We start from the raw sequence: 72,089 nt of genomic DNA, 5'->3' as shown, positions 1-72,089 counted from the left end.
TAGTTTGGCAATAATACCACATCTTCTTTTTTATATGTCAATATTGCAACAATGTATGATTGACATAATCCCGGGGACACAATAAACAGATAGGTATGAAAAAGAAAAGATATGGGGTATTCTGTATCAGACGAAAGAAAAACTTTTACAGTGTTGAATCCCATAAATATTCACAGTGCAAGCAGTGTATAATAAATAATCGGTTATTTCTAAAATTAAATGAACCTGTATACAGTGATATAAATAATTCTTTATAACGACTTTCAAAGAAACAATGTATAAACTACAGCATGTACAGTGCAATTCGTTCTTGTTCTATGTAAACGTAAGCTATATTTGCATTTTCATGGAAACGAAAGTATAATAGAGATTATAGACGATATAAAGAAAAAAACTTCGACTTAAAGAATGAAAACTTACACATTGTACATGAAATATTTTGTCGATGAAGAAAATTAAATTATGCCACTTCTGAAATAAGTTTGTCGATAACGTAACTTATTCTGACGGTAAAGAAACGCGAATTCGATCACTTCTCTGTTACGGGCTGTAAATTTGACAAATGCACATGTATGGTCGACCTCATACTAAACCATACGAGTATACTCATACGGTACGAGTATACGTTCAGGTATACTTATATGGTCCACATTGTACGCATAAGGGTTCAAATCAGATACACTCATATTGTCTGGAACATATATATATATATACATGTAGCATTGTAGAAAAAAAACTTATACTTGTACTCATCATGGATAATACACAATACAGAACCACATCCGCGTATAATTTATTCAATTCATCTTTCATTCTGAAACAAATTCATTTTCCTTTTTGAAAACAAAACAAACAGTTGCTTATAATGTCTGTGTCATTTTGGTCTCTTGTGGACAGTTGTCTCATTGGCAATCATACCATATCTTCTTTTTTATATGCAAACCAAAGAGTGATGGAAATCTGCTGAGCACCACAAAATGCATGAATGTGTGGTATTCTTTATCATTATTTTGATTTCAAAAAAGAACATGATGGATCCAAGTCTATTTTTGAGATTTACGGACCGTTTTGACTGCTGTGGAACCTAACAGACACTGAATGGAAATCTTACTTATGTTTTATAGATATTGCAAAGGAAATTTAAATATCAAATATAGGCTCCAAATTATGTCTCCAGCATATATATAAAGAGAACGCTATGTTGGAGTTTCTTGTGGATGAACAAATATTTACTAAAGAATAAAAAGAGTATAATAGTTAGATAACTTTTCAGAAATGTTGTCTGTTTGATTGATAGAAAATCGCATAAAAATTGATAAAGCAAATACTATAATTTTTTCATTCATCAAAATAGAATTTATGCTGACAAGAAATACTTTCTAAGAACAAAAGTCCGTGCTTTTAATTAGATCTATAATATCGGGTGTAAAAAACAGAAAATTTTCTTTTGATAATGAAAAAAAAAATGTATGGACTTTAACGGTGCTTTTTTGTGGACTTTAGAGGAACTTGTTGTTGTGGACTTTAGCGGAGGTCATTTTGTGGACTTTAGCGGAAATTTTGTGGACTTTAGCGGCGTTGTGGACTTTAGAGGAATTGTGGACTTTAACGGTGCCACACACCGTCTTGTCTGCTGCTTTTTCTTTTATTTTAAACATTTTTATATATAGTGGATTGGGAAACAAGTTTTTACAACTTATATTAATCCGTTTCCACGTTGAGGGTGGATAGTTTTTACCTGTGAAATATTATCTGTCTTATTAAATCAAGTTGCATGTCATCTTTTTATATAAATGAATATATAAAAATAAGATTCAAGGAAAAATTCATTATAAAATAGATTCAGAAATATGTTAAATTAATACCTTAAAAATATAAATTGCTCATAATTACCTCCCTTTGATAAATTGTGCAAATTTGGTCTACCTTTGTGAAACATTTTATAATTATAGTCAGGTATATATTGATTGTGAGTAACTTACATAGTAGTTAATGGGACTCTATTTCACATGTTCTGTGAAATATAGTACGGCAAATATATACCGGTACATACTATCCGCATAACACAGATAGTTTATCACTCCTCTGGAAAAAATCAACCTGTGAAATACCATGCCTGGAAAACAATTACCGGGAAAAATTATCCTCGGGATAAAATATCACAGAGGAAGAAATAAACCGTTACACGAGTGCTTCCTTGTAGCCTTAGCCTGCTCTTTTCGAAATATAAAAGGGTGACAGTGAGTTTTACGTGCAAGATATTGCTCTCTCTTAACACGGGTCAGTCATTTATCGCCCCCTTCCGACGGACTATCATTGTTTCACAAGACCATCATACTCGCAAATGGTGTCAAGGGCTTATTCTTTTATCCGCTTTTGATAATTTTCGAATAAATTTTTTATTAGTTGAATCGTTTGCTTCATCGCCTGTATTATAGTGCCTAACAAGATTTTGTGAGGTAGACGAAATTGACTTTAAAACGATCATATTGACTTTTGATGTGCAGAAATAGGCAGATCGGACTAACCTGGGACAGTGGTATAACAATGCAACATAAAAACTAACTATAAAAATCAGTTGAAAAAGGCTTAACTCATCAGATAGACAAAAAATACAAGTGGACGTGGCCGGGTACTTATACATCCTGACACAAAAAGACACAATGAACAGATCTGAGAGTACTCGCAGTTATCTGACAGCTAGTTCAAAGCCCCTAACAACTGATAAAAAATCATGCCTCTAAGACTAAACAATCAATCCATACACATCCAACATACAATTGATTTAGTGTAAAGATGTCATAAACAGCCAAAGAAAAACATGACCTTATGCAATGCCAAGTTACAAGTATCGACAGATTGTAGATCCATGAAAATGTATATGTATATAACATACTATTAATATTTAGTTAGCTTTTAATCTACTGATAACAAAGTCAATATTTGTACCAATAAAAACAATATTCAATGATTTTATTACAGTATAGAATAGATGATTATTTTTGTTGACAAAGTTTACAAATGTTCATAAACCATCATTCATTATTCCTTTTTCATTCCAGAACATCATCTAGCCTGTCCCAATGGGAAAGAACAAATTCTGTACTAATGACTGACGTCAATTATGTCAAAAACAAAAAAGACGGTATGTATTTTAGTCACACTTTTTACAGTGGCGGATCCAGAGTAGGGATTTTTTTTTTTTTTTTTTGTAAAATGATAATCAGACTAGACTTCGTGAACTCCCGTGTTTTTAATTTTTATGCAATGGTATTAACTGATTATGTCAAAGTCCATGTGATTCACTATGGTGGAGTTGACCAGTACATTTAAAGAAAAAAGTCACTCAGTCATTTTGAAATTCAAATTACAGTAACACATTGCTTAGGCTGAGGATGGCAACCATGATACCTTCAAAGCGACACAGGATTGCACAAAAATGTAGTGACTTCTATTGCACAATTCAACCAAACAAAGTAATAATCTATTACACTGTCATGAAGAAAAAAATCCACAGCAATATTATTTACCATAAGAAAACATGTTTATAGTGCCTAACAAGATTATGTGAGGTAGACGAAATTGACTTTAAAACGATCGTATTGACTTTTGATGTGCAGAAATAGGCAGATCGGACATATTTTGACTTTAGTTACTTACTTCTTAAGTTTGGGATTAATTGTAATCAACATATTCCAATGAGACTGAAAAATGCTTTTTTTTATTATGATAAATAATAATTTTACCTGCCGTAGTCGTGCGTAAAATATATTTCGGTATTTCTCTTACGAAAATGACTTGTTTAATGGAACAAAACGTATTATTTGTAAACTTTCTCTTTACTCTTCACAATAGGCTTTTAAAAAATATCCTTTCAACTGTATATTCCGAAAATTTTGTGAAAATCGAATAAGTGGCAATTCTTACCGTTCATACCTTAACTTTCATTGATAAAACATAATATTGACTCGTCCAGTGTCCAGTTTGAAGGTCATTTTAGTTACCGTACACATTCATGCACGTTCTAATTAATCAATAGTCATGTATGAAAAGCATAAACAAGTTTGAAGGTAAACTAATAACAACTTAATCCAATCAAATTGCCTACGATTCAATAACAATGACCAGTCCACATCATAAAATGTATAGGGGTAAACTGGGTCGGGAGAAAATATCAGATATATTAAGTTCATTATTTTGCAATAACGAGTAAAAATTTGTTAATCAATAGATTTGTTATAATTTCATAAACATGTCGTTATGTATTGGTATAGTTTTTGGATCTTTCATTAGCGTATTTAAGGCTGTAGAAAGTTTGGCCTTCAAAAGTCGACATAATCATTGACTTTATAAAGAAAATTCGCCTTTTTAAAACATGAATGTTTCACAAATAATACGCGACAACAAAGCAAAATCATTTCTTAAAACACTGCAAAAAAAAATAATTCTGATTGATGCAGTGGTATTGTCATAAATTGCACTGGAGTGAACAGTGGTACATCAAACGTCGAATTCCCTCACACAATGTTATCACACACTATAAATGTTAAAAGAATCAACAGTTTAAAGCAAATTCAAAATTAACCACAATAAAATGAATTTAATCAAATTTGCCAATTTTATAAACAAAAGGAAATTTAATCTCAACTATGAACAAGAAAACAGATAGGTGCAGATAATTTTAGCGAAAAACTACTAGGGGACATTTTAGCGCAGACATTAGAGCCCATTTTAGCGCAGGATTAATCTGTTCAGCTGTATTTTCGATAGCCCATTTTTGCGAAAACTTTCCTAGTTGAATAATACTAAAACCACGAGCATTAATTTATGCTGACTTAATATTAAAGTCATATGAAACGAGTGAGTGGTGAAAAATAATTTTTTTCCAATTCTTGAACCAATGCATGTATATATCACAAAATAAGTCCTCTGTGCACGATTTTATCATTATTTACGCAAATATATCGTATAATCGTCAATTTTTTTTCTCTCTGTCTGTTATGATTTAACAAATATGGCTGCTCATTAAATGCCGTGTTTTGAAGCCGAAGTTTACCGATTGTCACCTTATAGTAAATAAATAACAAAAAGCATGGGTATTGAGCACGTGCTTAACAGGTACAATCAGATAATTGTTTATTTTAATGACAGATTCATGCGTATTGCGATCACCGGATTTTTACGAGGAGGGTTACGCTCAGGTCACTATGCATACGGAAAATATGTCGGCGAATTGCTTCCTGGAAGCAAGCAATTAAAAATAAGTAAACTTCTTCTAAATGTGGACAAATTAAAGAATTTTCCTCAGAAAAAAGTATATGTACAAAAGTTTTATAATGAAAACTATCCATTTAGTTATAAAAAACAGATGCATATTTTTTTTTAATTTGAGGTTTCATATGACTTTAAAGTTGTATGTATATATTATGTTCACTTTGGTTCATCATGTACTAATGATACACGGTGAGTAAGAATTTCTCCATCTATAGCAGTTTTTACGAAAATTAAAATATAACTTGCATAATGATTTTAGGTGTAAGTCTTAGTCTCTTGTGAAGAGTTATGTCTCATTGGCAATCATACCACATCTTCTTTTCTATAATTAACATGATTAAGGTGGCTACTTTCAACTGATTTGTTACTTTCAGCTAACTATTTAAATCCTTTCATTAACAAAACTTTTGATAGTAGTGAATACGACAAGCAAGTGTCAAAGAGACACTTGAGATATATACAGCTGTTACAATTAAAGTTAAGTATGGACTATAGTCTACTAACTTTAGGTCTTCTTGTTAGAGATGATTTAAAACAAGAAGATGCGGTATGATTGCCAATGAAACAACTATCCACAAAAGACCAAAATGACACAAACATTAACAACTATAGGTCACCGTACGGCCTTCAACAATGAGCAAAGCCCATACCGCATAGTCAGCTATAAAAGGCCCTGATAAGACAATGTAAAACAATTCAAACGATAAAACTAACGGCCTTTATTTATGTAAAAAAAAAAATGAACGAAAAACAAATATGTAATACATAAACAGAAAAACAAATATGTAATACATAAACAAACGACAACCACTGAACTACAGGCTCCTGACTTGGGACAGGCACATACATAAATAATGTGGCGGGGTTAAACATGTTAGCAGGATCCCAACCCTCCCCTAACCTGGGACAGTGGTATAACAATACAACATAAAAACTAACTATAAAAATCAGTTGAAAAAGGCTTAACTCATCAGATAGACAAAAAATACAAGTGGACGTGGCCGGGTACTTATACATCCTGACACAAAAAGACACAATGAACAGATCTGAGAGTACTCGCAGTTATCTGACAGCTAGTTCAAAGCCCCTAACAACTGATAAAAAATCATGCCTCTAAGACTAAACAATCAATCCATACACATCCAACATACAATTGATTTAGTGTAAAGATGTCATAAACAGCCAAAGAAAAACATGACCTTATGCAATGCCAAGTTACAAGTATCGACAGATTGTAGATCCATGAAAATGTATATGTATATAACATACTATTAATATTTAGTTAGCTTTTAATCTACTGATAACAAAGTCAATATTTGTACCAATAAAAACAATATTCAATGATTTTATTACAGTATAGAATAGATGATTATTTTTGTTGACAAAGTTTACAAATGTTCATAAACCATCATTCATTATTCCTTTTTCATTCCAGAACATCATCTAGCCTGTCCCAATGGGAAAGAACAAATTCTGTACTAATGACTGACGTCAATTATGTCAAAAACAAAAAAGACGGTATGTATTTTAGTCACACTTTTTACAGTGGCGGATCCAGAGTAGGGATTTTTTTTTTTTTTTTTTGTAAAATGATAATCAGACTAGACTTCGTGAACTCCCGTGTTTTTAATTTTTATGCAATGGTATTAACTGATTATGTCAAAGTCCATGTGATTCACTATGGTGGAGTTGACCAGTACAATTAAAGAAAAAAGTCACTCAGTCATTTTGAAATTCAAATTACAGTAACACATTGCTTAGGCTGAGGATGGCAACCATGATACCTTCAAAGCGACACAGGATTGCACAAAAATGTAGTGACTTCTATTGCACAATTCAACCAAACAAAGTAATAATCTATTACACTGTCATGAAGAAAAAAATCCACAGCAATATTATTTACCATAAGAAAACATGTTTATAGTGCCTAACAAGATTATGTGAGGTAGACGAAATTGACTTTAAAACGATCGTATTGACTTTTGATGTGCAGAAATAGGCAGATCGGACATATTTTGACTTTAGTTACTTACTTCTTAAGTTTGGGATTAATTGTAATCAACATATTCCAATGAGACTGAAAAATGCTTTTTTTTATTATGATAAATAATAATTTTACCTGCCGTAGTCGTGCGTAATATATATTTCGGTATTTCTCTTACGAAAATGACTTGTTTAATGGAACAAAACGTATTATTTGTAAACTTTCTCTTTACTCTTCACAATAGGCTTTTAAAAAATAACCTTTCCAACTGTATATTCCGAAAATTTTGTGAAAATCGAATAAGTGGCAATTCTTACCTTTCATACCTTAACTTTCATTGATAAAACATAATATTGACTCGTCCAGTGTCCAGTTTGAAGGTCATTTTAGTTACCGGTCACATTCATGCACGTTCTAATTAGGCCAACTAAAATTAATTAGTAGATTTTCATCCAAATTTTTGAAAATAATGGGGCGGGTGGGAGGATTTTATTTTTTAAATTTTATTTAATATGAAACCCTTTTGTGACGAGTTCTTCATATATGCAAGTGTAATAAAAAGCTTATATCATGTATACACAAGTATGAGGAATCTTACATAATATTTCAAATCCTTAAATAAATATATCTAATTGCGGCTTTAAAAACTTAACAACAAAAACGTGTGAGAAATACTCTCTTCAGTTAGACTACATGTACATGTTAGTAACATGTACCTACACAAAATGTATTTTGGTTTCTAAACAATGGTTTGTATTACCATAAAATGAAGCAAATGCATTGGTATGCAACACAATTATTATGAGTACAGAATAAAATGAAAACTCAGAGAGTGTTGAAAATAATAGGGTTGGTACTTTATATGCAAGATGAAAATATAATTATCATGTAAAACATGAACTTAATAATAAAAAAAAAGTTGTTGTTTAATGAGTCTTTTTGGGTGTATTGGGACATTTGCTATTTGTCAACATAAAAAGACAGCCATGGGTAAAATCAAAGGGCTTGCATAAATAAAATGCGTCTGTTAGTCGACTTTTTAAATTCAATAAACGGTCATACATCTGACAAGTTCGTGCTTGTGTTTCAATATCTATAATTCAGTCATGTTTCCTGTATAAATGGTTTCCACGAATCTTGTGCTTTGGGTATCATTTACAGTTTAAATTTCTGAAACAAAGTCATTGCATAAATAAAAAAGTCCGCAGTTTTCTAATCACAGAAATTTGTGACATACCGCGATTTGCAGTCTTGGAAACAGCGTTTTTCTCGTAACACCAACATTTCATGTCATTCTCGTTATCAATCTTTACTCTCGGAAGATGATTTTGTCATCATAGAGCAGCGGAAAGGTCGACTTAATCATTTTGGTTAGATTTACTTGAGGTACAAAACCGAAATTTGAAACAGGAAGCATTGAATGAAACGAAATTTTAACAGTTACCGGTAACGGGAATGAACAAAATCCGGAAATCGTAAATTTTATAAAATAAAAAAATTCGGGGCGGGGCGATTTCAGAGGGGCGGGCGGGGATGAAAATCTATCAATTAATTTTAATTAGCCATAATCAATAGTCATGTATGAAAAGCATAAACAAGTTTGAAGGTAAACTAATAACAACTTAATCCAATCAAATTGCCTACGATTCAATAACAATGACCAGTCCACATCATAAAAATGTATAGGGGTAAACTGGGTAGGGAGAAAATGTCAGATATATTAAGTTCATTATTTTGCAATAACGAGTAAAAATTTGTTAACCAATAGATTTGTTATAATTTCATAATCATGTCGTTATGTATTGGTATAGTTTTTGGATCTTTCATTAGCGTATTTAAGGCTGTAGAAAGTTTGGCCTTCAAAAGTCAACATAATCATTGACTTTATAAAGAAAATTCGCCTTTTTAAAACATTGAATGTTTCACAAATAATACGCGACAACAAAGCAAAATCATTTCTTAAAACACTGCAAAAAAAATAATTCTGATTGATGCAGTGGTATTGTCATAAATTGCACTGGAGTGAACAGTGGTACATCAAACGTCGAATTCCCTCACACAATGTTATCACACACTGTAACCCCAAACGCCCAAGCCTATTTAAAATAACATGATAGCTGAATAATGATCCCCAGTCAGTATAAGCTCTAGATAGATTTAAAGTCTAAGGTACGAACCATTTGATTTGAGGAGGCAGTCTAAGGTATTTGAGAAAGAAAAAAATGACCGATTTTTGCATTACATAAAAATTCTGGCCGTATCTGGATTGAAAACAATAATCTTGTTCAGTTTTTTGTCGAGCCTGCAACTTTTGTTGCAGAAAGCTCGACATAGGGATAGTGATCCGGCGGCGGCGGCGGCTACGGCGGCGGCGTTAGCTTACTTCTTAAAAGCTTTAAATTTTAGAAGGTGGAAGACCTGGATGCTTCATACTTTGTATATAGATGCCTCATGTTACAAAGTTTCCCTCAGTCACATGTCCAATGTCCTTGACCTCATTTTCATGGTTCAGTGACCACTTGAAAAAAAAGTTCAAATTTTTTGTAATGTTGAATTCTCTCTTATTATAAGTAATAGGATAACTATATTTGATATGTGCGTACCTTGCAAAGTCCTTATGTCTGTCAGACAGTTTTCACTTGACCTCGACCTCAGTTCATGGATCAGTGAACAAGGTTAAGTTTTGGTGGTCAAGTCCATATCTCAGATACTATAAGCAATAGGGCTAGTATATTCGGTGTATGGAAGGACTGTAAGGTGTACATGTCCAACTGGCAGGTGTCATCTGACCTTGACCTCATTTTCATGGTTCAGTGGTTATAGTTAAATTTTTGTGTTTTGGTCTGTTGTTCTCATACTATATGCAATAGGTTTACTATATATGTTGTATGGAATGATTGTAAGGTGTACATGTCTAGCGGGCAGATGTCATGTGACCTTGACCTCATTTTCATGGTTCAGTGGTCAAAGTTAAGTTTTTGAGTTTTGGTCTTTTTATCTAATACTATATGCCATAGGTCAACTATATTTGGTGTATGGAAATATTTTATGATCTTTGTGTCAGTTGCGCAGGTTTTATTTGACCGTGACCTCATTTTCACGGTTCATTGCACAGTGTTAAGTTTTTGTGTTTTGGTCTATTTTTCTTAAACTATAAGTAATGGGTCAACTATATATGTTGTATAGAAGCATTGTTAGCTGTACATGTCTACCTGGCTTGGTTCATCTGACCTTGACCTCATTTTCAAGGTTCATTGGTCTTTGTTTAGTTATCTTGGTTAATGTTAAGTTTATGTGACAGTTGTAATAAAGCTTAGCTTTATACTTAGGACTATCAACATAATATCAATGATTAGTATAGAAGGCGAGACATTTCAGTGTGTGCACTCTTGTCCTAATATGTAAGCTTGAAATTGCGGCGTAATTTTATTTTGCACTCTGTGACCTTTGACCTTGGGTGCATATTACAGGTCACATGAAATAAAGATTATTGGTGAAGGTCCCAAGTCTCTATGACTTCCGGTTCTTGAAATACAATTTTTCTAAAATTGAACACAATTTTTCAAGGGGAATAACTCCTTATAAGGCTTAGTAACAAATTAATTGTTTATGTTGATAAACATTGCCATCTGTTCTTGTACATGCTGCCATTTTCAAATCGATTCTATCTGGAATGATTTTTAAGAAAAATGCAAAAGAAAGAAATTGCTTCAAGGGGACATAATTCTCATAGGGAATGATGAAATCCTTAGCAGCCTCATATGGTAATACATCATGATGAGATCTATCTATTGTCCGAAAAAGGTCATGATATCTTTTAAAACATTAAGGGGGGCCATGTTGAAAAAAATTAATAAAAGGGAGATAACTTCTAAATGGGATGATGAAATCCCACAAAAGTTCATCTGGTAAAAGTTCACGATGAGGTCTATCAATGGTTCAAATTTGGTATTGATAATTCCAATAAATGCGGTAGGAGGGCGTGCCAAACAAATGCTGGAAGGAAAAAAAAAAGAAAAAAAGCATTAGAAAAACAATAAGGTCTTTCCTCGCCTAGAGTTTCATACCACTCCACTAATTTTACCGAAATTATTAACGGGCTTAGAAATTGGACTTCGATAAATTGTTATACAGACCTTTTTATACGACCGCAAAATTTGAAAAATTTTTCGTCGTATATTGCTATCACGTTGGCGTCGTCGTCGTCGTCCGGCGTCCAAATACTTTTAGTTTTCGCACTCTAACTTTAGTAAAAGTGAATGGAAATCTATGAAATTTTAACACAAGGTTTATGACCACAAAAGGAAGGTTCGGTATTGATTTTGGGAGTTTTGGTCCCAACATTTTAGGAATTAGGGGCCAAAAAGGGCCCAAATAAGCATTTTCTTGGTTTTCGCACTATAACTTTAGTTTAAGTTAATAGAAATCTATGAAATTTTGACACAAGGTTTATGACCACAAAAGAACGGTTGGGATTGATTTTGGGAGTTTAGGTTTCAACAGTTTAGGAATTAGGGGCCAAAAAAGGGCCCAAATAAGCATTATTCTTGGTTTTCGCACAATAACTTTAGTTTAAGTAAATAGAAATCAATGAAATTTAAACACAATGTTAATGACTACAAAAGGAAGGTTGGTATTGATTTTGGGAGTTTAGGTCCCAACAGTTTAGAAATTAGGGGCCAAAAAGGGACCCAAATAAGCATTTTTCTTGGTTTTCGCACCATAACGTTAGTATAAGTAAATAGAAATCTATGAAATTTAAACACAAGGTTTATGAACATAAAAAGAAGGTTGGTATTGATTTTGGGAGTTTAGGTCCCAACAGAATAAGGGGCCCAAAGGGTCCAAAATTAAACTTTGTTTGATTTCATCAAAATTGAATAATTGGGGTTCTTTGATATGCCGAATCTAACTGTCATGACTGTGTATGTAGATTCTTAACTTTTGGTCCCGTTTTCAAATTAGTCTACATTAAGGTCCAAAGGGTCCAAAATTAAACTTAGTTTGATTTTGACAAAAAATGAATCAGTTAGGTTCTTTGATATGCTGAATCTAAAAATGTACTTAGATTCTTGATTATTGGCCCAGTTTTCAAGTTGGTCCAAATCGGGGTCCAAAATTAAACTTTGTTTGATTTCATCAAAAATTGAATAAATGGGGTTCTTTGATATACCAAATCTAACTGTGTATGTAGATTCTTCATTTTTGGTCCTGTTTTCAAATTGGTCTACACTAAAGTCCAAAGGGTCCAAAATTAAACTTAGTCTGATTTCAACAAAAATTGAAATCTTGGGGTTCTTTGATATGCTGAATCCAAAAATGTACTTAGATTTTTTATTATGGGCCCAGTTTTCAAGTTGGTCCAAATCAGGATCTAAAATTATTATATTAAGTGTTGTGCAATAGAAAGTCTTTTCAATTGCACAGTATTGCGCAATGGCAAGAAATATCTAATTGCACAATATTGTGAAATAGCAAATTTTTTTTTAATTAGAGTTATCTTTCTTTGTCCAGAATAGTAAGCAAGAAATATCTAATTGCAAAATATTGTGCAATAGCAAGATTTTTTTTTAATTGGAGTTATCTTTCTTTGTCCAGAATCAACTTAAATCTTTGTTATATACAATATACAAGGTATATTCACTTTTTACTACCAACTGATAAATTATAATAAATAACATTCAGTGATAACAAGCAGTTTTTTTTACATCTTAATATTTTATGATGTATTTAAATGAGTAGTTATTGTTGCAAACTCCATTAGAAATTTTAATTGAGATTAGTTTTGGAATAAGGGAAAGGGGGATGTGATTAAAAAAATTGGGTTCAATTTTTCTCATTTGAAATTTCATAAATAAAAAAGAAAATTTCTTCAAAAATTTTTATGCCCCACTTACGATAGTAGAGGGGCATTATGTTTTCTGGTCTGTGCGTCCGTCTGTCCGTCTGTCCGTTCGTTCGTTCGTCCGTCCGTTCGTCCGTCCGTCTGTCCCGCTTCAGGTTAAAGTTTTTGGTCAAGGTAGTTTTTGATGAAGTTTAAGTCCAATCGACTTCAAACTTAGTACACATGTCCCCTACAAACTAGTATCTCAATTGTTTGAAAAAAGGTTTTTCCTGTAAAAGTGATGATTTTGTAATGTTCTCTACCTAACCTTTCATTAATTAATTTTCATATACGACAAATATACCTTCCTAAATTTTTCACTTTTTACATTTTATGACCTCATCAATTCCTAAATGTTTTTGAAATCCCAAGTATGATATTTGTAATGAAGATTTGATTACTGTTCATTTGAGATGCCACAACACCATATTATAGAAAGTATGATTTTTGTGTACTTACACCCGTCCACCTCATTTTGGAGGTTAGAAATTTGATAATTAACGTACCGGTACACATGTTAATTACCTTTGACTTGATATTCAACAACCTATCCTAGAAAAACAAAAATTTATATTTAGCACTCAATAACCCGGGGGCACCCAACTCATTTTTAGGGGGATGTCAATTTGATATTTGAAATTTACCCTTTGTGGACTTTCATTTGATATGCATTATATTAACTAAACCATCTGTGAATGTTTTTTATTAACTGACCCTGACCCTTTGCACTGGGATGAAAAGGGGGTTTAAATTTTCATTTTAGTGTGGGGCTCATTTTAATTTTCAATTTGATATACTTCATGACCCATCTGGCAAGGTACCTAAAATGATGCAATAATAACTGTATTCAGAATACATCAAACTAAATGCAAAACATGAAAATTTCAAATAGAATTTTTTGGGTTTTTTTTTTCTTGAATGTTTTCATTGTTTTGAAATTGGTTATATGAATTGAATCTATATTCAATTGAAGATTTCTTGCTGTTGTGCGATACATAATGGCTGTTGCACAATATACTTAGCAAATCTGTTGTCGAGACTATAAACAAATAAAATCTTGTAAGGCCAAATAAAATTAATTAGTAGAATTTCATCCCCACCCGCCCCTCTGAAATTGTCCTGCCCTGATTTTTATTTATTTTATAAAAAAAATTATGATTTCCGGATTTTGTTCAAATTCTGTTTTACAGGTAACCATTAAAATTTGGTTTCATTCAAAACTTCCTGTTTGAAATTTCGGTTTTGTACCTCAAGTAAATCTAACCAAGTCTACATATTCTGCTGCTCTATGATGACAACATCATCGTCTGAGAGTAAAGATTTATAACGAGAATGACGTGAAATATTCATGTTATAAGAAAAACACTGTGTCAATAACCGCAAATCGTGATATGTCACAAATTCCTGTGATTGAAAAACTGTGGATTTTCTCATGCTATGAATTCAAACTGTGAATGATACCCAAAGTGAAAGATTCATGGAACCCATTGATACAGAAAACATGACTGGATTAAAAAAATTAAGACCCTCCTTGGAGCAATTAACATAAAAAAAACAATTCCAGCCTTTCCATTGTAGTATATGAAAACTTGTAGTATAATTTCAGAGAGATCCAAACTCTCCAACACAAGTTATTGTCTGGAAACTAGAAAATGCTATTTGTTGCCCTTTTTTGGCCCCTTATTCCTAAATGAATGGAGGCAGTACCCTCCCCCTCCCCCCATCTCAATCCTAGCCTTCCTTTAGTGAATTGGAATTTTGTATTACAGTGTCAGATAAACCAATACACTTACTTACCGGTTTACACAAGTTATTGTACAGAAACTACAGAAATGCTTGTTTTTGTCCCCATTTGGACTTTAACTCCAAAACTGTTTGCACCATTACCTACAAATTGAATTCAAATTCTACTTGTGGTAATAACATTATGGTACAATTTCAGAATAATTTAAATGCTTACACACAAGTTATTATCCTGAACGTAGAAAAATGCTAGTTTTGTCCCCTTACTGGCTTCAAATTTCCGAACCATAACGGCCCATCATCTGCAAAATCAATCCCAACCTTCCTTATTGGGTGTTGAACCATCTTATTAAATTTCAAAGACACATCATAGCTATCTTAAACAGAATGATTGTGGTCAAAGAACTGAAATTAGACTTTGACCTTTTATTGTCCAAAAACCAAAATATAAATACATAGTTCAATTCAGCATATCTAGTACATCAAAAATTTAATTTGTTTATCTATTAATAGACAATATAAGCTAAGTTTTTAAATGGGTTCATTTAAAAAAAAGATAGATATATATTCTATGTTGTGATGTTACACTATGGTTTAAGATAAGGGTAAAGGTTTGGTACCATTTAAACGTTTAAACCCTATAGCAATTGTTTGCACCTGTCCAAAGTCAGGAATCTGATGTTCAGTAGTTTGTTGATGTGGTTCTTATCTGTTTCTCGTTTCTCATTTTTGTTGAGCCTTTGTCACTTAAGTTGAAAAGCAAGACATAATGATCCTACCTTCTGCCGTAATTGGCGTCGGCCACTGCGACCACAAATATTCACTCTGTGATTAAAGTTTTTGAAATTTTAAAAACTTTCTTAAACTTTCCTGGATTTCTTCTACCAAACTTGGACAGAAGCCCTTTTTTTATGTTCATAAGATGGTATCCTGAAGTAAATTTTGTAAAAAAAAACATTTTTTCTGTTTTTTACTTATAAATGGAATTAGTTTTTCTGCCAGGAAATATTGCATTCATTCTTAGGTTAAAACAGTGTCGTCGGTTTCTGGATAATAACTTTTGTATAGTATACAGAAATCAATAAAATTTTAACACAATGTTTATAACCACAAAAGGATTGTTGGGATTGATTATGGGGGTGATGGTCTCAAAGTTGAGGAATTAGGGGGAGGGCAAAAAAAAGAGGCCAAAATAAGCATTTCAGTATGAGCCAAGGCTCTGTGTTGAAAAGCCCCTTGACCTATAATTGTTTTCTTTAATAAATTATTATTTGGATGAAGTTCACTCATTGGCACTCATGCCACATCTTCCTATACCTATTTTTGTAGTTTTCAGTCAAAAGCTTGTGTTAAAGTGTATAAATCTCTCTGAAATTATACCATAAGTTTCCATACTACAAAGGGATGGTTATGGGGGTTATGGCTCAAATTACATAGCAATTTGGGGCAAAAAAGGTTTTTTTCTGGTTAAAGGACAATTTAGACTATTTAGGTTACAAGGAAGTAATTATTTACATAGGCGACAATGGTAGCCTTATTTGGTCCTGCCTTTTCACTATCAAAGATCCATTAAAAACATTTTCGAATTCTGAATTATTAACACCTTTGGGTGTAATTGCAAAGGTCAACACATATGGTGCCGCAGCTTTTTTGATAGAAAAATGGCATTTTTTAAGGGTACTCAACGGTTCCGGAATTTTCGAAATAGTATGAATGAAGAACACCCCTTGCTTAATTTGGCACAGAAAATCTTGCTAGTCTTGGAGAGTTTTCTCTAAATTTCTCGCTATTTCTACACCAATGGCCAACACTCATTTCTCACTATTTCAATTTTAATTTCTAATTACCAAGGCAGCAGAAAATAAATTTACTTCTACCTATTATCTTGGATGTAAAATCTAGGTGGCGCCAGCGATCTATATTTACTTCCTTTTAACCTATAAAAGCAGTCTATTAGGGAGGTAATCCAATCAAATTTAGAGAATATTGTTTTATATGTTTGATTACTTGATTACCTCCCTTACACTGCTCTAACATTTTGTATTTAGAAAAAGAAAATGATTGTCTTGAGATGTGTAGCTGTAAAAAAAAAAATTATGTAGCTGTAAAAAAAAATTAAAAGTTACTATTAATTTATATTAGTTTAACCATGACTGTATGTCATTTCATATCTTAATATCTTATGATGTATTTAAATGATTAGTTATTGGATAAGGGAAAAGGGGAGGTGAAAAAAAATGAGGGGTAAAGTTTTCTAATTTCAAATTTCAGAAATTAAAATGAGTTTTTCTTAAAATATTTTTTTTAGGGGATTAATATTCAACAGCAGTGTATTGCTCAAAAGCAAAAACAAATTTTAAGTTCAGTAGACCACATTCATTCTGTGTCAGAAACCTTTGCTGTGTCAACTATCTAATCACACTCCAAATCCAGAGCTCTATCAAGCTTGTAGTGTTGTGTCCATACTTACCCCAACTGTTCAGGGTTTGACCTCTGCGGTAGTATAAAGCTGTGCCCTACAGTCTCAGCATCTGGTTTATATTGATCATATCATTTGTTTTCCCATTTGAACTGGTTTTACACTAGTAATATTTTGAGGCCCTTTATAATTTGCTGTTTGGTGTGAGCCAAGGCTTTGCGATGAAGACTGCACTTATAATGATTTACTTTTATAAAAAGTTTAGTTTCTACAGTTTCTTCCATAGAAATAAAACAAACTTTTTATTTTTCCACAGTTAGCAGAAAGTAAGGATCCTGAGGTAACCATTACCATTGATGGAATAAGCAAATGCATGAACAAATTATTAATGTTAGGGGCAAAGCCCGTGGTGTACACAACATTTTCAGAGTATGATGATGAAAACAAAATTCTCATCCGCCAATCTGTGGAAGAGGGAGGATGCCGCATAGATGGTATGTTACATTATAAGTTTGTTGCACTATTTGAGAAGAAAAACTATCTACCTGCTCCCTCCTCCCCCTTAGTATTCTTGTAACTTGTTTTCAATGTATTTGTTGTTTACCTTTAGTGATTTCAGGCAGTCATATATAATCTCACAAAAGAAGATAGTAAACCATCTTATTACTGGATTGTTTTGCATAAAACTGATACTTTCAAATTCAGACCTCCAAACAGGATCAATAAAAAAATGTTCAGAAATGGCAAGGTCAAATAAAATCAATCTTGGCCTCTTATTTATCATAAGTGACATAGGAACACACACGTTGTTCAGCAGGGGTGGGTCACTAGACAGAAATCATGAAGCCAATAATTGAAGACACATGTTTATATGATTATAAACCTTATTCAATATGAAACCATAGATTTTTGGTGTAACTCCAATAACTTTCCAAAAACCCTTTTTTATACAGTTGCTGCCTTGTTTAACGTATCAAGAAATTTTCATCTTAGACTTCAAGATATTGCATGGACAACACTTCTAGTAACACTTTACTCTTTTTAAAGTAATCTTTTTAAAGGTCTACTTTGACCTTGATCTAACACTCAGTGACCTCAAGCTCAAAAGAGCCCCTGTGAGATGATAATGAATAATTCATGAATATGCATGAACATTTCATGAACTGTTCATGAACAGATTTCATGAACAGTTCATCATATCTTCATGAACATTTGATGAGCAATTCATGAACTGAAAATCGACAGTAATGTTCATGAACTTTAATGTTCATGAACAATTCATGAACAAGAAAGGTTTATGAGCATTTAAATGTTCATGAACAACAATGATCATGAACCCTTTCTTGTTCATGAATTGTTCATGAACTTTGTTCATAAATTGTTCATGAACATTGAAGTTCATGAACACTTAAATGTTCATGAACTTTCTTGTTCATGAATTGTTCCAGTAGATTCCACTGGAATTCTCACTGGTAAATCCACAAACTGATTAACTAATATAAAAATTATGTGTGATATATAAACTTCTCTTCCTTTCTGTAATTCAAAACTTGCTGTCTCTGTATTTCCAACAATAATTGCTGAATAAAGGTATTAAAATGGAGTCTGCATAAAATCTGTTTCATATCATTGCTGGCAGCTCATATTTAATCCCCTAAAAGTACAAAAATATCCACAAAGAATCAATTGTTCAAGAGGTAATGATTGTATGAAGCAATACATTCAATAGAAACAGCATTATGCATCTTAAATTGCATTGGAAGTTTAAGTTAAACTCAAATTTAGTACCCCCCCCCCCCTCTTTAACCCTTGAAGATGAAACTGGCGACTTAAATTATTATTAACGTTTCACCAAGTTAATTTACGATGAATATTATTCACACAATTTAATTTCTACATATCAGATTATCATATATACCCATGTACCATTTACATGTCAGATTACGATATGTCTGTTATGAATGTGACAACAATATATCAATTTATCATTCTTCATTAATTTATTGTCTGCCTAAACTTTCTGATGTTTTGCTCAGATTAAAATCCTAAATGTTTTATATTGCCTCAACAAATTGTATTTCATAATCATTATATGTTAAATCAAATACTTATCTGAAAACATCTGCGTTTGGATTCTCCATTTTTGTTATCCAGCGTAATCATATGACGTCATATTTGCAAGTGCGTTTAAGTCAAGGTGTCAATCTCGTCCCATATAATATCGGCCCGAAGTTGATTCGTCCCTGTTATGGTATTTCAGTGAACTTCTCAAAATCGGTCGACCGTTGGACTACGGAAACAGCCGATTTGCGGGGTTTGCCGGTTTGTAAAAATTTAAAATCACAAGAGTTACTTCCCCTTAATATGGGTGTTTGAGAATGTTTTGAAAATGTATTTCACTTTCATTAAAATATACGTTTTCCTTTTAAAATTTTAGTTTTGTATATAATATCTATCTTAAAATACAGCTACAACTTCTATTTCATCTTATTTTATTTTTTTATTTTGCAGGAATAAAAAAATAAAAACACCATACATTTATGATATTTCACGAATAATTAGGTAAAATGTTCTACTCTGAAAGGTCGAAATGGTATCTTTGATACTCATTTATTCGTGTGATGTAAGTTATAAATGTTACACCTAGTGATTCATCAAAACTTCATGACCATTCATAAATACTTTTAATGAACATTTCATGAAATTTTATGAGCAGCTAGTGATTCATCAAAACTTCATGAACATTCATAAATACTTTTAATGAACATTTCATGAATTTTTATGAGCAGCTAGTGATTCATCAAAACTTCATGAACATTCATAAAATACTTTTAATGAACAGTTCATGAATTAAATTCATGAACCTTCATTTATGAATTATTTATGAATTTTCATGTACCATTCATGAACATTCACGAACCATTCATGATAGTTCATGAAGTCATGAATTTCTTCTCGCCGGGGTGGTATTCCTCTCATTGTATGTGATCATGCATATATATCCAAGTTCAGTTGTAATCAATATGCAGTATTTGATGTCTTTGATTGTTGTTATAGGAACTCATAGTAACCTCAGATTTATTTAGGATCTTTATTTCATGATATATGACAATGTATCAAAGTAATGTTGCATTTCATATAAATTACTGTAAATTCAGAATTTATTGTAATGTTTTTATTATTGCGAAAAATGCAACAGGGTTATAATCGCAATAATAATTAATGCATTCAATAATTTCTGAATTTACAGTATTAGAGTTGGCCTCCTAAAACAAAAAAGACCTGTAGAATTACAGATGATTCATAAACTATAAATTCCCATGTAGCAAGAAATAGAATAAATGCATAGAAACAGAGCAACACAAAATTGATAGTCAAAACTTTTGTTAACAAGATTGAGCCATTTTCAAACATAAAAGGATAAGAGCAATTCAAAATAATTGTTTTTTAAAAACAAAACAATGCAACAAATAACATCATCTTCAGGCAAATATATAGGGGCACTAGCTGTCAAATTCATGTTCATCGATTTTAATCAAATTCTCACTTTTGATTTATAACAATGAAAAACATTTATCCAAACTATACACATGGAAAAAAAGTATTGCAACACCAAATTGAAATTTGATTTAAAATAACACTCTTTATTTTTTTCTGATTTAATTTATCAAAATAGAACTAGTTAAACATTATTTGAATATCACCTGAATTTGATCTTATCGACTCGATAAGTTCTTATCTGCACATGCAGCTACTGTACTCGTAAACAGCAAAACAGGTGTTTGTATCCTCATTGTTTTCAACACTTTAAATAACCAAGTTTATAAAGTTATGTGATTGAGAGAAGCAGGAGTGTCGCTGTGACAACCGCACGTATTGTCGGTCATCACTTAATAATTCCACTATTATTCGTTTTGAGAATAAAATATACAGGCAATATTAACGATGTTAAAGACTATCCGAGATCAAAAAGACCCCCTATGACATCTGCTACGGAAAATCAAGCATAATGAAGCTTGGTCAGAAAGAAACCCATTGCATACAATACAATCCTAAAAAAAGAGTGGTGGGCATACAGGGGCCTTTGAACAAATATTGTTCGAGATTGACTCATCTCTACTGGTTATTGTGCGATAAGACCATTTCGAAGACTTTTGCTTATGAACAGACACACGTTTATCTATAAACAATGTAGTGCAGAGCACTTCAAAATTGGAAATAAGCATCGTGGAGGAAGATCCATTGTTCCAATGGAATTCTGTTTATCTTCCTTGGCTTGATCGTAGCCCGGATTTGAACCATATCGAGCATATATGGGCATACATGTCAACCTCTTACAATGGGAAATCATGTCATGACATGACATGATATGTCAAAAAGCGTGTGAAAACGCGTGACGTAGATGCGGACTTGTTAATATGAATGTGGTAATGTTCATAATTTCATACAAATTTGTGAATATAAAAAAACAATATATATTCTACTGTGAACTTTTATTGTATTAAACAGTGGTCTGTTATGTTGCTTTTAAAGCATCACCACTAGGCACATATTCAAAACAACTGCCAGTTTCAAGTTTAGTTACAATTATTTGATAACAGCACACAATACAAATGTAACATAGTCAAGTTCTGATCAGAATTCAGTGTCAATTTCTTTTTAATTGAAAAGGCTCTCCCACAGTAGGAATTGATATTTGACTGAATTAGCTTCATCAAGATTTGAAAGAATGTCATAATGTTGGTTTTTTTTTGGCAATGTAAAATGTCATCTCTGCCATTGCTCCCATTAATGCTATTGCCTGGTTAAAACTGGGTAGTTCATCAGAAGAAAGCTGGTACTATGAGAGCTGATCCAACAGTTCTGTGATATTTTTATCCCCATGGCCTGTAGAAATCTGTTGCCGTGTTGGCTAGATTTGAAACTGAAATTGAAAAAGAAAAATGTTTTATAAATTTGATTTCCATAAGTTAAACATGTTAAATGCTTATTCAAATAGCTACATTGTATTTCTCCTCTCACATGTATTTTTTTTTTATCATTGCAACATAGAATGCACAAATTATGCGTTACTTGTCACTCGATCATTTAAACTCGAACTCCAAAATATAATTTATAAATCTTGAATCTTGCCGTACACATCGTTTTGGCTAAACAATCGGCACTTTAGACGACGGTACAGGCCCTGAAAGTGACCTCTTCCTGTGCACATTTCCCCTATTAAGTGAATTTAAAAGAAAGTCTCAAAATCGTTAAAACTAATCACAAACTACTTACCTTTTACTGTTTGTCCATACAAAAAAATAAACAATACGGTAGCCAAACAATTACTTCGAATTTTTCGGTATTTATCGCCGAATAAGGAAAAAAACCAGAGAATTGCGATATCACTAACGACCAAAAAATGAAAAGAACGAAAAAGCGTGTAATTGCGTGTAAAGTGGTGAAAAGCGTGTACACGCCATGTGACAAAATCCTCGCGTGTAAACCATTGAAAAAGCGTGTGTTACACGCGAATATCATGTCACTTGACATGTATGTATATGGGACACTATTGGGCGTAATGTGCGCGAAGGGACACCCAAGTCCAAACAAGTGATGAAATTAATAATGCCATCATCAGAAATGGTTGCTGCTACCGTAGCAACAAATTAGTCGATTTATGGCAGGAATCATAAGACGTTAAGTGGCGGTTGACTGTTTGAATGGAAGCTGCACACAAAGTACTAATTCTTTGGCGTATAACGATCGACCATGATGTGAACAATCATCTTAAGATTAATTTTGAAATGTCTGACATTGTAAAGTTCGACTACAGTAAAAGTTGTAAAATGCAGTTTTTTGTACAAAAAACAATTCATTTCGTTTTTTAAATTGTGGTTAGATAAATCTTTTTTTTTTAAATCATTTTTTGTTCGTTAAAATGCCAATGTAATCATTAACTATGTTTCAATATTATTTTACAAATATTTTATCATATTCCATCTAAAATAAAAGGCTGATTTTTCAAGTTTTAAAAAATCAAGGTGTTGCAATACTTTTTTCCATGTGTATATTTAAAGTCTCAAGAAAATAAACAATTAAAAGGCAAGGGCATGAAAATATGTATCTTTGTTTCTAGTGTATTTTAGTCTAGATGCATCTAATTAATTTTCATATTGATCTATAAAGTCATCTGATGATCAAATCAGGGTTGTAAACATCAATATTGATATAAATAGATTAAGCAAACTTGTGCTGTCGGATTATTCAAGGTCTATTTAATCTCATATTAAAGATGAAAAATAAATGTTTATCATCCTTTTTACCTGTATAAGAATGATTTTTTTATGGATCAAATCAGTCAATCAAATGATTTACCTTTGTTTAACTTTCAATGATGAATTCTTTTCCTTCAAATAACTTTACACATACAATTCACGTGTTATCAATCTCAAGCTAAGGGTTAAATTGAAGTTCACATGGATACAAATTCAATGACATTGAATTACTCACTTGCAAGTGGATAATTCATAATCAATGTATTTAAGCTTATTTCAACAAAATTGAACCAAACTAGCTGCTAAAAGCAAATTATTATTTCACTATTTGCATTGTATTAATGATTGAGCAAAAAAAATTAATATATTAAACTTTTGTCTCGCTTGTTGGAGCAAGACAAAGGTATGCTGTTTCCAGCCGCGTCAACAATGTATTAGTTTGTGATTAGGTCTAGTTTATGGTGAACCACCAGTGGTAAGTCAAAGATATTTGGTATGCAGCTTTATAAGTATTAACACATCTCATTATCATGGAGATTATTTGACCCCGCCCCCTCAGTTATGGTCTATTGACTTTGAAACTTTTGCTTAGTTTTCATTTATTGGTTTGTGATTAGGTCAGTTTATGGGGAACCAATAGTGGTAAATCAATGATAATTGGTTTGCAGTTGTAGAAGCATCATCATATCTCATTTCCATGGAGATTATTTGGCCCCTCCCCCTCATTCATGGTCTATTGACTTTGAATTTTTTGCTTAGTTTTGATATATTAGTTTGTGATTGATCAGTTTATTGGGAACCAGTAGTGGTAGGTCAATGCAATGATACTTGGTATGCAGTTGTATTAGCATTGGCACATCTCATAATCATGGAATTTTTTTTACCCTCCCCCTCAGTTATGGTTTATTGACTTTGAAATGTTCCTTAGTTTACATGTAGAGTGGGGTGCTCATTTTCGCCGGGGACACAATTTCGCCGTTTAAGAATTTTGAGGTGTAAAAACTTCAAAGGATGGCTGAAATGGAAGAAATGTACCCGTAAATTATATTTTTATAACAAATATAATATTTTTTTACACTGAGACAAAATTGCGGCTCCTACCGAAAATGACTGAAAAACGGACAACGATTTTCGGACAATTTCCTGAATAAAAAACACGATTTCAAAGAAGTATTTCTAAGTAAGTATTTGACTGAATGCCCTAATTTTGAATTCTTTATACCTTTGAAATGTCTGCTATTCATCTATAATGCAATTGATTTGATAAAAATTGTTAAAAGCTGCGGTTATTTGGTTTTAAATAGATGTGTAAAAACGGCGAATATGTGTCCCCCATTGACAAAACATCCGGAAATTTCAAACACCCTTTAATCTAACTTTTCAGATGATTTTCTTAAAACAAACCGGTTTTCAAGCTTAAGTATATTTTGCATTTGAAGTTATCTTCATATAGAAATATCAGTATACTTCAAAAACATTTAGACCTGAACATAAACTGTAGAAAACATGGAAAGATGTGGCGAAAATGAGCACCCCACTCTATAAGTTTTTGTTTAGGTTTGTTTAAAGAGAACTACTTATGATTGATAAGTCGATGGTTTTAGCATTGGCACATCTCATTTCCATTGAGAATATTAAGCCATATACCTTCAGTCATAGTTCATTGACTTTGAATATTAGCTAAACTTACATGTTAAAATGTAGCTATTTTTCATTTCAACATTTGCATTATGGAAATTACAAAAAAGCTAGATATATCTCTGTGATAACAGTTTATTTTTTATATATCTAATAGATAGTGTCCCTTTAAGGTAAGAGTGAGAAAAGAAATTGGGAAGAATGAATTGACCAACAGATAAATGGAAGGATTGTTAGTTAAGGGTAACACTAAATGAGCCAAAACAAGAGGCTCTCAATATTCTTATTCTGGATCAGTTTTATGGAACGGACTACCTTATGAAATGCGTAAAGTGCAAAACACTTATTCTTTTAAACAAATAATAAAACAATACTTGAGACAGTCCCAATATTCAGTCTGAAATGATTGCAACTATTACTCTTAGAATGTATGGTTTTAATGATTTGTATATTCTAGGTCTATTTACTATATGCGATATGTAACTGTTTTATATCTTTTAATCATGGTACATGTACATTGAACTATTATGTCTATACAATTGTGTTTATATGTTGTATGTTTGCTTTTTTCTCTTATTATTATCATTTTGTTTTTACTTGTATTGCATACATGTATATGAGGGCCTCAGGGAAGATTAGTGATTGTAACTAACTGTGTTTACCCTCTTTAAATAAAGAATTTATTATTATTATTATTATTATTATTATAAACAAAGGACACAGATGGATTAATGACAAAATTGTATTTTTGGTGATGGTGATGTGTTTGTAGATCTTACTTTACTGACCATTCTTGCTACTTACAATTTTCTCTATCCATAATAAACTTGGCCCTTAAGTTACAGAGGAAAATATTTTGTAAAAATTTACAAAATTTTACCAAATTAATGAAAATTGTTAAAAAATTTACTATAGGGGGCAATAACTCCATATGGGATCAACTGACCATTTTGATCATGTTGACTTGATTGTAGATCTTACTTTGCTGAACATTATTGCTGTTTATCTCTATCTATAATAGTAATCAAAATAATAACCAACCAGATGCTCCGCAGGGCGCAGCTTTATATGACTGCAGAGGTTGAACCCTGAACAGTTGTGGCAAGTATGGACACAACATTCAAGCTGGATACAGCTCTGAATTTGGATTGTGATTAAATAGTTGACACAGCATAGGTTTCTGACACAGAATGAATGTGGTCTAATGAACTTAAACATTTTTTTTTTTGCTTTTGAGGAGCAATTTACAATGCTGTTGAATATTAATCCTCTCAAAAAAAAATTATTAGAAGAAATCTTCTTTTTAATTTCTGAAATCTGAAATGAGAAAAGTTGACCCCCCCCCCCCCCTCCTTTGCCTTATTCCAAAAATGATCTCAATTCAAATTTCTAATGAAGTTTGCAACAATAACTACTCTGACATTTAAATACATCATAAAATATTAAAATATAAAATGTCATTGTCATGGTTAAAATTAATATTAATTAAATAAAAAAAAAAAATTGGGAATGAATCCAAAGGGACACAGATGATGCCCTCACGAGCAAATAACGTTATAAAGGGACATAACTGAAATACTGTAAAAGTGAAGATGCCAAAAATTGAACCTGAACTGAGTTTACAGGTAATATAAGCATTATATACACATTTCATTAAATTTAGTTAGACAAACTGAAACAGAAACGAAAAAAATCTTCAATTTTTCCACTTGTAAGGGGCAATACCCTAGAATGGTAATCAAAAAGCTTGTAATCACTGAATGGTAAAGATTGCTTTAATTTATCAGTTGGTAGTAAAAGTGAATATTGCATTGTATATTGTATATAACATTAATTTAAGTTGATTTAACTACTATTCTGGACAAAGAAAGATAACTCCGATTTTCAAAGAAGATTTCATCAAGCATTGGTTTTAGGTGATTCAACAACCATTCTGGACAAAGAAAGATAAGTCCAATTCATTGTCTTGAAACTACAAAAATATGTTTTTGGCCCGTTTTTGGCCCTTTATTCCTTGACTGTTTGCCCCATAAAATATATCCCAACCTTCTACTTATGGTATTAAACATTGTTGTACTATTTCAGAACAATTAAAATACTTATACACAACTAATTGTGCTGACACTAGATAAAATAGATATAGGAAGATGTGGTGTGAGTGCCAATGAGACAACGCCTCTTCGGGCCCCTAATTCCTAATATTAGGGACCATAACCCCAAAAATCAATTCCTATCTTCCTCTTGTGGTTATAAACATTGTGTTAAAATTTTATTGATTTCTATTTATTTATACTAAAGTTATTAACTGGAAACCATCCGTCTTCGTCCGATACTAACGACGACAACAATGTGATACATACCAATATTGCTGTTGTACAAAATTGGCAAAATTTCCTTAAAAATTACAAATTCAGGGGCAGCAACCCAGTTGTCCAATTCATTTGAAAATTTGAGGGCAGATAGATATTGACTTGATCAACAATTTAACCCCTTGTCAGATTTGCTCTAAATGCTTTGGTTTCAGAGTTACAAATGTATAAGCCAAAATCTACATTTTACACCAATATTCTATTTTTAGCCATGGTGGCCATCTTGGTTGGTTGGGGGGGTCAACAGACACACATTTTTAAAACTAGATACCCTTATAATGTATAATTGTCGCTAATTTTGGTTAAATTTGGCTAAATTTGGCTAAGTAGTTTCAGGAGAAGATTTTTGTAAATGATTACAAAAATTTATGAAAAAATGGTAAAAAATGACTATAAAGGGCAACAACTCCTTCAGAGGTCAACTGACCCTTTTGGTCATGTTGACCTATTTGTAGATCTAACTTTGCTGAACATTATTGATGTTTACAGTTTATCTCTTTATCTATAATAATATTCAAAATAATAACCAAAAACGGCAAAATTTCCTTAAAATTACTTATTCAGGGGCAGCAACCTAACAAAGGGTTGTCTGATTTGTCTGAAAATTTCAGGGCAGATAGATCTTGACCTGATTAACAATTAAGCCTAGTAAGATTTGTTTTGAATGCTTTGTTTCAGAGATATAAGCCAAAATCTACATTTTACCCCTATGTACTATTTTTAGCCATGGTGACCATCTTGGTTGGTTGTCATCAGACACATTTTTTACACTAGATATCCCAATGAGGATTGTGGTAAGGTTTGGTTAAATTTGGCCCAGTAGTTTCAGAGGAAAAGATTTTTGTAAAAGTTTATGGACGACGACTGACAACGGACGCCAAGTGATGAAAAAAGCACTTGACCTTTCAGGTTTAAAAGGTGAACTAAAAATAAACAATTATTCGATTGTATATGTTAAACACATGCTCAATACCAATGGCTTTTGTAGATTGTTTACTATAAGGTGACAATCCGTAGACTTTGGTTTCAAAACACAGCATTTAATGAGCAGTCATATTCATTAAATCATAATAGTCAGAGAGAAAAAAAATGAACTATTATACAATACATTTGTGTTAAAAATCATAAAATTGTGCACAGAAGACTAAGTTTATGATATACAAATGCATTGGTTCAAGAATTGGATAAACATTATTTTTCACCAGCCACTTGTTTCATATGACTTAAACTCACAGAGTGTTTGTTTTTTTCAATTTATTCATTTGTATGTTTTAAAGTTAAGTGTGACATCATTTTCACTAAACTCTGTAAATATATATTCAAAACAGAAACTTTAGACAAAATACCCTAAAAGTCATTGCACAAAGATTGGTTGACACAGACAGCTTATTCTAGTATCATTTTCAGAACAAATTGACATCTGTGCAGGAGAAGTAAACGGGATATGCGTCGGCAACCCGATCAATAATATCCAGGAGGAGGATACCATGAGGCCTGGCGATGCTGTCATAGCATTAATGGACATGCATAGTCTAAAAGATAAGGATGTTAAACAAATTCTTAACATCATGAACAAGAGTAATGTAAATATAAAAGACTCCTATGGGAAAAAAACATTTGGTGAGTTCAAATCTAATTAAGTAAATGTAATTTTTATACATTTTTCAAGCACAGAAAATTTCCACAAAAGTGGTATACTGCTCCCTTCTTCAAAGAAACTAATGTTGTTTGTGCTGTTTTTAGACCCTAATCTACAACAAAATTTGTTTTACATGCACGTATAAAAATTGCGGTTTTTATCCAACGCAATCATATATATATATAGAAGTATAAATTGAAAACTACGTTCAAACCTATGATTGCGTTGGATAAATATATATATACAAGTATAAATTGAAAACTACGTTCAAACCTATGATTGCGTTGGATAAATATATATATAGAAGTATAAATTGAAAACTACGTTCAAACCTATGATTGCGTTGGATAAATATATATATACAAGTATAAATTGAAAACTACGTTCAAACCTATGATTGCGTTGGATAAATATATATATACAAGTATAAATTGAAAACTATTCAAACCTATGATTAAGTTGGATAAATATATATATACAAGTATAAATTGAAAACTACGTTCGAACCTATGATTGCCTTGGATAAATATATATATTCAAGTATAAATTGAAAACTACGTTCAAACCTATGATTGCGTTGGATAAAAACTGCAATTTTAATATGTGTTCATGTAAAACAAATTTCGTTGTAGAAGGGTCTAAATACAGCACAAACAACATTTTCAAAAAGACCAAAAAAAGTGAAAAAGTATATTTAAACAAAACGCATTTGACTAACAAGTCGAACAACTGATGTTCTTTAACCCTGCTGACTGTCATTGGCGATTGCCAAATAAAATTGATCACAAGATGTAACAAAATGGATCTTAATTTTAATGCAATACTAAACAGAAAAATATAAACTTGTGGCCAAGATGTTATGCCACAAACATAAGGTGTCAATATCTTTTTTGTACACCAGATCCGGATTTCAACAATAAATGTCTCTTCAGTGATGTTAGGGATCAAAACGGTATATGGCAGGCCATAATATTTACCCTCAATTTTAGATAGACTCTTGAATTTTAAGAGTCAATATAGGATGAACAGATCATATAAACGGGAGGGAAGATATGATACAAGCCCAAACGAAAAAATATAAACAAGCCTAAATTGAAAACTACGTTCAAACCTTAGTGATTGCATATATATGACTTGTATGTTAGCAACAATAAGAAAAATTAGGCATTTTAAAATAAGCTTAAATCCTAGGCAATAAGCTAATGCCTAGGCATTAAGTTTTGCCTGAAATTTTCAGGCATTGAGCTTATTTGCTGAAATTTGATGATGATTATTCATCCTATTGCTGAACATAATTTTAGGCAATAAGTAAACTGTGGAATTTATGCATATTTGGTGTTCAATATTCTTGGTATTCAGTCGTTTCTTAATTATATTTCTAATATTACATGTACAGGGAGAGAGATTCTTAAGAATAATTTTAACATTTATTTGAAAATTTGTTCACTTCACTAGTCGAGCTGGTTTGAACTGGTCAAAAGTAGACAAAATTAAGATATTATTTTTTGCTCAGACCATTTTTCTTTTTTTTTTATTGGATGAGTAAATTTTCTTTGTCAACTGAGTTCCATACTTTGTGATAACAAAATGATTTTAACACAAATTTCTATCAAGTTTTCATATTTTTAATTTATGATTTGATGAGTTTTAAACAGGCACTAGCTACGAGATGTATAAAAAATCTTAAGTAAGATTTTTTTTTGTTCAATCAATAATGAAAGTGAAATAGCGAAAAAATAATTCACTTTTAGCAGCCAAAATGGTTCAATTTTGTCAAATTAAGCAAACAAACATTGATAGTTACTCGTTCACTTGCAAGTGAATTATCCGACCTCAGTAAATCTGTATTCATGTAAACTTCAATTTAACCCCTAGCTAGAGATTGACAACGCATGCATTATACGTGTACAGGTTATTTAAAGAAAAGGAACGTCAACAATGAAAGTGAAACTACAGTAAATCATTTGATTACTGATTCGATCTATATAAAATCATTCTTATACGGTTAAAAACAATGATAAACATAAGTTTTTAATCTATAAGATAAAATGAAAAACAGACCTATAAAAATCCAATTGCACATGTTGGTTTAAATTCAAAAGTATCATTTACCAACACCTTAAGAAGCACAACCATCCTTTTAAATATTTAGCAGTTCAACCTTTAGAAGTAAAAGTATTATTGTCATTTTGTTTATTTTCTTTGGTTACATCTTCTGACATCAGACTTGGATTTCTCTTGAACTGAATTTTAATGTGCGTATTGTTATGCGTTTACTTTACTACATTGGTTAGAGGTATAGGGGGAGGGTTGAGATCTCACAAACATGTTTAACCCCGCCGCATTTTTGCCCCTGTCCCAAGTCAGGAGCCTCTGGCCTTTGTTAGTCTTGTATTATTTTAATTTTAGTTTCTTGTGTACAATTTGGAAATTAGTATGGCGTTCATTATCACTGGACTAGTATATATTTGTTTAGGGGCCAGCTGAAGGACGCCTCCGGGTGCGGAAATTTCTCGCTACATTGAAGACCTGTTGGTGACCCTCTGCTGTTGTTTTTTATTTGGTCGGGTTGTTGTCTCTTTGACACATTCCCCATTTCCATTCTCAATTTTATTAATCTATTCATATCGTTATTTATGTTTACATCGCTTATATGGTCACTTGAGGTCGAATCAATAGTTAATTAGATGGCGTCTGTGCTAACAAACACACGAAACGAACCTACATATTATCTACACCATGCTCTGTATACTGTTTATTTTAGACTTTTGGTAGTTTGGACAAATGTTTTACATTGTTATAAATCAAATATGAGAATTTGAGTCAAATCGGTGACCATGAATTTGACAGCTAGTGCCCCTTTAATATAGATAACATATTTTATAAGTGATCTTATTTCCGGTCTTTTTTGGACAGTTGTCCCTGATTGGCAAAATCATACCACATCTTCTTTTTTATATATTTAGGAGGAAACCGGACCCTGTAGTTTTGCATCGGTAAAATTAGATTTTTTCTTTTGCTCATATTTAAACGTTAGTTAATTGCAGTAATAAAACAAAATAGTTGAAGTACTCAGTATTTACATGAAAGATGTATGAGATTTCTATTGAACTTTTAAATATGAAACCGTGAAACTTTGAATTCAGCTCCATCAAAGCATACTTTTATAATGGTTTTACCGATTACATATTTATAACCCTTTAATTTAAAACTAATAATTATTTTCTAATCATTAATCTGGTTTTAAATTAAAGTTGTTGGTTAAATTTGAAACAATATTTCAATTTTTTCATTTGCTATTTTCTTTCATGCCAATACTTATGACAGCGGTTGGGACATCCTTAAGCTAGGATAATCCTCAGATAGCTTTGATGTGCATGCTAAGACATGTTTTAAGTTGGTCCTAACTTTACCATAATTTCTGTCCTAAGAACATCTTACAGGACCGATCTCGGCACAGTTTTGATACACAGGCCCCATGCAGTTCTTATGTTATTATGTTACAAATATATTTATATTTAAATGAATAAATGTCTTTTATTTACTTGAATTTATATTTAAGGCATTAAGCTTTAGAGCCTGCACACATTTTTCAGGATCTAAGCTTAAATCCTAGGATTTAAGTCTTAAATGCCCAACATTATTTAGGCAATAGACTTACTGCCTAAGCGTTAGCTTATTGCCTAGGATTTAAGCTTAATGCCTAATTTCATTTATTGCAGCTAACATATATAGTTCAAGTAAAAACACATGTATAAGATGCATAAAATCCTTAATCATTTACATTTATTAAACTTTTAAAGTCCTTAATTAATTAGAAACTCATGTAGACAATTCAAATTTACCACCTTTTTTGCTGTTTATATAGCAATCCTGAGGTCAGAGGGGACATTTCCACATATAAGTTTAGGTACCAGTCTTGTATTACAACTCCAGTTTCCGGTGCATGTCAAAACATGGAGGGAAACAAAATAGTCCATTTTTTTCTGATTTTTTTTCTGGACTCAATTTTTCTGTTTGATTATAGCTAGGTTTATGCTGAATTGAAACATATATATAGATTTAAAAAAATCTTGCATCTTTTTGGGGATATCAATCCAAGAAAGTGGAAGGATATCATGCTTACTGGAAGTGGTGCGGCCTAGTAAAAACAGCAAACAGAAAGTAGAAAAAAAATGTTTTGACTTCAGGGTTACGTAACTTTTTATTCTTCGTGGCATGACCCACTTTTTTTTCTTCGATTAAATCAAAATTTCACATTAGTACATACATGATATGAATATGAAATTTTTTTTCTATGTAGCATTTTTTATTTTTTTATTTTCCAAGATCAGCTGTTTAGCATGTAAGCCTATGGAGCAGTCATTTACAAGACTGCAACCTTTATAAGGCCAACTGAAATGAATTAGTAGGTTTTCATCCAGGTTTTTGCCAGGCCTTTGGCTTTTGTAAAAAAAGTGAGACATGGTTAAAGTTTATAAATTTTAATAACTTAACTTAAACTAGCCTGTATTTGTACTAAACTTGGACAGAAGCTTGCTTATGATCAAAATCTAGTGTTTCGAAGGAAATTTCGCTTAAATTATACACAGGTTTATCCGTATTTTACTTATAAATGGACTTTGTTTCTCTTCCAGTTAACATTACATACAGTCTGCAGTTAAGTTTGTAAAATATTTATTAGATTCGTAATCTATCCTGGATTTTTACCAAACATAGACCCAAACTACTCACAATTTAAAGATAGTATTGAATGGAATATTTTATTAATTTTTTCCTCATTTTTTTTTAGCCTGTGATAAACCAATGTGTTCTTTGACTCTTGCGCTTTGAGTATCTTAAACAGTTTATTTTTCCTAACATAAAGTCATCGAATAAATTAAAAATCCACGGGATGAAAATCTATCAATTAATTTTAATTGGCCTAAAAAATAATTAAAAAAAAACAAGCATTCTGTCAGTATTGCATGACAATACATAGTCCCCTACCAGTTAAAAAATCATTGTAATGGAACAAATTTCTAACTTGATCTATAAATTGTCATAGTGAAAACTACATAAAATTACTAACAAACCTACTACTCAATTCTTCAAATAATTTACTAACGAAAAAGAAAAATCCCAATGCCATTTATCTTGGTACAATATGTCTTTAAAAAATCCTTTTCTTTAATAGTTATTTCCCTTTGAACAGAAATCTAGTAGTTAATAAAATATAAGTATCTTATCAAAAATTTAATTCTAGGGAAAGTTGAAAAAAAAATATGAGGTTGGACTGAGCATGCTGAGTGTAAACCTGAAGTTCCCTTTGATATCATTGGTAGGGGACTCAGTCATCGGATAACAACATGCCTTTTTAAAGAATTTAATAACTAAGAATGCAATTACAAGCATTTGTAGATGTCATGTAAAATTTTCCCCCTATTATCATAAACAAAATGTATATAGCAGTCAGAAAAATAGTTTTTACAGAATAACGAACAAACTTACCACAAAATCCTTCAAACAATCTACCTAAGAAAAGAAAAAAGAATCCAAAATTTATTTTATCTATCATTAATGCAATAGTTTTAAAAAATCTATATAACTTAATTACTGTCAACATGTCTTAAAATGTACAGTTAATTTCTAACATTGTATAAAGCTTGTAATCAATCCTCCATCTATAATTGCGAGATAAGAAATTTACCATATGGTATAACATAATCTGATAACAGATCAGAGAAAATAATTTAAAAACACTTACTGCATTCAAACGTTATATGTATAATTAACCCTTTCTGTACAAAGAGATATAATTAACTTAATCAGATTATAAATACAACTTTTGCATATGATATTAAAAAGGGTGATAACTCAACAAGGAGAAAAGCTAAAATCATGAAAATTGAACTTTAATCTTCATTTAGTCACAGGAAACATATACACATTATATATATCTAAATATGAAAAAAAATCAAAGAGTTTTCATGTTATTGAGCGGACACTGTTTGGCAGCCGCCCACACGCCAACCCACCTGCCGAACATCCCTGAATCAATGACCAATATTTCCCTTAAAAAAAAACGTTAACAATAAATTTGTTACTTTCTGTAACTGTTGTAAGGAGATCTGATCACAAGAAAAACAGTGTTTGGGGAGATAACTCTTATAATGAAGTGTTCAGTTTAAAAAGGTTAGTGTCAAAGGGGCAGCAACTGAGTAATATCATATGCCAAACAAGAACGTGCCCCAATACACGGAAGCCTCATCCGCACTATCATTTTCTATGTTTAGTGGACCGTGAAAATGAGGGAAAATCTCTAATTTTGCATTAGAATTTGAAAGATCATATCATAAGGAACATGTGTACTAAGTTTCAAGTTGATTGGTCCCTTCAACTCCATCAAAAACTACCTTGAACAAAAACCAGAAAACATAATGCACATGAATGAAAATAAATGACATCTTTTGAGCATCAATACAGCGGAAGAATAAAATAAGCTGGGAGAAAGATGATCAGAACAAAACCATATGGTCTTTCCACGAAAAAAGAAGAGGGACCTTATAATCAGAACAAAACCAAATTAGGTCTTCCAACAGATATATAAAACCTCACCAAACATTTAATATTAATAAATTTCAGAATTAATATATAGAGAGTGAATTATCAGCTACAGATAGACAATTTTATATTACAGGAGAAATTCTTATTAAGCCTTGCAGAAGCTATATTGAAATAGCAAATTACAGGAGAATGGTGTTAGGCGTCTACAACTTGAGTGGTGGCCTAGCAGGTGTAATATGTCCTGCTGACCTCACCGTTAGTGTGGATCAGAAAAGTGGGACATACCACCAATTTTCACTTGGATAAGAAATAAGGTAATAAGGTAGTTAAATTATCAAAAAACATCTTTTTTGTTCTTTTTCAGTTATCAATCGGAGAAAATGTGTCCTAAAATTAGTTCGCCAGACAATCAATTTCATTAGCCAATGTGATTGGAAAGTTTGGAATATAGCATACAAAGTGACATAAATTCACTGGGGGAAAGAGCCTATCCCCTGGTAATAATCACTTGTGGAAAGATTGGAAGAACTATTTGACTATACCTGTAGAAAAAATATTTTTTGAACTGATAGCACCAGCTAGTCATAGGAAATTTGGAAATGATTCCTTATAACTTATCGATCCTTTAAATAAGCTTATTCTGAAAGGTTATCAAATTTAACATTGTAATTAGATCATTGAACATTGTTCTTAATAGTGTTAATATTGATTTTGTTTTCAGTAAATTAAAAGCAAACAAAATATCATTTTTGTACACATATACACATTCATGGATCTACAATCTGTTTATACCTGTATTTTGGTATTGCACAAGACCATGTTTTGCATTAAATCCATTTGATGTTGGATGTGTACTGATTGATAATTTAGTCTTAGTCAATCATACCACATCTTCTGTTTTATATATATATATTACATTGTTGGGTTGATGTTTAGACGAGTTGTATATACATTATGTACACAGCCATGTATCACCATCATTGATGGCGATCCGATGGATACATCTGTTGTAGGGTTGTCACTGACTCAGACGTACTTATGAATATAATTATTTTCTGTGACTCAGTATCTTACATTAATTTGTAGGATCCTTTACTATAGATAATTGAGCTGATCTGTAACAATAACATCTTTATGCCTTATATATCATGTACTGTAGTACACCGCTAGATTAAAACTGACGTGGAAAGGTAACACATGCCCACCGAAAGCTCTTTTTAGCTCACCGGGCCAAGTGAGCTTTTCTCACCACTTGGCGTCCGTCGTCCGTCGTCGTCGTCAGTCGTCGTCCGTCGTCGTTAACAATTTACATTTTGAACTTCTTCTAGAGAACCACTGAATGGAATGGAACCAAACATGGCATGAATGTTCCTTATGAGGTGCTGACCAAGTGTTGTTACTTTATTGCCGATCCATCATCCAAGATGGCCGCCAGCGGGGGACTTAGTTTAACATAGGACCCTATGGGAAATGCATACAAATGACTTCCTCTAGAGAACCACTGAATGGAATGAAACCAAACATGGCATGAATGTTCCTTATGAGGTGCTGACCAAGTGTTGTTACTTTGTTGCCGATCCATCATCCAAGATGGCCACCAGCCGGGAACTTAGTTTACCATAAGACCCTATGGGAAATGCATACAAATGACTTCTTTTAGAGAACCACTGAATGGAATAAAACCAAACATAGCATGAATGTTCCTTATGGGGTGCTGACCAAGTGTTGTTACTTTGTAGCCGATCCATCATCCAAGATGGCCGCCAGCGGGGGACTTAGTTTAACATAGGACCCTATGGGAAATGCATACAAATGACTTCTTCTAGAGAACCACTAAATGGAATGAAACCAAACATAGCATGAATGTTCCTTATGGAGTGCTGACCAAGTGTTGTTACTTTGTAGCCAATCCATCATCCAAGATGGCCGCCAGCAGGGGACTTAGTTTAACATAGGACCCTATAGGAAATGCATACAAATGACTTCTTTTAGAGAACCACTGAATGGAATGAAATCAAACATGGCATGAATGTTCCTAATGTGGTGCTGACCAAGTGTTGTTACTTTGTAGCCTATCCATTATGCAAGATGGACACCAGCGGGGGACTTAGTTTAACATAGGACCCTATGGGAAATGCATACAAATGACTTCTTTTAGAGAACAACTGAATGGAATGAAACCAAACATTGCATGAATGTTCCTTATGCCGTGCTGACCATGTGTTGTTTCTTTGTAGCCCATCCATCATCCAAGATGGCCGCCAGCATGGGACTTAGTTTAACATAGGACCCTATGGGAAATGCATACAAATGACTTCTTTTAGAGAACCACTGAATGGAATAAAACCAAACATGGCATGAATGTTCCTTATGAGGTGCTGACCAAGTGTTGTTACTTCGTAGCCGATCCGCCATCCAATATGGCCGCCAGTGGGGGACTTTTGAATGAAATTAAACATGTTCCTTTCCTTATCAATGAGGTTGTGTTGTCACTTTTATCCAAATTTTATATTTTTATGCCCCACCTACGATAGTAGAGGGGCATTATGTTTTCTGGTCTGTGCGTCCGTTCGTTCGTTCGTTCCTTCGTCCGTTCTTTCGTTCGTCCGTCTGTCCCGCTTCAGGTTAAAGTTTTAGGTCGAGGTAGTTTTTGATGAAGTTCCCTATGATATGATCGTTCTAATTTTAATACCAAATTAGAGATTTTACCCCAATTTCACGGTCCTTTGAATATAGAAAATGATAGTGCGAGTGGGGCATTCGTGTACTGAAGACACATTCTTGTTTCATATGATTTCAAAAACCCAAGTAGAATCAGGTGAGCGATACAGGCTCTTGAGAGCCTCTAGTTTTGAGAGCCCAGGTGGTCGTGTGGTCTAGCGGGACGGCTGCAGTGCAGGCGATTTGGTGTCACGATATCACAGTAGCATGGGTTCGAATCCCGGCGAGGGAAGAACCAAAAATTTGCGAAAGCAAATTTACAGATCTAACATTGTTGGGTTGATGTTTAGACGAGTTGTATATATATATGACGTAGGATCGCTTATAAATTTAGCTGAAAACAGCAACTCACACTAGCAATATTCTTTACTAACTGGTCATGTGAAGTTACAGTTACCCATTATTCCACAGAACATCAATTTTGAAAGGGTGTAATTGAAAATAATGCATTGTAATGCCAATTTGCTAATGTTTTAATTTAAAATTATGACCCTTATATAACTTGTCTTTTAATAGCAACATACAATAACTATAGTCTTTTAATAGCAACACACAATAGCTATAGTTTTCATTAAGGAGGTTCAAGGGTATAAAAAATTCAGAAGAAAATCAAACATTTGTTTTTCATTACAAATTTTATTTATTTCCTTTTGTAGTTGTTACTTTATCATATGGTACAAAAATCATTCAAAACAATCAATTCGTGTTGGCCCTAGATGACTCAAAATGTATACATCATTGAAAAAGTTCCAAATTATCTCCCTTTGGTTGGAAAATGCCATTTTTTGGCTCTAAAATTGAAATATCTTTTTCAACTCATCGGTGACCTATCATTTTTAATATAGTTTCCATATAAGCTGTACTAAAACTAAATTATTGTAAAATTTTAGCGATTTCTGTAATAAATTTCTTTTTTTTATTTCGATACATGTATTACCTTTATTTCTCCTATTACTTCAACAGAAAAAAACCACCTTTACAAAAATGTATGCTTCTTTCGAAGGCAGATTGTGAGCGCAAATGAACGGTGACCCCACTTTTTTATTTTATTTTTCTATTAACTATAAGATAAAGTTCATTTATAGAAAAAAATAGAGAAATCCTATATAAATGATTTAGACCCGCGAACCCCCTTAAATAGGGATATGAATCAATCTCTTCATCATCATATGCCAATCCAGCAGGCCTATAAGCATTACAACACATTTTGTTCAAAGAAAACACAGCTTTTGAACACAAATATTTACCTTTATAGGTATAACGTTAATCTTGTAAGTAATCTGATGACATCTCATCAAAAAATATCTGGGTTTATCCATTTTTGTCTACCCGAAACACAAACAGAACCTCTCTTACATTAGGTATAATGAAACAGCCGCCAACGATAATGCATTGTCAGTCAATTGATGTGTTATCTTGACCTCTCTTCACTTTCAACTGACGCAGTATGGAATCAATTGTGGATTGATTATAAAATAAAGAATTGGAATAGGTAATGTGTCACCCGACCATAGAACAGACAACAGCTGAAGGCCACCAATGGGTTTTCAATGCAGCAAGAAACCTGAATGTCTGCCTGCTTGTGCCATGGAATGAAACGTTCCTTACTATCAATTGTCTCTGTGTTGTTGACTATTATTGTTGGCACCTTTTTGTATCCAACATCCCACTTGGTGTTTTGAAACAATGCCCTCTCTGGACGTAAATACTGTCTTGATTCGGTCAAACTCATCATGTGGGTACAAAGTTTCTATCAATGTTCGTGACCCATATTCCGATATCTATGATATATCTGCACGGCCAATCACTGTGACATATGTAATGGGGTGAATGTTGCTACAGAAACAATTTATTTTGAATAGCCATATATTTACGAATTTTTGTTATGTTTAGGGACATTATACGGTTCAGAAGTGCCTTTGTGTGATTTTTCATCAATTAACTAACAAATGAATTCCAGAAGTGATGTGTGCATCTTTTCCATAGAAAAACCCAATGAGGACATAGCTCATAATAGCGCTGGCAGCAAAATGATCGATTCATTCTCAAACAGGAAGGGGTAGAGTACTACTCTACTCTACCCCTTCCTGTTTGAGAATTTGAAAATGGTCGAGACCCCCAACCATAAACCATATATATTCATGTATGGAACAATATAACAAATCAAATGAATTGTAAAGAGAGTCCCTAGGGTCACTATACACCCTCCTGTTTGAGAACTTGGAATCAGTCTAGATCCTCACCCTTTAACCAAATATATATATACTCATGTATGGGACTATAACAAATCAAATCAAATATGGGGGAGTCCCTGTGGTCATCCCAACTCTCCTGTTTGAGAATTTGGAAACAGTTGAGATCCCCACCTCTAAATCAAATAAAATATAGGGGAGTCGCTGCGGTCACTCCACCCCTCCTGTTTGTGAACTTGTAAACAGTCAAGATTCACACCTTTTAAGTAAACCGTATATATTCATGTATGGGACAAAAGAACTAATCAAATGAAATATAGGGAGAGTCCTTAGGGTCAACCTAACCCCTCCTGTTTGATAAATTGGAAACAGATGAGATCCCCACCCTCAACCATATATATTCATGTATTTGAAAATATAACAAATCAAATGAAATATAGGGGAAGTCACTGGGGTCACCCCATCCCCTCCTGTTTAAAAAATTGACAACGGTTGAGATCCCCACCCCTAAACCATATATATTCATGTATGGGAAAATGAAAAAAAAATCAAATGAAATATAGGAGTAGTCCCTAGGGTCACCCCACCCCTCTTGTGTGTGTTTTGAGAACTTGTAAATGATTGAGATACCAACCCATAAACCTAAAAGATTGAATGACATTCAAGGTCAATCTTATAGGCTTCACATATGCCTTTAGATCACTTTGCTAGACTTAACCAATGTGTACTAGACTTTGCCCAATGTCAAGCTACCATGGGAATGAATAATTATGGGAGCTTTATTTGGGAGACTACGTAACAGCATTATATTACAATATTTCTTGTTTATTATAAAATTTTATTGATGGAAAAAAATGAGTAGGTTTAAAGAATTTACCTGAATTATATCTGGTCCTATTAAAAATTTTCATTTTGATATGGCTCATTTTTAAGAAAACATATCTTTCAAGCCCAAGAATGTTTGACCAACTGTTTTATAATTACCTGCCATTTTATTCCAAAACTTAGACATCATGGATTTAGGGTGAAGGTGGGGGTCATTTACATTTACTATGGGCAGGTCAGTTAGACCCCACCTTTTATCCCTGTAGTAGTAAACATTTGTCTGATTTGGATCTCGTAACTTTTTTACTGTAGAAAACAATCTCAGTTTTCTTTCAAGGGAAGCAAGTCCATTCATACTTAAACAAGCTTGTACTATAGTTAACTTGAACTACTAACAGTCAACTAATACCAATGTTAACTATCAACTAGAACAACTGCAATCATTGCGAACTTGTACCACTGCAGACTCATGACCATGAAAAAAATATACTTGATATATGTGTTGCTTTTGAAAACCTTGATAAAATATGAATTATTTGCCTTAATGGTTAATTCAACATAAATGTACAACATACATGATATATGAATGTTTAATGTTTGTTCTTTTTTAAAAATCTTTAAAAAAAATTGAAGCAACATTGCCACAGTTTTCATAACTATGTTTGCCTTGGTTTTTGGTTAACTGCCTACAGCGCGTACAGTGCTTTGATTTATTATACAGCTACATTTTAATTTTATCTTCATTATATGTTTGTGTTAAGAAGCAGAATGTATTGTGTATTGTTGTCATTATGTCCCGTCAGGGGCCCTTAATTGGAAAATAAAGAACTTTGAACTTAATATAGTGCCGATGGTACATTTTTTGACCACATAGTTTTTTGTAATTGTACTGAACAATTCGGCCCTAAATATACTGTCCGAGATAGTGAGTCCACTTCGACACTAGTTCATTCACTAGCACCATGTGCCGTTTAAACTAAAGATTATTTTTATTATACTCAATACCATTACAGGGACGGATCAACTTTTGTTCTAGTGAAAAACATTGTGTATAAGTTAATAACGTTTGGTTGAGCAAACCAATTTTTGGGATAAACGGATGGATTGTGTAAAACTTGGATGGTTGATAATATATTATAACTCCAGCTCCTGTGGAGATAAGTGTAAACATTACATAATATACAGATATAACAGATTGTCCAAGGGTAAAACTTAATGCCCCTCCGCTACAACAGGGGCACAACATGTCCAAATTGTCAATTGACCCCTTAAGGAGTTATTGCCCTTTATAGTCAATTTTTAACATTTTTCATAAATTTTGGTAAATTTAAAAAAAATATTTTCCACTGTAATTACTGGGCCAAGATCATTATAAATAGAGATAATTGTAGCAACAAGAATGTTCAGTACTGAGTAAGATCTACATACACGTCGCCATCACCAAAACACAATTTTGTCGTGAATTTATCTGTGTCCATTGTTTAATATGCACAAAGACCAAGGTGAGCAACACAGGCTATAAATTAACATTTCTATCTGAAAATATTTGACTATAGTCATACTCATTTTGGTTGCTTCATTTTAGACCCCTTTTTTATTTCGGACTAAAATTTAAATTTAGAAACACAAACTTACAGGCAAAGGGTATCAATCAACTCAGAGTTGCCTCAGTTCATCACTATTAATTAACTATGCTTTTTTCAATCAAGGCTTAATTTAATAAAAAAAATAGCATGTATACCCCTATCACAATATTTCTGACACTTGAAAAATCGACTGAACTAATACCATGTGACCCATGCCATATTTTTTCTATTGGTTCAAATCTCTTTAAAATAAATGATGTTCAGCTTAAACTTTAATAAAGGGGCACTAGCTATGAAATTTATGAAAAATCTAAGGTATGATTTTTATTGTTCAATCATTAAAGGGGCACTAGCTACGAGATATATAAAAAATTTAAAGTTTGATTTTTTTTATTCAATCAATAATGAAAGTGAAATAGTGAAATAACAATTCGCTTTTTGCAGCCAAAAAGGTTCAATTTTGTCAAATTATGCTAAGAAACATTAATAATTAGGTTTTCACTTGCAAGTGAATGAGTCGACCCCTTTAAATCCGTATTCATGTGAACTTCAATTTAACCCCTAGCTAGAGATTGACAACACATGCAAATTGCATTGTACGTGTACTGGTAATTTAAAGAAAAATAATGTCAACAATGAAAGTGAAACTACGGTAAATCATTTGATCACTAATTCGATGCACATAACATCATTCTTATACGGTTAAAAGCAATGAGAAACATCTATTTTTAATCTCTATAATTAAATCAAACAGACCTATAAAAATCCAATTGCACCTGTTGGTTTAATCTATTCATATCTTTAGTTATGTTTACATCGCTTATATGGTCATCTGAGGTCAAATCGATAGTTAATTAGATGGCGTCTGGACTAAAATGCACACGAAACCCTATATTTTATCTACCGCATGCTCTGTAAACTGTTTATTTTAGACTTTTGATAGTGTGGATAAATGTTTTACATTGTTATAATTTGAGTCCCTTTAATGAAAGTGAAAGAGCGAAAATAATTTGCTTTTATCAGCTAAAATGGTTCAATTTTGTCAAATTAAACTTATAAACATTGATAATGAAATTCACTTAGGGACGACATCAAAAGTTCAATGTAGAATAAAAAACTTAATTCACATAGTTTTTCTGACCCCCACATCCCCCCTCTTAAATTTGGGAAAAATTGATTAACCAATAGGGATATATGTAAAAATCGATATTAGATATACAAAACTTGCAGAATTTTAACCCCATGCCCCCTCCACCCTCAAACTATTTGCTTTAAGTTTTTTTTATCCTACATTGATCTTTTGATGACGTCCCTTATAATTCGACCTCATTCAATCTGTATTTATGTGAACTCGAATTTAACTTCATAGAAAGAGATGGAATAATGCATGCATTGTCCTCATTCTTATTAAGGTAATTAGATGCTCAACAGGGCACAGCTTTATACGACTGCAGAGTTCCAACCCTGAACAGTTGGGGCAAGTATGGGCACAACATTTAAGCTTGATACAGCTCTGAATTTGGATTGTGATTAAATAGTTGACACAACATAGGTTTCTGACACAGAATGAATGTGGTCTAAGAATTTAAACTCAAAAACTTAAAATTTTTAAATTGGACATTTACCTATTAATGGTCGAATATCCAAAATCTAATACATGGTTAGATTCAGCATATCATAGAACCCCAAAAATTCAATTTTTGATGAAATCAAATTATGTTCAATTTTAGACCCTTTAGACCTCAATGTAGACCAATTGGTCAACCGTCCCCAAATATTAAAAATCTAAATACATGGTTAGATTCAGCATATTGAAGAACCCTATATATTCAATTTTTGCTGAAATCAAACAAAGTTTAATTTTTGACCCTTTGAACCTTAATGTAGACCAATTTGAAAAGGGGCAATACTGTGCAATTGAAGATTTCTTGCTATTGCGCAATACTGTGCAATTGAAAATTTCTTGCTATTGTACAATACTGTGTAATTAAAGATTTCTTGCTATTGTGGAATACTATGCAATTGAAAATTTCTTGCTATTGCACAATACTTTATATAATAATTTTGGACCCCGATTTGGACCAACTTGAAAACTGGGCCCATAATCAAAAATCTAAGTACATGTTTAGATTCAGCATATCAAAGAACTACAAGAATCAATTTTTGTTAAATTTCAAGCCAAGTTTAATTTTGGACCCTTTGGACCTTAATGTGGACCAATTTGAAAACAGGACCAAAAATTAAGAATCTGAATACACAGGTAGATTTGGCATATATATCAAAGAACCCCAATAATTCATTTTTTGATGAAATCAAAAAAAGTTTAATTTTTGACCCTTTTGGCCCCTAATTTGTTGGGACCAAAACTCCAAAAATCAGGCCTAAATTAAAATATTGTTTGTTTGCCCTTTTCCGACCCTATGTTTTATTTTGAAACGGGGTAGGTAGGTAGGTAAAATATTTTATTTTCCCCAAAAAAAATAACTTGGCCTGGTATATTTTTTGTAATTCAGGTAGGCAGGTAGGTATAATATTTTATTTTAAAGATACAAAATCTGAATAATATCATATTTGTCTGTTTTGCTTTAACTTGCTCTAATTATCTGTACTACGTACCTTGTATGCTAACCTCTACCTAAAGGTTTTCTGTAAGAGATAACTTTGTCCTGGTTAAGTATGCCCGAATACATTACTAGTAGAAAAAGTCCCTAGATTGTTTAAATTTTCGTGTCTGCCTATGTTTCCAATAAAAATGCTACAAGACTTGAAATTCAATTCTCACGTATTTTACATCGCATTTTTAAATGATCTGTATGGAAAACTTTTTACTGCCAAATATTCTCCACTTTAAAGGCTTTTGTCAACTTTGGTTCATGTCAGATATAGATAATATAACAATGCTCAGGTTGAAGGCATCGTTAACATAATCATCCTGATCTACAGATCACAAAAGGCCATCCCTACATAGAATACAACGTCCGTTTACAAATTAGTTTGTACACACATTGATAGTTTTGTATTAAACGAACTTTTTTGTAAATGAATCTGCTCTTCAAGTATCACGAGTATAAAGATACAGAGTAACGTACGTCATACTGTGGATTCATTTATTTTTCTGGGTATCAATTTTCGTTGATTGCAGAAAACTTGCATTTTCGTGGTTTTGCCAATCACTGTATACAGAGCCTATGGAAATATGTAATGGTTGAACATTTGAATTCGTGGTTCACCTCTACCCACGAAAATTGGTATCCAACGAATAATAATAAATCCACAGTATCATGATTTCAAAGTGTTCAACATCGATTTCAAACAAATGGTTTAAAAGTCTAAATGCATGTGTTCATGTAAACGTTCACGTGACCAAACGGACTAGACCTTGTACGGTAAAGATAAAACCTGAGGATTCAAGTTAAAAGTTTCAGAGCCCAAATTTGCTGACACAAAGTCAATGTTTTATTAAAAAAAACCCAAGGTTTTCTAATGCCAGAAATTTCCAATTTGTGACTTACCCCAATTTGCGTTCTTGGACACAGCGTATTACTCATAACCCAAATATGTCATGCCCTTCTGGTAATCTATCTCTATTCTCCATAGATGATATTGTCATCATTGAGCAGCAGAATTTGTCAACGAAATCATTTTAAATTACTCGAAACAAGAAATATGAAAAACGAAATTTGAAACAGGAAGTTCGAATGAAACGAAATTATTGACGGTTACTGGTAACGAAAATGAACATAATCTGGAAATCGTAAATTTTTCAAAATAAAAAAAATCGGGGCGGGACGATTTCAGAGGGGCGGGCGGGTATGAAAATCTATCAATTAATTTTAATTGGCCTAAATACACATAGAAGATTTTCAGGCGGAACAAATTTATAGGGTCAGTTGGTAAAGGGCAAACAAACAATATTTTTAATTTAAGCCTCAATCCAAACCTTCCTTTTGTGGTCATAAACCTTGTGTTAAGATTTGATAGATTTCAATTAACTTCATACTTAAGTTATTGTGCAAAAACCAAGAAAAATGCTTATTTGGGACCTTTTTTGGGCCCCTAATTCCGAAACTGTTGGGACTAAAACTCCCAAAATCAATCCAAACCTTCCTTTCGTGGTCATAGACCTTATGTTAAAATTTCATAGATTTCTGTTTACTTATACTAAAATTATTGTGCGATAACCAAGAAAAATGCTTATTTCTGCCCTTTTTGGCCCCTATAATAAATTCCTAAACTGTTGGGACCAAAACACCCAAAATCTATCCCAACCTTCCTTTAATAGTCATAAACCTTGTGTTTAAATTTCATAGATTTCTATTTTCTTTTACTAAAGTTAGAGTGCGAAAACCAAATGTCTTCGGACGACGCAACGACGAAGACTTGATACCAATATACGACCAAAACATTTTTGGTCTTATAAAAACAAGGATAAACATAAGTTTTAAACATATAGTACAAAATTTAACAGACCTATAAAGATCCAATTGCACGAGTTGCTTAATCTATTTATATCTAAGTTTTTTTTTACATCGCTTATATGGTCAAAGAAGGTCAACTCGATAGTCAATTAGATGGCGTCTTGGCTAAAGTTCACACGAAACGAAGCTACATAATAAATTACCATGTCCTGTAATTTGTTTATTTTATACTTTTGATTGTTTGGAAAAATGTTTTTCATTGTTATCCATAAGATATGCGAATTTGAGTCAAATCAGTGAGCATGTATTTGGGAGCTTTAGTGTCCCTTTAAGGCCTAACGTATTAAAGGGATAATAAGTAGAAAAATTAAACGACAGGTTATTTAGGGGTATAGTGTTGGATACCCCTTGATTACACATGATGTCTGGCACAGTCATTGCATTAAGACCTTACAACAGAGGAAGTCCTAGATTTCAGTCTAGGTTTAGGTATGTTTTTTGTCAGCAGAAAAGAAGACATAAAGTACATCACCAACAAGCTTAAGGAAGCAAGATGCCTGCATATTGGACAGGTTAAAATAAAAAAAAGGTAACATTTTTTACAATGATTTTTGCAACATTATTTGCAAGCCTATTAAAGGTACCACTTTTCTAAGAGAAAAAAATAACAAAAACAAATATTATCACAAAAAAGGTCACTGTGTATCATGGTACAGTGGATATCTATGTACTAACCAAGCGGGCATGATCGATTTTGAACTGACACGGTAACGAAAATCTTTGTTTGGTTTTATCAACATTCAGTGTACATTTCTCAACATCTGAAATTCCCGATTTAAAATAATTTTCGCATTGATTTTTTCCTATTTATAAGACAATTTTAAATTCTAATAAGAACAATTAACTTTAAATGCGGAAATAGTTGTGAATGCCAATTATTGATACAACTATACTTATTACACATGCACAGTGTGATAGCACAGTGGTGATAGTAAAAATTATATAGCAATTAAAAAAAATAGATATAACCAAAAGCTGAAAAATTCTGAATCTGAAAATGCAGCAAACGGTATAGCAGACTTAAATAAACCCTGAAACCAAATTTCAGAAACCCTCGCATTGATTTGTAGTTTCTGAATAAAATGCAACGAAAACTTTCAACTAAATGACCAGCATGTGTTAAATGATACAAGTGTTCTGTAAACAGGAAATTGTTGAGTAATGAATCTGAAAATGCATCACACGGTATAGATGACTTATATAAACCCTGAAACCAAATTTCAGAAATCCTGGCATTGTAGTTTTAGAGAAAAATGTGACGAAAAATATTGATGGGACAAATGGACTGACGGATGATGGACTGTAATATTTGCATTAAATATACCAAACTGATGCTTTTAAATTAATGTATACATGTCGTACAATATTTTTCAGAATTATTTTACTCCATTCGCAAACACATTTCTATGCTAACCATCACTTTATTTTATATTTGCCCCTTAAGGGTGCAATCAACAGTTTTTTTCTATGACCTCATATTTTGAGGGACCATGTACAAGTGACCCTTAGTGGTGGACTGATTAATAAAGATACCTGTATAAAACTAGATATCACTGGAATCAGAATGTTCTCTAGTTTATAATGGATAAAAAATAAGTGTACTTTTAATAGTATAAAAACGTTTTATACAGAGAAACTGGGAAAAACATTGCCTAATTTAAGCTTAAACAAGAGGCTGTCACAACGACAGCAAACCGGATTTATTAATATTTATTTGTGTCCTGGCAATATCACAAGAACCATTACTGATAAATGGTGAAAGTGAAAATCGTCAATATCAAATTTGACCTCCATTTTGTCATCAGTATCAACATATTAAAATTTGAAAAGCTTAGATTGAATGGTTCATGAGTAAATGCAACAACTTGAATGGAAACGCCATTTTACAATCTTTAAAGAACCATAACGCCTGAACGGTAAAAGTCAAAATCGTAATTATTGAACTTGACCTCTATTTTGTCATCAGTTACAACATATTAAAATTTGGGAAGCTTTGGTAATTTCAAGAGCTTTGGCTGAATGGTTCATGAGAAAATGCACGAACATGACGGGAAACACAATTTTTCAATCTTTCAAGAACCATAACTCCTGAACGGTAAAAGTCAAAATCGTCATTATTTAAATTGACCTCTATTTTGTCATCAGTTACAACATATTAAAATTTGGGAAGCTTTGGTAGAACAGTTCATGCGTAAATGCACGGACACGACTGAAAACTCCATTTTTCAATCTTTCAAGAACCATAACTCCTGAGCGGTAAAAGTCAAAATCGCCATTATTGAACTTGACCTTCATTTAGTTGTCAGTAACAACATATTAAAATTTTAAAAGCTTTGGCTGAACGGTTCATGAGTTAATGCACGGACAACATTTGATTGCCGACCGCCCGGACGCCCGACTGCCGCCATACATCCCCAAATCAATAACCGACATTTTTGTCACAAAAATCCGGTTAAAAACCTGAAATCAGGTCATTTGCACACCCCTGAAGACATGATACCTGCACATTTTTCATAATCAAAGTTGTATGAATTTCATAGATTTTTACCTGGTCTTTCAAAAAATTTATGCTTCAGGGTACGTTCGCCTGCTCCGAAAAGAGCTACAGTGGCTGCAAATAAGTTTTGAATTTTCACTGCTAAAAAAACAGACTGTTTACAGTGTTGTCTCCCCTCAAAACATGAATATTTAATCTAATTTTTTAAATTATTTTAATCATTCAACCTGTTTTAATTGAAGTAAATTAACATATCTTTACAACCAAATACAAAAAAAAGATACTTTTTCATCAATTATGTTGATAAAAAGGGTCTTCCCTCCATGTCTATTTTTAGTTGGGGAATAACCCCTAGTTTTTTATACGAAACTGTTTATAGCACCCTGAAATTGACCTCCATTTTGTCATCAGTAACAACATATTAAAATTTGGGAAGCTTTGGTTGAACAGTTTATGCGTTAATGCATGGACACGACTGGAAATGACATTTTTCAATCTTCCAAGAACCATAACTCCTGAACGGTAAAAGTCAAATCGTCATTATTGAACTTGACCTTCATTTAGTTGTCAGTAACAACATATTAAAATTTTAAAACCTTTGGTTGGACGGTTCATGAGTTAATGCACGGACAACATTTGGTTGCCGCCCGCCTTGCCGCAGACTGCCCGGCCGCACGCCCGCCGTACATTCCGAAATCAATAACCGACATTTTTGTCACAAAAATCCAGTTAAAAACTGCATATAAATAAATATTTGTTTGCGACACCCTTGATTTGTTTTCATAATACTGTTACGGGGACGGATCAACTTTTGTTTTCATGGTGAAAAACATTGTGTATAAGTTAATAACATTTGGTTGAAGCAAACCAATTTTTGGGATAAGGGGATGGATTGTGTAAAACTTGGTTGGTTGATAATATATCACAGGAGCTGGAGTTATAATATCTTATCAACCAACCAAGTTTTACAACTCCAGCTCCTGTGGAGATAAGAGTAAACATTACATAATATACAGATATAACAGATTGTCCAAGGGTAAAACTTAATGCCCCCTCCCCTACAACAGGGGCACAAAATTTATAAAATAAGTTCTTGGAATAAATATATGTTATGTAACTTAATTTTAAGCTTCATATGGACAAGTTTTTGTTACAGGACACATTCTGAAAAGTATATGCAGGCCAATATGTGCAGAGATTAAGTCGAGCATGAATTCGCTATTGGCCTGCATAAATGTAGCTGAAACAGGCTTAAATGAAATTGGAAAACATTTGCCATCAGATTTGATGGTTGTATTGAATACAGACAAATGGACAATACCACCATTATACGCATGGATGATTGAAAAGGTAACTACAATAGTTCTATTAAATCAAAGCACTGTAAGCGCTGTAGGCAGTTATCCAAAAACCAAGGCAAACATAATTATGAAAACTGTGGCAATGTTGCTTCAATTTTTTTTTCTTTCAAAAGAACAAACATTTAACATTCATAAATTGTACATTTACATTCATTTTATGAATTAATCCACATAAAGCAAATAATTCATATTTTATCATGGTTTTCAAAAGCAACGCATTTTTCAAGTATATTTTTTTCATGGTCATGAGTCTGCAGCGGTACAAGTTTGCAATGATTGCAGTTCTTCTAGTTGATAGTTAACGTTGGTATTAGTTGACTTTAGTACGATCTTGTAAAAGTATGAATGGACTTGCTTCCCTGGAAAGAAAACTGAGTTTGTGTTCTACAGTACAAAAGTTATGAGACACAAATCAGACAAATATTTACTACTACAGGGATCAAAGGTGAGGTCTTACTGACCTGCCCATAGCAAATGTAAATGACCCCCACCTTCACCCCAAGTCCATGATGTCTAAGTTTCGAATAAAAGTCAGGTAATTATAAAACAGTTGGTCAAACATTCTTTGGCTTGAAAAATGTTTTCTTTAAAATGATCCATATTAAAATGAAAATTTTTATAGGACCAGAAATAATTCTAAATATAATTAAGGAAAATTCTTTAAACCTACTCATTTTTTAAATAAAATTTTATAATAAACAAGAAATAATTGTAACATAATCATGATAATGCTGTTAGTTCTAGCAAAGTGATATGCATATGTGATGCCTATGAGATTGACCTTGTATGTCATTCAATCTTTTTAAAATGACAAACAGGAACGACTATGGTTTAGGAGTTGGTATCTCAATCTTTAACAAGTTCTCAAAACACACACAAGATGGGAAGGGGTGACCCTAGGGACAACCCTTATATTTCATCTGATTTTTTATATTGTCCCATACATGAATATATATGGTTTAGTGGTGGGGATCTTGACCATTATCAAGTTTTCAAACAAGAAGGGGTGGGGTGACCCCTATGACTTCCCCTATATCTTATTGATTCGTTATATTGTCCAATACATGAATATATATGGTTGATGGGTGGGGTTCTCATCTGTTTACAAGTTATCAAACAGGAGGGGGGAAGGTGACCCTAAGGACTCTCCCTATATTTCATTTGATTAGTTCTTTTGTCCCATAGATGAATATATATGGTTTAATTTAAAGGTGGGGATCTTGACTGATTCCAAGTTCTCAAACAGGAGGGGTGGGTGATCTCAGGGATTTCCCATATATTTTATTTGATTTGTTATATAGTCCCATACATAAGTATATGTGGTTAAGTGGAGAGGATCTCGACTGTTTCAAAGTTCTTAAACAGGAGGGTGTACAGTGACCCTAGGCCAGACTCTCCTTTAATTCATTTAATTTGTTATATTGTCCCATACATGAATATATATGGTATAAGAAGTGTTTTCCATAAGAACCGGCCGCCGGCCAAATTGACCGTTTCAAACAGTTATTTGGCCGGTTCAATCGTCACATGTCAAAAAAAAATAGGTGCATATTTTACTTATACGACTATTCTATACGTCGTTACTTTATTATTATCTAGAGGTTTTATTCAATTTTGAGAGTTCCGGTTTGTATTTCTATCGGAACACATGGCCGTTATCCATCGAAAGAGACTTATTAGAAAAATCCCGAGAGATATCGAGTATATATGCAAGTCATGCAATGTCAAGGTCGTTAAAAACTTTCATTTGTTGAACTGTTGACATTGAAACGTGGTCATTAATTTGTGTTTTAATTTCATAGATTTCTATTTACTTATACTAAAGTTATGGTGCGAAAACCAAGAATAATGCTTACTTGGGCCCCTTTTTGGCCCCTAATTCCTAAACTGATCAGACCTCAACTCCCAAAATAAATCCCAACCTTCCTTTTGTGGTCATACACCTTGTGTCAAAATTTCATTGATTTCTATTAGCTTAAACTAAAGTTATTGTGCAAAAACCAAGAATAATGCTTATTTGGTCCCTTTTTGGCCCCTAATTCCTAAACTGTTTGAACTAAAACTCCCAAAATCAATCCTAACCTTCCTTAGGTGGTCATAAACATTGTGTCAAAATTTCATAGATTTCTATTTACTTAAACTAAAGTTATAGTACAAAAACCAAGAAAATGCTTATTACGGCGCGACATGTAAAAAACCCTCCCCTGTTTTACAAGATTACCTTAGTCATATTTGGCACAACCTTTTGGAATTTTGGATCGCAATGCTCTTCAACTTTGTACTTGTTTGGCTTTATAAATATTTTGACATGAGCGTCACTGATGAGTCTAATGTAGACGAAACGCACGTCTGGCGTACTAAATTATAATCCTGGTACTTTTGATAACTATTTACAAAATACTCAATAACTCAAAAATAAAATTTTGAATAATCACCAAAAAGTATACAGATCTTTAGATTAATAGAACAAAGAAGTGTGTAAAGTTTTAAGCAATAATCATAAATAGTTTTTGAGATACGGCACAACATGTAAAAAAAAAAAACTCCCCCTTTTTTACAAAATACTAATAACTCAAAAATGAAATTTTGAATCATCACCAAAAAGTATACAGATATTGAGATTAATATAACAAAGACATGTGTAAAGTTTTAAGCAATAATCATAAATAGTTTTTGAGATATGGCGCGACATGTAAAAAAAACCTCCCCCTTTTTAACAAAATACTCAATAACTAAAAAATGAAATTTTGAATCATCACCAAAAAGTATACAGATATTGAGAATAATATAACTAAGAAGTGTTTAAAGTTTTAAGTCATAATCAAGAATCGTTTTTGAGATACAGTGCGACATGTGAAAAAAACACACCCCTGTTTTAGTTATAAAGTGCCGTAACTCAAAAAGTTTAAATCTTATTTTCACCAAAAAGTATACAGATCATTTGACCATCATAAGAAACAACTATATTAAGTTTCATGAAATTTGGATAAGTCGTTCTCAAGTTACGGTGCGACATGTTTACGCCGGACAGACGGACGGACGGACAACGGTATACCATAATACGTCCCGTCTAAAAGACGACGGGGAAAAAGACGACGGGCATATAAAAATTAAAAATATTAAAAATCTGTATTCTCTTCCTCAAAATATATTAATATTATTTTTGTAGGGAGACCTTACAACAGAGGAAATCTTAGATTTCAGTTTAGGTATAGGTCTGCTTTTTGTAATTAGAAAAGAAGATGTGGAATACCTAAACAACAAGCTGAAGGAAACAGGCATAAAAGGCCTGCATATTGGACATGTTCAAATAAAAAAAGGTAACATTCTTTACAATGATTTTTGCAACATTATTTGCAAGCCTATTAAAGGTACCACTTTTCTGAAGAAGAAAAATAACAAAAACAAATAAATGTTATTACAAAAAAGGTCACTGTGTATCATGGTACAGTGGACATCTATGTACTAACCAAGCGGGCATGATGGATTTTGAACTGACACGGTAACGAAAATCTTTGTTTGGTTTTATCAACATTCAGTGTACATTTCTCAACATCTGAAACTCCTGATCTAAAATAATTTTCGCATTGATTTTTTCCTATTTATAAGACAATTTTAAATTCTAATAAGAACAATTAACTTGTAAATGCGCAAATAGTTGTGAATGCCAATTTAATAAGTCCAATCTACCCAGAACCACATGAGTGAACAATTGATCACGTGACACAAATCAGAACGAGGTTGATCCTTATAAACCCTGAAACCAAATTTCAGAAACCCTGGCATTGTAGTTTTAGAGAAAAATGTGACGAAAAATATTCATGGGACAAACAGACCGACAGATGGACTGATCGACAGACAGACTGACAGATGGACAGTAAACCCCTCTTTTTAAAGCGTTAAAAGGGGAGGGGGTATAAAAATGAGGTGGGGTTAAAAATGTTTTGTGAGATCTTAATCCTCCCCCTCGATATCAGGATGTAGAAAAAACTAACACACTGCAATACATAATTTGCATTGAATGCATGCATGATATATATTATTTCTTCAGCTTATGATTAACTAACTGTATATATTTGTTTTTCAAGTTTATATTATCCATTCAGAAAGAATTTTTATGTGTTTAAGCAAATTGCTTTGGTGCTCTGGTTTCTCTTACTTTAAAATGCCTCAATTTGATCAACTTTGCATTATTTATTTTTTTTATTGTTTTTCTCTTTAATAAATTAAATATAGCAGTTGATAGTCATTAAAATGGTGTTTTATACTTTTTGCAAGTCATTTGTAAAAAAAATTTATTTGCTTCCTTATAGAACTATGCATTATCTTAAAATCCTCATTAATGGCATGGAACTCCTAAAGTAGGTAGACTTTGTCATTTTCAAACAGTAGGTTTGGATAAATGAGGCCCTACATAATTGACAACACCTTTCTCAAGCTTTACCAATCGTTTTAGGACTAGCATGATGTATTAATGTGACATGTTTAATTCTCATCTTTTGTAAAATAATTGCAGATTCACAACAACTACAGTTACAAAACCTGAAAATAAATTTATACAAGACCTGGAATAAGGAACAGAAAAAAAGATAGAATAGCAGTTTTTATTGAAAATAAAGGTAATTATTCAAGTGATGGAAATATGAAACAAAATTGCATCCCTCCTGATTTCTACAGTTATAAGATAGTGGTATCACGTCTTCGTCGTCTCTGTTGTTTGAAGACAATAACTTTAGAATTAAAAAATAGAAATCTAGGAAATCTAAACACAAGTTTATGACCATAAAAGGAAGGTTGGGATTTATTTTAAGGGTTATGGTCCCAATAGTTAAGGAATTAGGGGACAAATTAGCATTTTACTTTTTTCCACCTCCCCCTTTTCCTTATTCCCCAAAACATGTTTTGCCCCAAGATGTGGTCAGTATCTCAAATCAAATTTCTAATGAAGTTTGCAACCATAATTACACATTTAAATACATCCTAACAGTTTTGGAAATATAAAATAACATACAAAATCATGGCTAAAATTAATATCAATTATTAGTAACTGCTAAATATAAATTGACAGCTATAGTATGTGACAACATTTTGAGAGGGAATTGATGTTTGCTATACCACTGTTCATTCAAGCACACTTTATTACAATACCACTGTATCAATACGAATGAATTTTTGGCAGTGTATTAAGAAATGATTTTACTTAAAGGGGCACTAGCTGCCAAATTAATGTTCACCGATTTGACTCAAATTCTCATTTTATTTATAACAATGTAAAACATTTTTCCTAACTATCAAAAATATCAAATAAACAATTTACAGGACATGGTCTCAATAGGTTGTTGCTTCGTTTTGTGTAAAATTTAGCCAAGACACTATCTAATTACTTATCCGTTGACATTCTGTGACCATATGAGCGATGTAAACATAAACACAGTTATAAATAGATTAAGCAACTCGTGCAATTGGATTTTTATAGGTCTGTTAAATTTTGTATTATAGATTAAAAATTTATTTGTTGCAGAAAGCTCGACATAGGGATAGTGATCCGGCGGCGGCGACGTTAGCTAACTTCTTAAAAGCTTTATATTTTAGAAGGTAGAAGACCTGGATGCTTCATACTTTGTATATAAATGCCTCATGTTACGAACTTTTCTTCAGTCACATGTCCAATGTCCTTGACCTCATTTTCATGGTTCAGTGACCACTTGAAAAAAAAGTTCAAATTTTTTTGTAATGTTAAATTCTTAAAAAAGTAATTGCCTTTGGATAACTATATTTGGTATGTGCATACCTTGCAAGGTCCTCAAGCCCGTCAGACAGTTTTCACTTGACCTCGACCTCATTTCATGGATCAGTGAACAAGGTTAAGTTTTGGTGGTCAAGTCCATATCTCAGATACTATAAGCAATAGGTCTAGTATATTCGGTGTATGGGGCCAAAATAAAAAGATTGTATGTTTGCCCAAACACGACCGACCCAAAATAAACCCGCCGACTCAAATTCTTTTTTTGACGTTTTTTTGAAGAATTTTGTTTTCTTCAGATTTTTTGTAATGTTAAATTCTCTCTTATTATAAGTAATTGGATAACTATATTTGGTATGTTGCAACCTTGCAAGGTCCTCAAGCCCATTAGACAGTTTTCACTTGACCTCGACCTCATTTCATGGATCAGTGAACAAGGTTACGTTTTGGTGGTCAAGTCCATATCTCAGATACTGTAAGCAATAGGTCTAGTATATTCGGTGTATGGAAGGACTGTCATCTGACCTTGACCTCATTTTCATGGTTCAGTGGTTTGGTCTGTTTTCTCATACTTTAAGCAGCAGGTCTACTATATTTGTTGTATGGAATGATTGTAAGGTGTACACATCTAGCGGGCAGATGTCATGTGACCTTGACTTCATTTGCATGGTTCAGTGGTCAAAGTTAAGTTTTTGAGTTTTGGTCTTTTTATCTAATACTATATGCCATAGGTCAACTATATTTGGTGTATGGAAATATTTAAGGATCTTCATGTCAGTTGCGCAGGTTTTATTTGACCGTGACCTCATTTTCACGGTTCATTGCACAGAGTTAAGTTTTTGTGTTTTGGTCTATTTTTCTTAAACTATAAGTAATAGGTCAACTATATATGTTGTATAGAAGCACTGTTAGCTGTATAATGTCTGCCTGGTATGGTTCATTTGACCTTGACCTCATTTTTAAGGTTCATTGGACTTTGTTTAGTTATCTTGGTTAATGTTAAGTTTATGTGACAGTTGTAATAAAGCTTTATACTAAGGACTATCAACATAATATCAATGATTAGTATAGAAGACGAGACATTTCAGCGTGTGCACTCTTGTTTATATATCTCGTAGCTAGTGCCCTTTAAGTCGTGCATTATTTGCGAAACATTAGGTTCGAGACCACAATTATTTGGTAGTGCATTTCTTTTAGAACATAAGTGAAAATTAAAAAAAATCCCACCTGTGCTTTCTCAATGTAATTTTTACAGTGCGTTGTACTACTGGGACAAATAGTATAAAAATTATAGAAAACTTCATCGGCTCTAACTCAATGTGGAGTATTTTATGTTTAGGGCGTCTTGAAATCTTTTGACAGCTTCCAAAGTGCTAATTTTTAACCTTCAGCTGGAACAGATCACTATACTTTCTTTTAAAATTCTGGACCCAAATTTTTTTACAGTGTAATTTCACCCCCCAACTTGCAATTTGAGGCATTAAACGTGGAGAAATGAATTTGGAAGGGGTATAAAAATTAATAGCAAGTAACCCACTGTCAACACTAGGGACTATATTCGTGAACAAAAAAAAATCAAGGGATGACAATTGTGGTCTCTGACCATTTAATAAAATGATTTAAAAGGGCGAATTTTCTGTACAAAGTCAAGAATTATGTAGACTTTTGAAGCCTAAACTTTCTGTTGCCTTAAATACAACATAAAGTTCCAACAACTATATCAATAGAGAACAACAAGTTTACAAAATTAAAGCAAAAATTGGACGGATGGACAGGGACTCTTGACAGACGGACCAGAGGGTCAAAATTATTATACCCTCTGCAACCTGTTGCGTGGGGTATAATAATTGTTTATCTAAACATCAAAAAAGCATTTTTCAGTCTTATTTGAATATATTAATTACAATTAATCCCAAACTAAAGTTTTAAATAATGTCAAAATATTAGTCTGATCTGCCTATTTTGGGATATCAAAAGTCAATACGATCGTTTTAAGGATAATTTCCTCTACCTAAAAAAATCTTGTTGGGCACTTTAATCACCTCAAGCAAGACAATCATCATTATGATTTACATGCAGTGTAAGGGAGGTAATCAAACAGTGTTCTTTAAATTGATTTGAATTACCTCCCTTACGATGCTTTCAAATTTTCAATTGTCCTTTACCAGAAAAACCCTTGGTTTATCACTAATTCCTAAATAATAATTCAAATTAAAAAAAAAAATGGGGAATGTGTCCACAGGGACACAAATGATTCCCCGGCTAGCATATAATGTTATAAAGGGACATAACTTAAGAACTGAAAAGTGAAGCTGCCCAAATTTGAACATTAACTGAGTTTAGTGGTAATAAGTGGTGGTGTTCCGATGATCGGAATAAGTTGGAAATCAGTTGGTTGGGCCTGGCGATGTTGATAATCGATTGGGATTTTGTTCAATCGATTGTCGTTATAGTTCCTGGACTTTTAGTATATCAACTTCTGGTCCCTTTCTGGTTTGCATTTTACATGTGCAGTCAAACAAATGAAATGAATAATATCAGTTGATGACAATAACAATGTCAAACATTCTATAATCAAAGACAATACCAATTTCTTTCTTTATAAACATGATATTAAAAAGCATTGACTATACAGATTGATCGTATGCTATTTAATATAAATAACTTTTTAGCTCACCTGACCTGAAAGGTCAAGTGAGCTTTTCTCATCACTTGGCGTCCGTCTTCCGCGTCCATCATCCGTCGTCTCTCGTCCGTAAACTTTTACAAAAATCTTCTCTGAAACTACTGGGCCAAATTTAACCAAACTTGGCCACAAACATCCTTGGGGTATCTAGTTTAAAAAATGTGTCTGATGACCTGGCCATCCAACCAAAATGGCCGCCATGGCTAAAAATAGAACACAGGGGTAAAATGTATATTTTGGCTTATATCTTTGAAACCAAAGCATTAAGAGCAAATCTGACATGGGGTAAAATTGTTGATCAGGTCAAGATCTATCTGCCCTGAAATTTTCAGATGAATCCGACAACCTGTTGATGGGTTGCTGCCCCTGAATTGGTTATTTTAAGGAAATTTTGCAGTTTTTGGTTATTATCTTGAATACTATTATAGATAGAGATAAACTGTAAACAGCAATAATGTTCAGCAAAATAAGATCTACAAATAAGTCAACATGATTAAAATTGTCAGAGGACCCCTTAAGGAGTTATTGCCCTTTATAGTCAATATTGAACAACTTTTTGTCATTTTTATACGACCGCAAAAATTTTAATTTTTTGGTCGTATATTGCTATCATGTTGGCGTCGTCGTCATCGTCATCGTCGTCGTCCGAATACTTTTAGTTTTCGCACTCTAACTTTAGTAAAAGTGAATAGAAATCAATGAAATTTTAACACAAGGTTTATGACCACAAAAGGAAGGTTGGGATTGATTTTTGGAGTTGAGGTCACAACAGTTTATGAATTAGGGGCCAAAAAGGGGCCCAAATAAGCATTATTTTTGGTTTTTGCACCATAACTTTAGTATAAGTAAATAGAAATCTATGAAATTTAAACACAAGGTTTATGACCATAAAAGGAAGGTTGGGTTTGATTTTGGGAGTTTTGGTCCTAACAGTGTAGGAATAAGGGGCCCAATTTTTGGTCCCGTTTTCAAATTGGTCTACATTAAGGTCCAAAGGGTCCAAAATTAAACTTAGTTTGATTTTAACAAAAATTGAATCCTTGGGGTTCTTTGATATGCTGAATTTAAAAATGTACTTAGATTTTTAATTATTGGCCTAGTTTTCAAGTTGGTCCAAATGGGGGTCCAAAATTAAACTTTGTTTGATTTCATCAAAAATTGAATAAATGGGTTCTTTGATATGCCAAATCTAACTGTGTATGTAGATTCTTAATTTTTGGTCCAGTTTTCAAATTGGTCTACATTAAGGTCCAAAGGGTCCAAAATTAAACTAAGTTTGATTTTAACAAAAATTAAATTCTTGGGCTTATTTGATATGCTTTATCTAAATATGTACTTTGATTTTTGATTATGGGCCCAGTTTTCAAGTTGGTCCAAATCAGGATTCCATATCAAGTATTGTGCAATAGCAAGAAATTTTCAATTGCACAGTATTGCACAATGGCAAGAAATATCTAATTGCACAATATTGTGCAATAGCAATTAATTTTCAATTGGAGTTATCTTTCTTTGTATAGAATAGTAGTTGATAATATATGTTGGAAATTTGCCAGACATGACTATGATGTCATTTTCTATTTTTATTTGCCAATAACTTTAAAATGTAAATAACTTCATTGGAAATTTGCCAATATAAAATGTTGCTGATGAAGCTTTTTTTCCTTATCTTATCTAAAATGTTTTTAGATAATGTATGTTGGACATTTGCCAGACATGACTATGATGTCATTTTCTATTTTTATTTGCCAATAACTTTATGTAAATAACTTCATTGGAAAGGAGTAGGTAAGGACTCATTTTGGCCTTAAATTTCAGTTGCATCTGACAAAAAATTTTGACCACTTTTTAAACACTTAAGTGTCTATTTCACTTGATTCAATTAGTTTATGTGAAAGATTTTAACTGATTATGTCATTAAAAACGATCCGATTGAAGCTCAAATATGAAAAATCTCTCAAATATGCCAAAAAACGTCACTTTTCAGATTGTTTTTGTCAAAAATGAAAGTGGCCGCATCCGTGTTCATCCACAACCTTTATATATGTTATGTATTATCATAAAATACAACTTACATTGCAATATTAAGGATGAACACGAATGCGGCCACTTTCGTTTTACACGGAAACCGTCTAAAGTTTAACTAAAATGATCGAATTTTGAAGATTTCAGTAATTTAGCATGACTTAATGGTGCTACAACCCGATATAAGTGCATTGTATTGTCAAAAACAGCCCATATTTATGTAGCAGAAGCATTCATCTGTCCAATAAATAACGAAAAGTTTACATTTTAACAATTTTGTAAAACTGTTATATTTTTGGGCCAAAAAGGAGCCTTACCGGACCTACTCCTTTGCCAATATAAAATGTTGCTGATGAAGTTTTTTTTATTGTTTTATACAATAAACAATGTATATTCACTTTTACTACCAACCAATCTTCACCATTCAGTGATAACAAGCACTTTATTTTACATTTTAATATTTTATGATGTATTTAAAAGAGTAGTTATTGTTGCAAACTCCATTAGAAATTTGAATTGATATCAGTTTGGGAAAAAGGGAAACGGGGATGTGAAAAAAAGGGGGGGGGGGGTTTAAATTTTTCTCATTTCAGATTTCATAAATAAATAGAAAATTTCTTCAAACATTTTTTTGAGAGGATTAATATTCAACAGCATAGTGAATTGCTCAAAGGCAAAAAAAACCTTTTAAGTTCATTAGACCACATTCATTCTGTGTCAGAAACCTATGCTGTGTCAACTATTTAATTTTAGATTTAAAAAGTTTGAAGAAGAAATCTTTAATTGATTTGTAAAATCTCGACATTTGTTTTGTGTAAAAAAAAAACATGTAATGTCAAAAATTTGATCACAATCCAAATTCAGAGCTGTATCACGCTTGAATGTTTTGTCCATACTTGCCCCAACTGTTCAGGGTTCGACCTCTGCAGTCGTATAAAGCTGCACCCTGCGGAGCACCTGGTTGTAACTTGTACAAAAATCTTCTTTTCTAAAACTATGGGCCAAATTTAACCAAACTTGGCCACAATCATTACTAGGGTATCTATTTAAAAAAAGGTGTCTAATGACCCCGCCTACCAACCAAGATGGTTGACATCAGTAAATACAGTAACAGGTGAGCGACACAGGCTCTTGAGAGCCTCTAGTTATGAAATACTTTCTTTCAATTCCGGTACTTTTTACCATCGAGAGCGTACATGAAATCATTCTGATATATAACATGAAATCATTCTGATTTTACACGAAATAATTTTTTTTTTTTACTTTAGAACGAAGTGCAAATTGCCTGTAATTAATGTTATATCCATTTGTTGCATCAATAACTTCATATTCCTTTCCAAACTGCTTGTCAAACATCGTTTATTTTTGTAATTTTTCCCGGTTTGTCCGCCATTGAAATTACGGATCGGATACGCATTAACTATGTAAGAATTCTGCATTCTTGCAATTATAAGTACAGACTCATGATGACACAGCTAACAGAATCACAAAAGTGAAAAATAAACATTCTTCACGAATTAACAGACATTTGTTGGATCCCTTTACTTAAATGTATATATTTAAATGCAAACGCATTGTTTTATTTTCTTATTAATTTTTAAACTGCTTCAAGTTAGTTAAATACTTTTTTAAATCTTTTTTTAATGAGAAGCATTCAATTTTTATACAGCTATGTATTTGAAATTTATAATGTGTGTAATACTGTTAAAATTAAGAAATTTTAGTGTCATTGTTGGTAATAAATGTTGTAATTATAAGACAAAATATGTTCAATCTGAATCAAGATTCTAATTGATTCACTGTTTTAATAGCTGATTAATAAAATATGAAAAGGAAACAAAAGATCAAATATGAACATCTAAAACTCTGCTATGATATGGAATATACACATTAGACATGTACAATGTGACTAAATGCATGATTTCATTTACAAAAAAAAAAGGGCAATGTATAAAGATGGCGATTATAACAGATAGTTTGTTGGTTGCTGTCAACGGATATATAGTAATAGATAATTGGTTGGTTATCTTAACATATTATCCAACACTAAAGAAATGTATATATAATGCTTATTACTAATAATAAGCATTATATATACATTTCTTGAAATTTAGTTCAGACAAACTTCGGGAAAGAGAACAGAAACAAAAAAATCAGCTATTTTCCATTTGGAAAGGGGCATAAATCTAGAATGGTAATTTAAATGCTTGTAAGCACTATATGGTAGAGATTGCTTTATTTAAAGGGAAACTTCGCAAAAAAATCAAAAATTGATATTATGTCCATTCTGTATAAAAAGGCTAAAATTTATAGATATTAATTAAAGTTTTATTCCGCTAGATAAGAGATCAACATCGATTTTAAATTTTGAGTATCAATTTTCTACGCTCCGCCATTTTGTCATCTTCTACGATTATAATCACGATATGTCTATAAAACACAAAGAACCAAAACTACAGTAACCGATGTAGTCGTAATTGTGTGTCGATATCTTGTCAATCGTACGATTGTTTTATCTGACTAACTATAAACTTGATACGGAAAATGCTGAGGGAAAATGACCATTATTATATATCTGTTATTTTTAAACTGTTAATATTGGAATGAGTTAAAAAGTCAAAGTTCAAATAATAAATAAGTGTTCCGTGAAAATTGTTTTCATAATTCTTTAAAGTAATAAACTTTATTCAAATAAATTCGGATCTTTCCTCATCTGATCACCAGCATGGCTAAAGGTATTACTCCCAAAGGTATTGTGAGGGGTGTGAGGACTCAGGTGACACGTCCAGGTATTCAAGCGATTTCCTGTCGGGCTTGCAAGTTCATGCATCGTTTCACTTCTGTAGGTATTGATCAGTGTACACGGCAGACTAATAACTTTCCATTTTGAACTATCAGGTGTATAATACACATCTCTGTCTTGTGTGTCTGAAAGTGATATGATGCCAATAACTTAACTCGTACGCTTGTTTATAAATAACATTTCTGGTGTAAAGAATATTATTTATGAAAATATAAAAAATACCACAAAAAAAAAAAAAGATTTGAAGAAATAAAAATCTATATACATATTTTTTCCGAGGGTTAATTTGGGAAAATGTAATTTGTCAATAGTAAAGGACAGACTGGAACATACCAAAAATATTGATTTAAAAAATCTACGCACTTGTCGATGTTGGCTTATACGCCTGGATAGAAAGTTACGGAACTATAGTGCAATTCAAAATATATACATGTATCAGACTATATTGTATACCAAAAGAAGAAGAAGAAGAAGAAGAGAACCAGTTTGATTTAAATACAGGTCGATATATATCTTGCTTTGGTTCATCGAAGTTATGAACATAGTAAAATCCCAGTTTTATATATCAATTAGATTGTTCTCGAATAAAGGAAGAAATTCGTCATCATCACAATTGTTTCGACATTCATGTAAAATATATGCAACTGGACGTACACTAATAATCCCAAAGGGGTGTGAGTATTTTCTAGGAAAACTATTGAGTATTAAAGTTTCAAATCAATTTCGGGATTTATTTTCTTTCTTGCCGTGATATGATAGCAATTTAAAGAATAAACTGCTTATCCGCTTTAGCGGTATTCTTGTCAGTTGAACAGCCTTATAAGTTACATTCAAAAATAGGTAAAGATGACACAAAATTCGTTGTCTTTTGTTTTTGAACATCGTTGGTCAAATAAATAGAGTATTATACGTTGTGAGAGGAGGACTATTTCAACAAATACTATAAATACAAGTGGAAGTTTTCGTTTTTTGCAATTTGAGAGTAAATGATGTATCAAACGTTCAAGAATACGCATGTAAAATGTGTCACTGGATATAAAAAAAATCAATCTCAAAACCTACTTCCGTATGGAACTTCCCCTTTCAGTGACCTGCAAATTTAACAGATGATACACTTTATAAGATTTACATGTCCAACAACGACCCACTGCTCTTTAAATGTGCAAAGATTTAAAAACAAAAGTATTTTTTCTTTGTTCGTACATATTATACTGCGCTTCGGTAGAGTAATCTACTTATCTTCAGATAGTTTCAGATATCAATTAATACATGGCTTTCAAAAGTCTAAATGTAAGTGTTCTCGTACATTTTTTGCCTAATAAAGAAAATCAAAATGCTTTGGTAAAGCTATTTCTAATTTCCCCTTTTTAATGAGACTTAAATCAAGGACAAGAGGTGTATATCATTTCATTCTGACACATGAATTAAGTTTCCCGTCTTTAACCGAAAATTGTTTATTACTTAGTAAATTAATTTATTTGAATTGAAATAAATGATACAGCAAATATAATTAAATAATTCCACGGCGATCTATTTTTATTTGTCACAAACTTGAATTAGTATTATAGATGTGTATATTGAATGCTCCCTTGTTTTATAATCCACTGATCCGAATAGACAGTCACACCTGGCAAGGTGTGCCCTAGAGGCGTGGTTAAATACCGAAGTGCAAATAACAATTTACCTTTCAACAAACCATCTACGAGTATTCAATTTGCCACAGAACCGTGAATACACACATCGTATAAATCTAGTCATAGCAGAGATAGTAAAAGGTCAATAAGAGTACACCAACATATTGTCTTTACAGATTATTGTACTTTAATTTGTTCACCTCATATATCAGTCCGAAAATGCATTAATTAATAAATTTATAACTTTTTTGGCTGTCTACAAAAATAATTCAAATATATACGTTTAACATAGAAAATTTATCTCATGAATGTGTACAATTGCACGTCTGTGCGTCTTATCTTCTTATTATCGGATGTTTATTAGATAAACCATAAGTCATCGGCGCGCTTACGATTACGTTTAAATATCATTAAAAACCAAGACTTTTACTGATTGTATTTTAAATCCCGGCATGCAAAAACCAGGAGAAAACGTCACGACCTACAGGAAGTAGTTAATAATTTTTCATTAATTGTTGAATTTCTCCTTTATTACTGGACATATAGCGATAAAACTTTGTGAATATATATATTTTGTCATAATGAACATATTTAAACCATAAGTAAAAAATCGCGAATTTTCCCTTTAATCAGTTGGTAGTAAAATTGAATATTGCATTGTATGAAGCATTTGTTTTAATTGATTCAACTACAAAGAAAGATAACTCCAATTTAAAAAATAATTTACTTCATTTTTACTTGATTGATTTAAAAAAAAAATGTTTTAGAAATTTCCATTTGAAAAGGGCATAATTCTAGAACAGCAAAGTGATGGCACCAAAATTCAGCATTGATCTGTATATTGCAGTCATAAGCATTGTGTATAAAAGAGGGACAAAAGATACCAGAGGAAAAGTCAAACTCATAAATGGAAAAATAAACTGAAAAGTTTTGTAACATTTGGTTGAGGCAGACTTAAGTTAGAGAACAGAAACGAAAAATCTAGCAATTTTAATACGACCGCAAAATAAAAATATTTTTGGTCATATATTTGTATCACTTAGTCGTCGTTGTCATCGTCAGTTTTGTCCAAATTTAGACAGATGGTTTCCTGATTATACCTTTAGTATAAAAATACCTTCAGTATAAAATAAGGGGCCAAAAAGAAGCATTTTTCTAGTTCAAAGACGATGACTTGTGTTTAACTGTATGGATCTCCCTGAAATAATACTACAAGGTTTCTTACTACAAAGGAAAGGCTGGAATTGAGTTTGGGGGTTCTTGCTTCAATAAGTTGGGGACCAAAAAAGGAGTTTAAGTGTCCAATTTCATTGTAGTTTTTTTTTGAAGTGTTTGAAAACGCGGTCTTTTGTCATACTTTCTCCAAAAGCAAAAGAGAAAGGTGTTCAGTGTGAGATTTTGAAGTTTGATAGGTTTTTAAAAGGTGATTAACTGCAGTTGACTTGAAGATGCTTAAATCAACATTGATTAATCTGTTTCAAATAACTGTCTCGTTGATTATCATACAAGATATATTATTTTCAATAATTGGTACAAATAGTATTAGTATAAAGATTGGAAATAGATAATTTGTTTTAGAGACAATAAATTGAAAATAAGGTAGCAATAAACAGTTAGGAAAAAATATCAAAATTTGCTCTCATAAATTTTACCATCCCCTTTTCATTGCTTTCTTGCAATATTAAGCTTACTATTTGTGTCATATATGTGCATATGTATGTTATGAGAATCTTTCATAGATTTTATATCCAGTATATAAAATGGTAAAATATTGTTTCTTTTGGGTGTATCCATGGCAACAATCTGCATTTATTTGCTATAAAATAGTCTCATATTTCCCCAAATGTTGGCTCAAAGTAGAATTTCATTCCTGAAGCTGTTTACATATATCTTTCAGTTAATCCAATGAAAATCATGTCTTTTGTCTATTTTTTTGTAAAAGTGTTTGTAAGGCCACACCAATTTGATTTATAGTTCTTTGGAGCACCCAAATTTTTTTTGATTGTAAAACATTCTTGAAAATGAGTTTTGTTGAGGTGGGTACAAACGGAGCGAGGGGTATAATATTTTTTTAAATTGAGCAATTTAGAAATTTGTACATGTTAAAACTAGATAACTTCAAAGGAAAAGGAGGAGAAACATGCTCTTTTATATGCAAATAATTTGATATAGGTGTGCCTGTAGTACAGTCTATAGTCCATACCCAACTTTCTGGTTTGCTTTGGTTTAGTATAATTTTGATTATTTTTGTCAAACAAGCTTTTAACTGTGAATTTTTATTTAAATTCATACATGTGTATATAATAAAGAGGCAAAGCGGTTAAAGTTTAATGAGAGGAATTATGTAAGTTAGGTAAATATATTGTATGGAATACAATTAAAAGACCCTCTTAAAATATGTGTATATATTTCAAAAATGCCATAGAAAAAAATATTAAATATCTTTGATACAGTTGTTTTCATATAGTCATGATTGTTTATTAGCTGCTTGGCATCTAGTTGGAACTATTTATCCATAATAATAAGGATCAACATAAGATAAGATAAGATGAGATAAGATAATTTTATTAACCAATCATGGTGCCCAAAATTTGAGCTATACAATCAAATGAATTACAAAATAAAGCACAGAAAATGATTAGAATGATTAAAGTACATTTAAACAAAAAACCACATGAATACACATTTACACTAATTAACCTGATATAAACCAATTTTATAGTTGTTATGGGTGCCAGTGTGACCTGGAGAAATCACATAAATCTTTATAGTTCTAGGTCTATGGGAGACCACTCCTGATCAATTTTATATCTAGTATATATATTTTTCTTCTATTTTTTTTTTTCAAACAACAATATTTTCTATAATTTTCTTTCGTTCTTCAAAAAGGGAGTGCAATAAATTAGACAAGTTTGAAGTAACAAACAAATCTTCAGATGAAAGAATCCAAACAAATTTCATTTCATCAGATAATCTTGAAAAATTTTTGAATTTTGAATTTAAATTAGATAGATGTTGATCGAGTATCTTTTAGAACAGGACATTTTAAAAGAAAATGTAGTTCGTCTTCAACTGCGTTCTTACATAGCTTACACTTTCTGTCTTCAGCTTTAATTCCAATATACCTCCCTCTTTCGATTTCAAGATCATGACAGCTAGTTCTAAATCTTGTGATTATTTGCCTGTCTTTTTTTTAATTCATTTTTAAATATGGTTCAAACATAAAAATATTTTAAAATTTTCTGTAAGTTCTTAATTTATTGCCAGATTGTAAATTAGTACACTTCCCAGAATTGCTTTCTAAACTTGCTAACCAGCTTTCTTTAAATTTAATAATTAAAGATGTTTTTACTTTTTTTTAGAATATGGTTTTGTTTAAAGTTTGACTGGTTAACAAATAGATATTTTAAGTCTAGAAATTTAAGTATATGTTTAATGCTTCCTATCCAAGATTCCTGGTTATGTTTGTCCATAGAATGAGATAGATTTATGGCTTCCCTGAGAATAATATTTGAAGGTTCAATATCTTTCATAAGATGGATCCAATATTTTACCATATTCATTATTACATAATACAGTGTAGGGAGTGAACCTAGTTCTCCTCTACATGCCATATTTGAAGTTTTTATATTAACTCCAAGTGAAAATTTACAAAGCTTAGTATGAATTTTCTCTAGTACAAGATAATCAGTTTCTTTTGATATAAAGTTATCCAAATGTATTTGTTTCTTATGTGGTATATAACCCCAAATTTCAGATCCATACAACAAGATTGGTCGGATTGTATGGTTATAGATGTGTAATAAAGTACTAGGTTTTGGGCTTTCCACTGAAAAGGTCTTCCTTAATTTGAAATATGCTTTCATTCCTTTGTTATAAAGTTCTTTCTTTGCTATTTGGAAACTCTCAGATGATGAAAAATTTATACCTAGGTATGTGTAGTTCTGTACACATTCTAAAGTCTGGTTTCCTAATGATATTTTAATATTTTTAAGCCTTCCTGATTTGTTAAATACAAGAACCTTGGTCTTTTTTGTGTTAACTGTCATTTTATAATCAACTGTAAATTTATTTAATTTGTTAACACAATTTTGAAGTCCTAATTTAGCTCTGATGATGATAAAAGAACTACATCATCAGCATACATTAAAATATTTAAGGGATATGTATTTAATGGGATTGGGTCACATGTTTGGTCAAAATAGGTTGGCAAATCATTTAAATATATATTAAAGAGACACGGACTGAGATTATCCCCTTGTCTTACTCCTATATTTGATTTAAAAAGGTTTGTCCTGTGTTGGTCTATTTTTACACATACATTTTATAATGTCATAAAATTTTGTTCCCACACCTATACATTTAAGTTTATAAAAAAGGTGGAGATGTGAAACTGAATCAAATGCACAATGAGTGAGGTGAATATTTCAACAACATCTTGAGTAAACTAGTTTATATATGCTATGCATGTTGATCTGGGTGTAATGAAACATTCCCTTAAAATACATTTTCCTTTTTGGAGTCAACAGAAAATAGGGCTATTGGTACTTTACGGAACGGAACGGAAAGGAATTTCATTTAAGGTATCCAAAGGGGGCATTTATCAAAATTTCGAAAAATCTTTAAAACAAAACAAACTTTAAAATTTCTGTGTTTTACGGTTTTCCATATACAAATAACACAAATGTATACTTAATCTCATCTTCACAGGTGAAATGTGTAATAATGTATAACATCGGGAAATATTCTGTAGATGAATATGTCGGATTGTCCTGATAAATTATCATGAAATTAACGCATTTGCAAGTCATGCATTATGATATATAGACTGACCTCACGTCGTCCTTGATTAGAGACAGTGATCAAAATGAATCTGATTTAAACTTTTTAATTTATTTTTCCGTTCCGTTCCGTTCCGCAAAGTACCAATTGCTCTGAGGAATTGGTATTTAACGGAAAAAACGGAAACAGACATCTTTAATGTAATAAAAGCAGTATGATAAAAAAAAAATTGTCTGACACCTCTTTTTGCATGAGTGGTATGTGTTTTAGATAGCATTTTCGACTTGATCAATAATAAAAAATTTAACACAAAGGCAGGTTACACAAAAAGTCTTTCTCCTTCCATCGGTAATTATATTTTAAAAAAGAGGCCTTCAACAGCCCGTTCCGACGATGATTAGAGACAGTGATCCAGTTGAATCTGATGTAAACTTTTTAATTTATTTTTCCGTTCCGTTCCGTTCCGCAAAGTACCAATTGCTCTGAAGAATTGGTATTTAACGGAAAAAACGGAAACAGACATCTTTAATGTAATTAAAGCAGTATGATAAAAAAAAATTGTCTGACACCTCTTTTTGCATGAGTGGTATGTGTTTTAGATAGCATTTTCGACTTGATCAATAATAAAAAATTAACACAAAGGCAGGTTACACAAAAAGTCTTTCTCCTTCCATCGGTAATTATATTTTAAAAAAGAGGCCTTCAACAGCCCGTTCCGACGATGATTAGAGACAGTGATCAAGTTGAATCTGATGTAAACTTTTTAATTTATTTTTCCGTTCCGTTCCGTTCCGCAAAGTACCAATTGCTCTGAGGAATTGGTATTTAACGGAATCGAACGGAAACAGACATCTTTAATGTAATTAAAGCAGTATGATAAAAAAAATTGTCTGACACCTCTTTTTGCATGAGTGGTATGTGTTTTAGATAGCATTTTCGACTTGATCAATAATAAAAAATTTAACACAAAGGCAGGCTACACAAAAAGTCTTTCTCCTTCCAT

The 72,089-nt window shown here is 32.2% G+C and overlaps 1 protein-coding gene and 2 long non-coding RNA genes across 3 annotated transcripts in view; 2 read left to right on the top strand and 1 right to left on the bottom strand.

The window, feature by feature from the left end:
* Positions 1-3,144, top strand: part of LOC139482651 (uncharacterized) — a 10,720-nt gene extending 7,576 nt beyond the window's left edge. The window contains exon 2 of the long non-coding RNA XR_011654902.1: positions 3,063-3,144. This is a non-coding gene — a long non-coding RNA (uncharacterized lncRNA). The remainder of the gene's footprint in view (positions 1-3,062) is intronic.
* A 13,890-nt stretch (positions 3,145-17,034) lies between these two features.
* LOC139483110 (phosphoribosylformylglycinamidine cyclo-ligase-like) lies at positions 17,035-56,037 on the top strand. Its single transcript, XM_071267143.1, has 5 exons — positions 17,035-17,040; positions 17,621-17,798; positions 28,979-29,191; positions 35,890-36,070; positions 55,933-56,037. The coding sequence occupies exons 1-4, from the start codon at positions 17,035-17,037 to the stop codon at positions 36,060-36,062; spliced, it is 570 nt and encodes a 189-aa protein (XP_071123244.1). The 3' UTR covers positions 36,063-36,070; positions 55,933-56,037.
* LOC139482650 (uncharacterized) lies at positions 21,783-22,676 on the bottom strand. Its single transcript, XR_011654901.1, has 2 exons — positions 22,582-22,676; positions 21,783-22,228 (listed from the first exon to the last, which is right to left on the bottom strand). It is a non-coding gene; the product is annotated as an uncharacterized lncRNA (long non-coding RNA).
* Positions 56,038-72,089: the final 16,052 nt, after the last annotated feature.

This window comes from Mytilus edulis, chromosome 7, assembly GCF_963676685.1.
Source record: "Mytilus edulis chromosome 7, xbMytEdul2.2, whole genome shotgun sequence".
In the NCBI taxonomy this organism is placed as follows: Eukaryota; Metazoa; Mollusca; class Bivalvia; order Mytilida; family Mytilidae; genus Mytilus; species Mytilus edulis.
The sequence above is the reverse complement of the archived record's forward strand: the minus strand, read 5'-3'. Positions and strand labels throughout refer to the sequence as shown.

Excerpts from the sequence above, each read along its gene's own strand:
- LOC139483110 (XM_071267143.1), top strand. Across the intron at positions 17,799-28,978 it reads GGGAGGATGCCGCATAGATG|AACAAATTGACATCTGTGCA; the intron begins GTATGTTACATT and ends TATCATTTTCAG. Across the intron at positions 29,192-35,889 it reads CTATGGGAAAAAAACATTTG|GAGAAATTCTTATTAAGCCT; the intron begins GTGAGTTCAAAT and ends TTTATATTACAG.